This window comes from Prinia subflava, chromosome 3 (assembly GCF_021018805.1).
Source record: "Prinia subflava isolate CZ2003 ecotype Zambia chromosome 3, Cam_Psub_1.2, whole genome shotgun sequence".
NCBI lineage: Eukaryota > Metazoa > Chordata > Aves > Passeriformes > Cisticolidae > Prinia > Prinia subflava.
In genome coordinates this window covers 103,068,232-103,129,179 of record NC_086249.1, presented here as the reverse complement: position 1 = coordinate 103,129,179, position 60,948 = coordinate 103,068,232, and the positions used below count along the sequence as shown (strand labels likewise).

The 60,948-nt window shown below is 43.4% G+C and overlaps 1 protein-coding gene and 1 long non-coding RNA gene across 5 annotated transcripts in view; one reads left to right on the top strand and one right to left on the bottom strand.

Annotated features, from left to right (window-relative positions):
• Nucleotides 1-2,408: 2,408 nt before the first annotated feature.
• On the top strand, nucleotides 2,409-52,813 carry ABCG1 (ATP binding cassette subfamily G member 1). 4 transcript variants are annotated; one of them, XM_063393136.1, is made up of 17 exons: nucleotides 2,457-2,559; nucleotides 2,843-3,097; nucleotides 3,710-3,810; nucleotides 5,418-5,661; nucleotides 36,994-37,111; nucleotides 37,846-37,978; nucleotides 39,366-39,416; nucleotides 41,434-41,579; nucleotides 42,225-42,348; nucleotides 43,457-43,571; nucleotides 44,291-44,439; nucleotides 44,612-44,713; nucleotides 45,879-46,047; nucleotides 46,796-46,896; nucleotides 48,743-48,901; nucleotides 50,193-50,311; nucleotides 51,674-52,813. In XM_063393136.1, the coding sequence occupies exons 4-17, from the start codon at nucleotides 5,442-5,444 to the stop codon at nucleotides 51,900-51,902; spliced, it is 1,935 nt and encodes a 644-aa protein (XP_063249206.1). In that variant the 5' UTR covers nucleotides 2,457-2,559; nucleotides 2,843-3,097; nucleotides 3,710-3,810; nucleotides 5,418-5,441; the 3' UTR covers nucleotides 51,903-52,813. The 4 variants fall into 4 exon arrangements, with proteins under 4 accessions (XP_063249203.1, XP_063249206.1, XP_063249204.1 ...); XM_063393134.1 differs by lacking the exon at nucleotides 3,710-3,810; XM_063393135.1 differs by lacking the exon at nucleotides 2,843-3,097 and having other exon boundaries at nucleotides 2,459-2,559.
• A 4,490-nt stretch (nucleotides 52,814-57,303) lies between these two features.
• LOC134548387 (uncharacterized) overlaps nucleotides 57,304-60,948 on the bottom strand; it is an 8,508-nt gene continuing 4,863 nt past the window's right edge. The window contains exon 2 of the long non-coding RNA XR_010079759.1: nucleotides 57,304-60,948. This exon is cut by the window's right edge and continues 1,923 nt beyond it. This is a non-coding gene — a long non-coding RNA (uncharacterized LOC134548387).

Genomic DNA, 60,948 nt, shown 5'->3' with positions numbered 1-60,948 from the left:
TCAAAATAGATACCAAAATACCAAATAGAACTTGGTTTCTGATAAACCTGTTTTATGTCTCGGTGTTTTACAGTAAGCCCCTGTAGATACTGATACTGCAGCCAACATGATAAAAATAAATCCTGGGGATCTGGTCATGTGCACTTGGAAAACTCTGGTGGAAGGCAGCACCTTGGTACCACAAACTCCTCACGGACAGAGCTGAAACTTGGGGTTGTGCTGCAGATTTCAGGACTGTACATTTCAGTTCTGCTACAGCTTTTATGTTGCTTTGCTTGCTTCTCTCTCAGCCTTAAGGAGATTAAAACAGGAGAGCAAACATCGTACTGGGTCTGTATCACACATTCACTACGATCAGGGTATGGCTTTCTCCCTAGTTTCTCACCTCACAGTTAAAATAATCATAGTTTAAAGTTTGGGGTTTTTTTTTACCCTATAAATGCCTTAAACATACACAACAGTGTTTCATATCTATTTTCAGCTCCTTTATGGAGATAATGCAGCTTTTGCAATGTTCTAAGGGAAAATACAAGAGACAATATTAAATAAATTATGGGCTCTACAGACACATGTTCCAATAAAACCCTGAGATTCTCATTGGGAGAATGTTATTATGTTATTATTCCTAATATTAGGTGATAATTGTTTTTAAACTCTACTCAAACACAGTTAAAGCCTTTAATGAGGACTTCTGGATGGGCTCATCCATGTTTGAGTGGTATTCCACAGCAGGTAGATATTTCTTCCCCAATAAAAGTTATAAATAAATAACTTTCTGCAACATCCAAGGACTGAATCCAATGCCAAGCTTAGAGTCTCTGCACTATTCCTTGCCAGTGAGTTGCAGTGGATGGTAAATTTTTGCATGTTTCCAAGGGGGAATCTTCCCTTGTGGAAGGAATTCCCCCTGAGGGTCATCAGCACATTCTAGAGAGACAATCACATCAGGAAATCCTTGAGCCAAGAACATCTGTGGGGTTGGAGAGCATCAGGGAGGCATTTGATAGAAGCCAACCCCGTGCTGAAGCTCTTGTCTGTGCATCTCATTCCCAGCCACCATCAGGAGGGAGGATACTGCAGGGCAGGGACCCCATCTGACCTGGCACAGATGTTCTGGGCAGCAGTTCCCTCCCTGCAGCGCCGTGCTGCCTGTGGTAAATACCCACCCGCGGCTCTGCAGGGATAAAAAAATACTTACCTGCCTCCCAGGGGCTTTGTGGGGCTTATCCCGTGTCTGCACAAGGCTACACGGGTTCCAGCCACTCTGGGAAGCCTCCCTGACTAGAAGATTCCTGTCAGATTATGAACTCCTGTGTGTCATGTGTGGTAGTTGCTTTGAAACCAGTTCCCAGACTCCTGCTGCATTTTCTGCTCCCCACTTTCTGCTGCTTGCAGAGGAATTGAGAGGGAGCCTCTGCACACACCTAAAACAGTGAGAATGGGAATACTCAGATGGCTGGTGGGTTTTTCAGCATCTGGCTTCTTGGCAAATTGGTAGCACAGCCAATGAATCCAACTCCAAGCCCAGTCACAGGTCCAGATTCAAGCCAGCAGTGCCAGCACAGCCTAATGCCATGTGAACACCACCCACTGCCCTTCATGTGCAGGACCTCAGTGTCTGAACGAGGTGTCAGAGGATGAACCAGAACAGTTTGGTGCCCAGCAATGGAACCAGAGGAATGGGCAGAAGCCAATGCCCAGGAAGTTCTGTCTGGACATGAGGAAGAGCTTCACTCATTCAGTGAGGAGCTTTCATCCCTCAGTGACAGAGCCCTGAACAGATTGCCCAGAGAGGGCGTGGAGTGTCCCTCACTGGAGATATTCCAGCTCCATCTGGACACAACCCTGTCCCTTGTGCTCTGGGATGACCCTGCTGGAGCAGAGGGATTGGACCTGGTGACCCACTGTGGTCCCTTCCAGCCTGAGCATCCTGTGATTCTGTGATTGTGTGACCTCGCTGAAATGCAGGTCTTCGGTGTGAGGAGTAAATTAATGTAATTCAGTGACAGCTTTCCTTCCTCTCCATTCCTGAACTACAATGCTCATAAATCCTCCTGGGTAGGAGTCCCAGGGCCAGAAGAGCTCTCTCGTCCTCACGAAGACGGGATGGCACAGGGCAATATTGGGTGGTGCTTCTACCCCCCCTTTCCTCAGGGAATGCCTCCGGGAGCCCATCAGGAAGCCTGTCCCTGCCCGGAGCGTGGTGACAATGCTGGCTGTCCTCCTCATTTTGCCTCGCTGAGCGACCTTCCGTGCCCCAGTCCCCGGGACAAGCGTCTGCCCCGAGTTTGGGCAGAGCGACAGCCACGGCCACCAGCGGCTTGGGGACACGCTGCCCACCTCTCCCAGCACCCAGGGGTGCCCAGAGCCCCCCGCTCTTCCCATTCCCGGCGGGGGCGGGCCGGGGCGGGGGCGGCCCCAGCTCCATCCCTGCCCGCCCGCCTCCCGCAACCAGTCGGGGCGGAGAGGCGGCACGGGAGGGCTCCTCCGCCAGCAGCCGGGCGGGCAGCGGTGCACATGGCATGTCTGATGGCGGCTTTCTCCCTGGGCAGCGCTTTGGTAAGGCGCTGGGAAGCCGCGGCGAGCTCCGGGCGGGGGGAGAGGTGCGGGGATGGAGATGGAGCGAGGGCTCGGCGGGCAGCTCCCGAGACGCTTCCCGAGGGAAAAGCAGCGTCGGAGGGTGCGCCCGGGGCTGCGGGGTGCAGAATGGGGGGCTGAGGGATGCGGGATGCGGGATGAAGGATGAAGGACGCGGGATGAAGGATGCGGGATGAAGGATGCGAGTGAGCGAGCGGCTGGCGGCGCACGGCGGGACTTGACCGCTGGTTACCTCTGTCTGTAGCTAAGGCGGGGGGATTATCGCCGAGCATGCTCCCTGCGCCGCTGCGCCCCGCCGGCTCCCCGGCGGATTTGCGGAGGGACCGTAACCTTTGCATAACACCCGGGGCCGGCGGGGGACGGAGCGGGCAGAGCCCGCGGGACCGTCCTGCCGCTGGGACCGGGCCGGCGCTGCCGTCCCCGCCGGGCGCCCCGGCTGCTCACCGGCCCCGCCGAACTACATGGGAAATAGCCAAAACTGTGCAAAAGGCGCCGAGAGGTGAGCGCGGTCCTGCGGAGCGTTTGGGGCGCAGGTCGGGATGCGGGGCTGGGGCATCGCTGGGGGGCGAGGGCGGAGAAGAGAGCGCTGCTGTGTCGGGGCGCACAGAGGGGGCTCCAGGCGTGTCCGTGCCTCACACACGGCTGGGGTCAGCCTGTGGCTGGCGTAGCTGGGATTGCCCAGCTTTTTCCAAGATGTGATCCCTAGACCCGGGAGACGTTTGGACCATCCCGGTTGCTCGGGGAGATCCTCACCCGTAGCTGGTGGTCCCTGGAGGAGGCAGGTGTGTGAGCAGACAGTTCGGTCCACACAGTGACTGAAATCGTTTAATGTCCCCGTGACAAAAGTCTTCGGCTTCATACTCCGGGATGATTGAGTAGTCAGAGGCAAGGGTCTTTTCCAAAAGATACTTCTTTTTGAATCGATCTAAACTGGAGAAGCTCTGTCACCTGAATAGTCAAGGTGACCTGCTCACTGAGAGTTCATTTTCGGATATTCCCTCTAATTGTGTGAAGGTGGTTCCTTGGAACAAAACAGATTATGAGTGCCAAAGTCAGCCTTGAAAACATTCAGGGAAGAATATTGTTAACTCACCTTCTCTTCGTTTTTCAGGAAGTTCCCCTGCTTTAATTGTTGAGCTCTAAGATGTTTCACATTACTCTTGTTATGTTCAGATTACATACCATGGCAGTCAACTATTTAAGAATTTGACAGTAAGTGTTACTGGATACCTGACCTCTAAGTAAGTTGAGAGCACGATTAAAATCCCTTTCTTGAGAAAATGTGGTGAGCAGAGCTGATTTTTTTCATCTAGAACTTGGGGCTGGTGCGTGAAGAATGGGAAGATGCCAGCTCTGGAGTGGTTATGCAGGAGTACTTTCTTTTTCATCAGTGATTATGTAGGACTGGAGGTTTTTTAATGTTTTTGTCAGCATTCATGACAAGTGACTGATCTGAGCTGGGCTGCTCTTACAGCAAACATGGGAAGACCAGGAACCATGAGAGGGAAATGGAAGTGGCACAGGGAAGAGGAGGCAATGTCAATTCTCAGTTGAATTAGAGGAATAGTAGAGGGGAATAGTGGCGGGACCTGCAGCTCAGTTTGTGTTCATGCATTGGAAAGTAGTGCAGCACATCTGCTTTCCAAGAGATAACTTTGTAGATGTGTCAGCATGGAAAGCCTGGCACATAAACCATCTCCAGAAGCCCTTTCCAATACAAACCTGCATTAAAAATACTAAATTTCCTAACAGACAACTGTGCAGATGTTTGGCTCTGTTTATGGCATCCACCAAACACCAGATGACAGCGAACAGCCTCAGAACTGTTCAAAATTCTGTTTAGCTGAAGAAAAGCCATGACTCTTTCTTTTGAGCTTACACACTTCCTGCTCATATTGGTGCAAGACACTGGTGTTGGTGAAAAGAATGGAAAAAAAAATCCAGATTTTGTATATATAATTAAAAAAAAAAAAAAAAAAGAAGGGAAAGGTGGGTGGAAGGCCATTGTCATGGTCAGGAGATGAGGGGAAGGAGACACAGTCAAAAAAGTGCCAAGTGGAATTGCACTGAATGCTGTGATAGGCAAAGTGTATCAAGAGGGATGGCTGTAAGCACGGGACATTGACCTTACAGTGTCAGTGATGCAAGAACTGGAGCAGGGTTTGTTGTTTATGTATCTGATAAGATTTCCATTAGTTATCACTAGCAAGCATGGAAAGCACTCAAGGATTTTGTGTGCAGAGCATTGTGCTTTCCTAAAAAGAACTTGGACTGTCATCCCAGGTTGCAAAAGCTCCAGAACTTTCAGTGCAGGAGAAACCAAGGCATGAAATAGTACATTTGAAAATTCTCAGAAATACAATTTTCAGAAGCATAGGCTGATCCAGAGGAGCAAGAGCTCTTAGACATTTTGAGTGGCTGTCTTTTGAAATGTCAGCACAAATAATTGTTCAGCTCCCTTCCCCCTTCAGCTCTGTCCCAAGCCCTGGAATCAGAGTAACTAGAACCAAATTCCTTGAGTGCATGAGAAACCAAACACAATGGGGACTGAACTTATAAATGTATTAATCTGGTGCAAGCTCTGAAAGGAAAACTAGTGCTAAAGGAACTGTATGTGCTGCAAGAGCTCTTTCACCTCTTCTGTCAAGGCTCAGGCAAAAGAACAAACAAAAGATTGCTTTATTTTACTCCTCTTTCACCTTCCAGCGCATAACAGCGCCGGATTTTTGCGCTATTTAAAGAATAACTCCTCTGGTGCAGAAAGTCTTGAAACGTGTTCCTAAACAAAAGCCCATGAACTTTCTCCACTTTCCCTGCAGGGTGGCAGCAGCTCTGGTTGCACCATGGCCGAGCCAAAGTCCGTGTGTGTCTCAGTGGACGAGGTGGTCTCCAACGGGACGGACACCCAGGACATTCGGCTCATGAACGGACACCTAAAGAAAGTGGACAACGCTCTGACAGAAGCTCACAGGTTCTCCTACCTGCCCCGCAGACCAGCTGTGAACATTGAGTTTAAAGAACTGTCCTACTCCATCCAGGAAGGGCCATGGTGGAGGAAGAAAGGTGAGGAAAGCGAGGTTTCATCCACAGGAAGCTGTAGATGCAGCAGTTCATACAACTGCTTATTTCTGCCTCCCAATTCTTAAGTATCTGAAGTAAATACAGGATTGCTGTGCTGCCAGATATCTGTCCTGTGATCTTGCCTGTCTACAATTCATTGTTGAGGGTGGGTAGAGCATGCAGGAGTTTAAAGATGGGGGTGGGGGAAATGAGGAGGCTTTGTTTTTTACTCCTGCAGTTGGCTGTTTTGTGAAGTGGTTGTTTTTTTCTCCACTCTTTCAGAACAGTGAGTATCTCAGAATTTCAGCAGGCATTAGACACCAGGATAAAAACTGCTTTCTTTAAAGGCTGTGTTTGGAAAGAAGTGCTGGGAGCTGTTGGTTTCTCTACAGCTTAGATGGGTCTCTCAAGGCTTATAATTTCTTTGGAGAAATCACTGGCTCCTGCTGGGACTGAATCCTGAGGTTCAGTCAAGGACCAGGATGTTCTTTGGGTGGCTCCTTTGCTGATGCACACTGCAAAGAGTTCATAGCCTGGAACACAGGGCTTACCAAAATTATAGATATTGGGCACTTCTCAAGGAAGAGAGGTGTTGGGAGTAAGAAGGGATTTTTCAGCTCTCTTCTTTATAAGTTCTTGTTGATTCCAGTCCTGAAAGGTGATTCTGTCCTTTCTCCTCTGCCTGGCATCAATTCCTTTCATGCCTTCATTTGCTTTGTGTAACTGTGTATTTCCTAGAGAGTTTTTGGGGTTTTTGTTTGCTGTTGGGGTTTTTTTTTGGATGTTTTTGTTGTTGTTGTGTTGTTGCTGTGTGTGACTAGTCCTCTCTGAAAGGAAAACTAGGTCGTGCAGTAAATTCCTGCCAGCGAAAAGAAGTATGCCCAAGAGAAAATACTGAAATCTTCAGGAGAATTTTGTGTACTAAATGACATAATTGCCCTTCCTTGAGGAATTCTCTCCCAGTAATATAAATTGGTATGGTTGTGTGCTTTAGTTCTTTTAAGAGATAAGGCCCTGCCAGTGCAGCCCTCACCTGAGCCATACTTGATACCTGCACTGCCTCTGAAACTATAAATCCACTGGCTTAAAGGTTCCACTTGAAATTGTTTCACAAAGTACTTGGCTGACCTCTGTAAATTGTGCAGTTATCACAACACCAAGGCTTCAATAGTCTAAATATGTGTGGTATGAAAAGCACTGGAGCTGTTGCCATGAAAGTGCTACTGTATGTGGAAAGGCTGTGCATACAATTATTCATTTGTTGAAAGATCTGCAGATTTCATGCTTTAATGGGTTTTTCAACATCAAAACTGTATGTAGACCCACTGGCCTTGTTTTAATTATTTGCTAAAATTGCATGGAGCCACATTGTCCATAGCAGAACAACTTGGTTTGGCAGCAGCTTTGGCACATTCAGAATTATTCTTTATCTTATCAGAACAAACACAAAACATTGAAGGGTTTTTTTTTGTCCTCCAAGAAATGGAGCTATGCCAAAATGTCTCATTTAAGATTTAAAAGCTTGAGATTTCTCACTGGATCTCTTTCTCACTGGCCAGAAGTGATTGAGGCATTCTATACCCAAAACCTCTGTTCAAATTTTCTGACATGCCTGGATGACTTGGCTTGAACAAAACCACGTCCTGGCAAAACATCCTGCTGCTGAAAATGACCTGTGGAGGTATTTAGCTCTGGGGAATGGCTGTGGCTGTGTCACCACATCTGGATTTGAAAGGGGAGATTGAACTTTTCTGGCTGTCTGTGTGCAGGGGTTCAGATCCTCACCTGGTACCATTCCTGGGAGCACCAAGGACAGCCCCAGAGCTGCTGTCTGCCAGCAGGGCTTGGCTCTCCTCTGCTTGCCAAGGGCCTGGAACAGGCTTGGGAGGTCTGCACTCAGTGCCAGGTGCCTGTGGGGCTGTCACAGCCAGGAAGGCGAATCACATCGTGTCACCGAGGCCATTTCCAGCTGGAGTCCTTCTCCTTCTCCTCATCAGTGAGAGCACAGCTGGAATATTGCATCAGTTTTGGGTGCTTTATATCAGCAGAGATACTGGGAAGATGGAAAGGGTCTGTCAGAGGGGTAAAAAATTGTTCAGGGGATTTGCAAAGAGCAGCTGAGGGGTCTGGGCTGCTCCTGCCAACAGTGCCAGCTGATAAATACCAAGAGCCCATGGCACATGTTGCAGTTTGGGTGATTTAGGGTGGACAGCAGGAAATAAACACTTGTTCCCCAGGAGCAGCACTGGGACCTGTCACCCAGGGACAGTGGGGTCTCTCCATCACAGGGGAGGGTCCACACGTGGCTGAGCAGCTGATCTGATCTGGAGCTGGTGATTTGAGTAGAAGGCTGGGCCAGGTGACCTCCAAAAGTCTCCTCCTTCAGTGTTTCAGTGAGTTGTTAGTCAGATTATAGAAACCTTCTTTCCTCTCAGCCATGTTCCCTCCTCCAGGGACTGGCTCAATATATTGGTTTTAAAAGAAAAGGTTTTCCATTACAGAAACAGAAAACCAAATTGCCTAAATAGTCTCCAATGAAGGTGGGAGTCCAAACAGTTCAGACCCTTTGAATTGTTTCAGTGGTTCTGCAAGTGGAATTTTATTCTGTGCTTAATTTGGGATATCTCTGTTCAAACCTGATGGATTTGTAGCTGAGTGCATTACATATAAAACTGTTCTGAGTACCTTATACTGGTTTCTGTTCCAGTGGGAAACTGGGATTTGGCAGTGCCCAAGAGAAGGGCAATATTGTGCCTCCAAACCCTGGTGGTTGCTGCAGCTCAGCACTCCTTGTGGACTCCCTGTGCTAGAAGTCTCTCTCACTGCTGTAATGTGAAATATTGGAATTCACTTTTTATGAGAAGAGTAGCAGAAAACATGCTGGGGGAAAAAAAAAGAGAAGAAAGGAGATGTCTCAGTTCACATTGTTCTTGGGTGCTGGTTGTGGTAAGAGGAGATAAGGGATGCTGTTTCAAAAATGTCTTTTAATTAATGGTGTTTCTATTCTGAAATGGAGCTTGAAAAAGAAAATCTACTATTTCTACATCATTCCCTACGACTGTAATGAATTAGTTAAAACCTTTCAAGAGTGTTGGATCACAAAGGCAGAAGTACAGTTTCCTTGCAAAGACAATTTGTGCCAGCATGTTGGAGAGGAATTCAGCTGAAGAGCAATTCCCTTCAGTAAAAATGGCATTGCAAAGTGATGTTAAGGTTAGGCTTTAAATTAGCAGAAGGAGGAATAATTAGTAGTGCTGCCATTGTGTTCTGTACTTAGCTTGATTGTTCAGACAATGCAACTCATGGTATGTCATGTCTTTTACTTTTCATTAAAAGCCCAAAGAAAGGTGAATTTGCATTGCTTGTCAACAACAAAGAAGCTAAATAAGCCATAGTAGACTTCAAACTGGATTTTTTCTTTTTTTTTTGTCTCAGCCTTAAACTGCGTAATTGAACTATTAAATATCATTTTCTCTTTAAATAAAAGGAGGGGCATTTTGATTCTAATGTTTATATGATAAATACTGCTCTCCTTACGAGGTTTTATCAAACTCATAGCAGAGATTGGTGTGACTCTGGAGCTGATTAATTCCTGGTGTAATTTCCCTTGAGGTCAGTGGGATTAACAGGGAAGGAATATGGCACGTCAGTCCTTGAGCAAGGCAGCTGTACCTGACCCATTCCATCAGCAGGGGCTGTTGCCAATAGGGGAATTTGGAAGAGGTTAAAGAGGTAAAAGTTTCAGAAGGTCTCAGTTGACTTTGGCATTTTCCCAGTAAAGCTTTTACGGAATTGGTCAACAGGTAGAAACAACTATTCCTTCAGTTTTGAGGGAAAGAGAATTTTTTGAGTGACTTGTGAGGTTAAGGATCTTCCAGAACTGAAAATGTGTCTCAGTCTTTGAATCCAGGCTATGTTCAAGCATATCCTGGGGGTTTCCTGTGGGTCATTGAGGTTCACAATTTCAGAAAGCCCCAGGAGCCCTGGAGGAACTGTTGTGAGGCTAAGATGCACTGGCAAAGCCAGAAAAGGGGAACTTCAGCACATTTATTATAAATAATAGGGCTGCTTAGTCCCAGGATACTTCTTTCTTTTAGGATGAGGGACCCAGCTGGTTTGGAGGGGAAAAGAAAGAGTCCTGTGTTAGATCCAGTGTGCATCCTTAAATGTGAAAAGCAAGATCTGCAGAGCTTTGGAACAAAATGTGGCTGAAGTTTCACTGTCCTGTCACAAAGCCATTCATCTAAGGGTTGAGAAAGAGATAAAAGTGGGTCTTGGCTTCTGAGCTGTATGTTTAATCTGCAGCTTGAAATGCAAAAATCACAGGAACACAGAGGTTGGTTTTACCAGTTCATAAAAAAATTACAGATGTGTAGGTTTTCATACTAGGACTGCCTGGAAACTGTTTGCAAGAGGATTTGGTAGACAAGTCAGTGCCTCAGGTTTCTGTCATTTTTGTTAAAAGCACCGTGAAATAATCAGAATCGTGGTTTGGGGATGAATTATGTATAGTCCCATATACAAAGGGGGCATGAAAAATACTTTGGAGCTTTCTGTCTAGGTCAAAGTCATTCAGCTTTGCTTTAAAAAGAAACATACATTCTATATATCCATGGAAGGACATTTGCTCTGTTTCTAGGTGGGTTTGCTATAATATAGGATGGAAATATTCTGCCTATATAATTGAGTGCATCCAGGAAGAAAAGTCATAATAAATTTGCCTGCCAAACACCACAATAACTCAGGGATTGCTTTTTTTTTGCCTTTTTTTTTTCCCTCTCACACTTCTCAGCATTCATGGTTAATTAGGCGACGTTGTAGTTGGAAATTTCTCCGTGGTTATTTTTAGGGCTGTAATGAGTCACTTGTTCGAGTGCGAGCTCTGGGAGGGTTCGGTCTGGAGTAACCTCGGAGCGAAGGGCTCCGGCCGGGGGAACGCGGAGCATCACAGAAATCCGTGCTCAGCAGAAAACGCGGCTTTTCTTGTTATTTTGGGTTTATTCTGATGGCTCAAACCCCGTTTGGAACAAGCCGGGGAGGTGCTGCTGTCTTTGCTGTCAAGGTTGTTGTTCCGCAGCTCTGAGCGGCAGCAGGGGAGGGAAGCACCGGGCTCGTTCTGGATGGCTCCGGGGTGTCCGATTGGGAACGCGGAGCCTTGGGCAGGTTGTTTGGTATTCATGGAAGGCCAGAAGTGGCCGTCACAGCCCGAGATAGCGTCATCAGAACAGCTCGATCCCTGCCTTGCAGCTCCGAGGGCTGTATGTTATGTTAATACCGTCCTCTGCATAAGATGGAAACTTCAGCCACTGTCAAAGCATCAGCAGAGATTTAAACACGCTGGGCTTTGCTGATTTGCTTCGCTGCTGTCTCAGTAATTAGTTCTGGTACACACACTCAGACAAACCCCTTTCCTTTTATTTTATTTATTCCTCTATTTTACAGCATCCTCTCTCCCTGACTTCATCTAGAACATCTCCCATCCCCTCCAGAGCTACCCAAACGAAGCGGAGCCGAGGAGGGGGGCCGGGAGGGGAGGATTTGCCCTGGATGGCGCGCTAATCCTGGCCGGGGTGCGGGCGGAGGGCGGTGCGGGGCAGGTGCGGTGCTGTGCCGCAGCCCGGGCGCCGGGCGCGGTTACTGCCGGGCGATGCACTGCAGTAACCCCGCCTGCTGCGCTGCTCCCGGCGCTGTTGCTAAGATGGGAAGGAGGGAGGGAAAGATGCAGAGCAGGAGCGAGCAAAAACCCACTTGGCGAGAGAGATTTTGTCTCTTTTTCTCTCTTTTTTTTTTCTCTGTTTTTTTTTCTCTTTTTTCTCTTTTTTTTCTCTCCTTTTTCTCTTTTTTATCTCTTTCTTTTCTCTTTTTCTCTTTTCCTCTTTTTTCTTTTTTCTCTTTTTTCTCTTTTTTTCTCTTTTTTCTCTTTTTTCTCTTTTTTCTCTATTTTTTCTTTTTTCCTCTTTTTTCCTCTTTTTCCTCTTTTTTCCTCTTTTTTCTCTATTTTTTCTCTTTTTCTTTTTCTCTTTTTTCTCTTTTTTCTCTTTTTTCTTTTTTTCTCTTTTTTCTCTTTTTCTCTTTTTTCTCTTTTTTCTCTTTTTTCCTCTTTTTCTCTTTTTTTCTCTATTTTTCTGTTTTTTTCTTTCTTTTTCTCCTTTTTCTCTTTTTTCTCTTTTTTCCTCTTTTTTTCTCTTTTTTCTCTTTTTCCTCTTTTTTCCTCTTTTTCCTCTTTTTTACTCTTTTTTCTCTTTTTTCTATTTTTCTCTCTTATCTCTTTTTTCTCTCTTTTTCTCTGTTTTTCTCTCTTTCCTCTTTTTTCTCTTTTTTCTCTTTTTTTCTCACCTTTTTCCTCTTTTATCTCTTTTTAATATTTTTTTCTCTTTTTTCTCTCTTTTTTCTCTTTTTTCTCTTTTTTTTCTCTTTTTTTCTCTTTTTTCCTCTTCTTTTTTTTTCTTTCTCTTTCTTTTATTCCCTCGCCTCTCCCTGACAGATGGGTTGTATTGTCATTGACCATTTTTTTTGCCTGCTTTGTCTGACAGCGTGTTTTCATCTTGGGGAGGAGGATGTGTGCAAATTAAGACCCATATGTTAGGAAGAATAAACAAGTTAGGCCGGTTGAAACCAACTGTGATGCCAGTAAAAGGCTCTTTTTAGGCAAATAGTTAGGCAACTAACTAGTTTTAGGCAAAACTAATAGTTTTAGGCAAAGTGTGGATTTCTTAAAGTGTTGGCAAAATGAATTAAAATGAGGCATGGCTTTTTAGCAGAGGGTTTCTAAGCACGTGTTTTAACCTTGATAAAATCCGTGCAGTTCTTCTTTTAACGCTTAAGCTGTGTCAAGATGGTGAAAATATACAGAGCAGTGGATGTTACTGAAATAAACAGTTCTATTAAGTTAATAAACTGTTTTAAGTTTAATAAACTGTTTTATTAAGTGATAAATAACTCTTCCCAGTGTCCTCTTGCATGTGTTCTGTAGAACAGAGGTTATTGGGAACAAGTCTTGGTCAGCCCCTTTGTCTGATCCTTCTACTGTTTCCCAGCTGAGCATGACCTTACTTCAGCATTGCTGTTTCCCTTCAAGCAGAATCCATTGTTATTGTGGGTTTGTTTTTTTGTTGGGGTTTGGGTTTTTTCTTTTGGTTTGTTTGGAGTTTTTTTGGACCTGGGGCTTTTTTAGAAATGTGCCTTGAGTTTGACTCAGTGAGTTTTGGTCACTGAGTCTTAAACAGCTTCTTTCTCTTTGCTGTATTGTTTATTAAACCTAAACATTACAATGACCTCACTATTTTCAGTCTAGCTAATGTTTTGATACAATAAATTTTACTAACTGCTGCTGTGGAAACTTGTGGCTGAGGAAGGAGGTTTTAGAGAGATCCCAGTTAAAGCATTCTGAAATTTATGTGCCAGGAAGTGGTCACAGGGAGTTGTTGGGAGTCTGAGCTCTGATCTTTGCTGTTCCCATCTCACAAAAAACGTGTTGGGGGCTGGCTGTAACTCACCCTGACACCCTTCCACTACAGCTTTCTGTATGCTGAGTGGGATTTGATGAAATGATTTATGCTCTGCCCATAGGTGGTCATGCCCTGCTCGAGGTGTTGAGGAGGTAGAGACAACACACACCATCATCTGGGTGTGCTTCTGTCACATTTCCAAGCAGACTTTTGTTTCCATAGTCTGGAAATCCATCTGAAGGCTGAGGGAAGATGAAGCAAGAGGCATTTTGCAATTGGAGACTTCAGACATCACATGGTTGCTCAGGGTTTTCCACAGCCTCACTAAAAGGAAAGAGAAATCACAAGAGCAGACAAAAGTAGAAGCTAATTTGGGCAAAAATGCTGTTAAGGTTAATTTTTTGTTGTGCACTTTCACGCAGTTTTGGAAAATGCCTCCTGGAAGTCCTTGGGGTCTCTAGGGCATATTTTTGTTCTATGGGGATTTAATATCTCAGAATTCACCTCTGTATCCTCTGAGAACTTATTTGCTTCCCACTTCCCTGTAGCACTGTTCTTGTAGGCAAACTGTGGAGACAGGACATGATACTGCTCAGAATGTGGCAGGCCCTCACTCAGCTGCTTTATAATTCACATCTGCACCCTGTAAACTTTGGATGGATAACTTTGTCTTCTATTAGAAAACAGTGTTTGGCCTTATTATTAAAATAAGTCAAGACTTACAAGAAGCAACATGCAAGGAGAATCCCAGCAAAATTTACATTGTGTAGCTTAGCTCATGAGAATGAACTGATTAGGATTTATAATTAAAGTGTTGCAAACTGAAAGGTGGGTGTTCATTCTCAAAATTAAAGTCCTTGAGGCAAAAACTAAATCAAATAGTGATGCTTTAACCCCAGAACCTCTGTGACTTGCATCTGGTGAGGTGCAGAAGGAAATGTGTCTTAGATAAGACTGAGTTTTTGTCAAAAATTAATTGAGAGTTTGGGTCATCGTGCTCAAAGTCCCTTCCTTTGCTGCAGACATCTAAGAGAACTGGCCACCTACCTTCCTGTGGGATTAATTTATTTTAGAGCTTTAATAAAATACCTCGTTGAAACATGACATCCATGTCAGATGACAAAATGCTCCCTTTTTTTAGATATTTCTTCCAAAGGAAATCACATGCAATTAATATTGGCAAATCTTGTACCAGAAGTTTCTGCACAAGGCCTTTTATCTCTCACCAAAAGCCTTGGGACTGTAAGAAGCTGAGGTGTTGGTGGTTCAGATTGCCTGCCCACTGAGCTTTGAACTCAGCAATTTTTGGTTAACACGACTGGTACAGAGGACAGCAAATCCACCAGCCCTTACTTAGACTGTACCATGTGGAAAATTAATTTTCTACTGTGAAAATAATTTACAAGCAGAGCTCTAGTCCCTGGGACTGGCAAAGTGTTCCTTATCAAGCCCAGGACCAAGCTTTAACAGACACCTTCTTCTTGATATCAAAGTCTATAGGAAATGGAATCCCTGAGAGTTCCCAAACTGTCCAAATGTAGTCACTTTTTTCAACTTTTTCATGAGAAGAATATATAATACACTACATAGGAAAGAATGACTGCCCTTTCCAACCAGTTCTTCAAGTTGCTCATCCCCAAGTATGATGGAGACGGGTAACAGCACAGACAGAGGAGATCAAACAGATTTGGTTGTTTTCAATAACTCTTTGAGCCTTGGTAACTTCCTACAAGTCCCTGTAAGGAGGCCTGCTGAAATATCCCAGTAATGATTATTCTGAAAGTGGCTCCCTTGTGAGTTCTGTGCTTTGGTGCAGACGTTTGAGTTTTAATTTGGCCTTTGGACACTTTGTCGCTTAGAAAAGAAGATTTCGGAGAGAACATTTGATCTGAATGTGAGTGGTGGCAGAAAATGCAGCAGGACTAGTCCTGTGTAAGTGTCTCTGGAAGGAGGACAAAACAATTCTGCCCAGGAAATGGTGTGGCTGGATTTGTGTGCTGCAATGTGGCTGGAGTCCTTCTTGTCACTGCTGGGCTTCTGTTCCCATTTACAGCTCATTTAGACATTGCTGATTTGTGGGGGAAACAGATGCACTCTGCAGACTTAATTTTCCTCAGAAGGTACAGGGATAAAGCTGTCCAGATTCTTACCAGGCAGAGCTACGTGGAATTACATAATATCCAAAGAGATAACCGCTCGTTTGCTCAGGTTTTTTTTGGTGTAGTATCTGTTCCAAACAAAAATAAACGGCAGAGACCTTGGCTTTACAAGCTAATTTACCATCTGCCTCTCATCTAGTATGTACAACCTGCATCTTTTGTGTAAGAATCGTATTTCTTCTGGCTTCTCATGTTTAGAGTAATGACAAATGTTGTTTGTAATTGCAGCGCATCTGCCACAAAAGAGAGGAGCAGATAGAATGTGCAGTGGTCAGGGTCCTGGGTAAATGAGGATGGACCTGTGCTCTGTCTCTAGCTGGGCTTTACAGGGAAGGCTTTTATGCCAGGCAGAAGAAAGAAGTTTCAAATGAAGTGATGCGCTTGGTTAATAAGAAATTTAAAGATAACAACTACCACAAACAGAAGCTTTTAATACTCTTGTTAAATAGTGGAGTTAAATTCTGCCCTGTTGCATCAGTTTTGTGATTTTGAAGCAGTCAAGTGGATGGGGCTGCACCAGCAGAGCCTGGCCAGTGTAATTTTTTGGTTTTTAGTCATGATGCAGTTATTACCTCAAGTGCTTTGAAAATTAAGCACTCTAATAACACCAGTGTGGCAGGGCTGGAATGGGTAAATGAGCACCCAATTAAAAGAAAGGGGATTGGAGCTAAATATTTGCTATTAGAGGAAGAGCATTTTCTTTTTCTGGGTCAAAAAGCCACAAACTGCAGCCAGCTTATTGCATATGAATATCAAGGCCTGTCTAAATTGTTATTTGAGGCTCAGAAAGCTGAGGCCTGTGGGTGGCTGTCTGGGATGGAGTTCCATTTCCTTCTCCACTTGGAGAGGCGAAGGTCTTATGCTGCCACCAGGGAAATGTGAGCCAGAAAGCCAAGGACAGTGCAGAGGGGCACATCTGTGCACAGCTGGCAGTGAAAAGTTACCCCCCTGGGCTTTTCTTTTGACCCTGAGCCTTGCAGAATTACTGGAAGAGGAATTTGCCCCAGAGGAACAAATTGACAGCTTGTAAACACTAGGAGGATCGATGGGAGAAAGCGAGTTGGGTCAGGGTGTTTTGGAACCAGAACTGCTGAGTTCTTCACAAGGAGTGTCCAGTGATAGGGACAGTAAAAATGAGATTGTTGGCAGAAGCTGGAGCTGGTGGGGCTTTGGGACATGAGGGACAGTGATAAGGACAGTAAAAATGAGATTGTTGGCAGAAGCTGGAGCTGGTGGGGCTTTGGGACATGAGGGATTCCTCCTGCCCTGGTGTGTGGCAGCCTTGGCTCTGTAATTCCAAGCCCAGCTGAGGCAGGGCACCCAGAGCTGCACGGAGCAGCAGGAGGACAGGGGGCTTTTCCAGCACCCTCTGAACACAGATGACACTTGGGCAGCCCCAAGTTTCACTGACATTCCTCCTCTCTGGCTGACTGAGGGCTGCACACACAAACACACACCAAAGGTCTCCCCACCAGTGGGTTTTGGACACTCTGTCCATCCAGTCAGTCCCTCAGACTCTGCTGTCCTTCAGCTCTTGGCACCTGGACCTACAGTAACCCCTCAGATCTGCAGCGTCTTGCTCCAGCAACTGCAGTGCAAAGATTGCTGCTGCTGCTCACTGAGCCCGTGGTGGTGTCTCCTGCACCAAGCTCTCACTGGTGAGAGCATCCTCATGTGAAAAGTTGGGAATAGTGTTTGGCAGGAGTGCAGGTTGGGCTGCAGGGATGAGGAGCTCTGTCAGACAGGTGTAGCTGCCTCCTGCCATGCTTCTGCCCCCTTTAATCCCCAATTTCCATCTATTTTCTCAGGCCTGTTCCTCCTCAGTCCTTGATCTATCCCTTTCCCTGCCTTTGGCAAGTTCCCTAAGTGTCCTGTGATGGATATTTCTCACCCTGTAATTCCCACAGCCACCCCATGGCTGGTCTTACACCATCCCACACCTCTGTTCCCCCTGCATGGCGTGGTGAGGTACAGCATTCCAGGGAGAGATTTTTCCTGTGGACACGTCTTGGTGGGTTTTCCTCCAGGAACAGCAGCCCTGTCCTTTTTATTTTAGCATCTTCAGAGTGGCCAACTAAGTCTCTGTGCTCATTTTGACTGGTCTTTTATCACATGACTGGGCAAAGATCATTTTTAGACCTTCTTGGCTGATTTGATTTTTCTAAGCTTTGAATTTAAAAATAAATGAAATAATATGACTGGCCAGTCATTTGTTTCAGCCCGTGGAAAGTTTCCCTGTGGTGTAAATCATTACTGAAGTGGAACTCACATTAGGCACATTTTTTACCCTCTCATGTGAAAGTTTCAGGCAAGTTGTGAGTGACTGCAAATAGGGAATGGAGCTGCTGCACTTGTGATCATAATAAATCAGGTTCTGCTGTCTTACAGGCTGAGTTATGACAATATGTGTGAGCTGCTGTGTCACAAACAGTCAGAGGAGCTTGACAGACATCCCTGAAAGAGGCTGACTATTTGATTTCTTGCCTGGGAGAACGATGATGTAAACCTGAAGGAGAAATACACAGCCTGAAGTGTTCACCAGCCCATGAACCCTGGGGTCACCCTAGGGCTTGGTGTTCGTGGGGAGTGGTTGTGTCTTGTGCAGTAGTCTCACATCTGGGGGCACCAAAACAAGGATAAAACTGTTCAGTATACATGATAATACCTAACAGATTTACTCTTTAGTCTGCAAGCAGAATTGTGGGCATCAGTCTCCTGAATCCCATACATTCTATTTGCATTATAAAATCAAACAAACAAATAAAAATAACTCGTCTTTTGATTCTTATTGACAGGCAGTAAAAATAAGTTCCTCCAGCAAAGTGAATTGGGACAAAAGGTGGCACAAGTTTTACAGTAAATAAAAATAACTTCAAAGCCAACCTACAATTCTTCTTGGATGTTCATACTGTGCTGCTCTAAAAGTACAGGCCCAAATGAAAGTTGGAATCACTGCAATGATTTAGCCAAATAACAGGTATCAGCATTCTGCCAAGGCTGTTGTGTTATGATAGAACATTTTGGACCAAATTAATAGAGTTTGATGAAGGAAGGGTATGGTCTAATACCCAGAAGGAACTTTTTCACTTATTTGTGTGTTTCACCGCTAAAACTACATTCTAAAAAATACAGAAGCCAATGAAATTCATTTTAGATGAAAATGCTCAGTGTTGAATGTCACCAACATGCAAGGCATGTTTATATGGTGGTGGAACATGTCAACAAACACCATCCCATATAGTCTGAAAGCATCAGACCCCCTTTCAGAGTACTAAAAGTAATGTATTACAAGTATATTGTATGTGCATTGTCTTTCTAGATATAAATATGTGCAATATATGTGCATTTAATTTACCTATATAGATACCTGTAAATATGAGTGAGTATATATATACACACAGGTCATATATTTATATATCTATATCTATATCTATATCTATATCTATATCTATATCTATATCTATATCTATCTATATCTATATATCTACATCTATATATCATCTATATCCATATATCTATATCTAAATCATCTAGGTTATATATAGATATTTATAGGTTATCTCTGTTTTCATATTTAGATGTATGCATGCACATACATTCAGGTATATTTATTGATGTACAAAAACTGGCTGCATATCACTGCAATAAATACTTTGAAGATAATAACATTTTAATCGAGGTGTATATTCCTCCTCCTCCTTTGTAGTGACAAGATGATGCAATTATGGGAAAGCAGCAGCAACCTGACTTTTTAATGAAAAGCAAGAGGGTATCAGTTGCTTAGAAGTGGTTCAGGTCTGTTGCTGCTGGATTAACAGCATAACAGGGTAAAATAGCAGGAGAAATGAATGTAAAATGGAAGCTGTTTTACCTGAGTGTCGGTGGTGAAAAGAATGGCATGAAGAAATGGCAGCATTTTGCAGATGCTTTTCAATAGGGGCTTATTACATTACATAAGTTGAGTAATTTTCTGCTCCCAGTCTTTTCTCTTGTAATCAGATTGTTTATGCTCTGTTCTTGTTTCCCTCAGAAGTTGTAAGAATTGGTTGGGGCTCTCGTGTGTAGCAGTGGTGGGTCCAATTCAGACCTGTTTGGGCAATTACACCTGTTTATAGCTGCTGACAGCATTGTCTGAATTTCCTCATTAGCTGAGCAGTTTTGGAGCCTGCTTTCCTGCTGGCTGTAAAGGGGGGGATGTTTATGTGCCAGATAAATGGCTGCTACCTCTGTTTGTTTGAGCAGTGGTTTGCTGGTGAAAGCTGGGGGAAATTGGAGTGCAGGAGGAAAATATTGAGGTTTTAAGTAGAATAATGTGCTTCCATTTGCAAGAGCCACCAAGAGAGTGGTGCAGAGAACAGGGATGTGGTGGAGATGTGCTTCTGACTGATTTTTCTGGGGACTAGAAACGTTCCTTAACTGCACCAGGAAGGGAAATAACAACACTGCAGATCCACAGCTGGAGGGCACTTCCCAGGAAGAGCTCTCTGCACATGGTGGGTGTCCACATGCCCCTGTTGGCTGCATTTGCCTTTCCCTGAGCACCTCTGATGAGGGAAAGAGAATGGCCTAGGGGGGATAATGCCTGCTTGTGGTCAGCCTGGAGAGGATCTGATGTGACCCTCAGACATCTCAGAGCCGTGAGCAGTCTGTGGTCACTTCATCACTGGGGTGAGGAGAGTGGCACAGGGATGACAAGAGCTGTATTGGCATTTTTGCTGGCCACAGTGGCCCTCCCACACCTCGGGATTGGTGTGAACTGCCCGGTGTCTTTAGAGGATGGTCCCACCTGGCCCTCCTCCAGCTCCCCCCTCCACAGCAGCGGCCATTCCATGGAAGTGCTGGAAGAGGTGGCTCCAAATGCCTCCAGGGTGTTTACAGCTGTACACAAGGAAAGGAGATTGGGGATATAGTCAAGATTAACCTCTCCTTTTGTATTGCAGTATCATTATCTAATGAGATCAGGAGCAAAGCCCAGCAGCTTAGTCAGTATTAGAGCGTGGGCACCCATTTCGGGAGGGAGCCTTGGAGAAGAGCAATCCTCAGCCGTCCACCTACACCATTTTCTCTGCGGCTTTGCAAGATGGAAAAAATGACAGCTGCAAACCTCCCCAGAGGCAGGAGCACGTTCTCCTCATGTGCATTGCCTCCAGACACTTCTGCTCCCCTGCAGCACCAACTCATGGGGTCTGACCCCAGCCCCTGCTGCCCCTGGCCTGACAGAAACACAACAGCCCTGTTGGGATTCAGCAGGACAAGGTCGGGTTTGGAGCCATCCGTGCTGTTTCCACCAGACCAGGTCCCATCCTTGGGGTTTTTGTACTTTTGGGACTCATGCCCTGTTCTCTGCCCTTGCTTCTGCATCAGTTCTGCAAGTACTTTCTGCTTTAAGTTCAGCAAACACCCCTGCACAAGAGCATACCTTGTGCAGTTTCCCCAGGCATTCTTCTTACGTAACAGATGGTGGGATTTCTGTGGGCCAAGCCAAATTTTAATTTTTATCATGTTTTGAATAAACCACTCTGTGTGACCTTCTCTTTATGAGGGTCTTAAGAGCAGTGCTGTGGGAACTGCAGCAAACCCTTCAGTTGTGTGAGGACAATTTATCTCCAGCAAATAAATGGAGAGTGTGGGAGACAGGAATTGAGTGGGTAAGATCCTGTCCCTGCTCTAAGATCTTGAGCTTAATATTTGATGTCTAAGTAGTCCAAGAACGTGGGACCAGGCATGTGGAGGCTGCTGTGCTAACAGTAATATCAGCTGTAAATACACAAGAATTATTGCAAATATTACAAGTACAGAAGTAGAAGCTCATCCTTTGAGGGGCAAACAGCAGAGCTTAAAAGCAGAGTGTTGGGTTCCACTCAGGTCTTCACTGGAAGTGGAGCAGTGACTCAGTTTTAACACATACACACAGGAATTCAGAAGCATGGCAATATTTTGAAAATGTTGTGATCTGGTAACAGAACAATGTTCTGTATTTGTGCCATTACCCAGATTGCTGCAGCCCCTGTCAGAATAAGGTAATCTCACCTGTTGGCATGAGGACAAAAAAAGACACAGGTGGTGCATTCATCACTTGCACATAAAGATCAAAAGCATTTAGCCAGCACTAAAATGAAAACCAACAATATTACAAGTGCTTATTTTTCCATTTGCACGCAGGCTACAGCTGTTATTACTGTGCCTTGTTCTGTCACATACACTTAGAATAAAATTGCTTTGGAACTCTGAACTTGTGCATTGCCCATATGGCACTGAACACGCTGCCCTGAGAATTGTCTGTAGCCTGGCAGACCACAATTGCTCTGTCACTGTGTGTAATTCATGTGGCAATGAGATTTTAAATTATTTTAAGGTATTACTTGTTTTTAAGGTATTTTTAAAAACATGGATTGCATGAGTTGTTGTACCTAATAGGCAGTAGAGCAAATCTTTCCTCAGGTGTCTTAGAGCAGTGAGAAACAGGACTGGACACATTCCTAGAATCATAGAATGGTTTGGTTTGGAAGGGAACTGGGAGATCATCTTGTTCCAACCCCCTGCCATGGCCAGGGACACCTTCCACTATCCCAGGCTGTTCCAAGTCCCATCCAACCTGGCCTTGGACACTTCCAGGAATGGGGCAGCCACAGCTCCTCTGGGAAACCAGTTCCAGGGCCTCCCCACCCTCACAAGGCAGAATTTCTTCCTAATATCTAATCTAAATCTACTCTATTTTAATTTGAAGCCAATTTCCCCATTGTGTGAAATCATTCCATTCCTTTTAAACAGACCCTCTCCACCTTTTCATGTCAGCTCCCTTCAGGCACTGGAAGGGCACAATTGGGTGGTTTAAGCTTCTCCTTTCCAGGCTGAATAATCCCAGTTCTCCAGGACCTTTCCTCATAGCAGAGGTGCTACTCCTTTGAATCCATGTAGGTTCTTACTGTGGAAGAGCATGTGTACAAATTAAACAGCAACCTAGGCTCCTTTTATTGACAAAAGATTTCATTGATGGTCAGCAGGCTGTAAGTTGCTATGAATTTCATCCAAGAGATGCCAGACAAGTGAATCTCCACATTTCTTAAGGGAAGTGGCTGTGGTGGGGTGGCTGAGCATCCTCACAGCCACTCCCTCAGTGTCTCCTCTGTGCCCCCAGAATAAAAACTAATGGATGGAGATCAGGACAGCTTAATTATTGAAGCCAAGCTGCCTGTGTCCCCTCCCAGCTTCTGGCACACCACAGGCTACTCTGAAAGAAGAAAGCCTTGACTTTGTGCAAGCCCTGCCCAGCAATAGCCAAAACCACAGCGTGTTACCAACCCTGCTCCAGAACTGCTCCATGGGGGCTGCTCTGCAGGAATTCCACCCTGGCCCAGCCAGACCCAGCAGAACAGCTCACATTTAGTGGTTACATCACAGATATTTGCAGCTGGTCAGAATAAACCCACACTGACATTCTGAGCTCCCCATACATCGGTGGTACTGTGTGGAAGGTTTCCTTCTTCCAGCACTTTTGAGTGGTGCAGTATTGCCTTGTCTAGGTTGTCAGGAATCCCTGCTTTGGATCCCTGAGCCTGTGGCAGCTTCTGAACCACCACAAGCCTGAGCCAGTGTATTGATTTTAGTGGTGCTGTGTTGTTTGGCAGGAGCTGAATGTGTGATTTTTAGGATCAAAGCATGTTTTGAGGTGACAGGGGTATTCTTCTGACTGTGTCTCTTCATTATTTCACCTACAATGACAGTATTTGTGGGGGGAACTGTGTAAACACCCTGGACTCTTTATCTCCTCTTTGTTTCCTGTGTTAATGTTGATGTGTTAATAGGTAGCAGAGATAAATGACCTACAGAAGAAAAGTATAGTTAGACCAGTGATACAAAGTCGTATAATAAGGGAACAAAGAAACCTCAAGCGACAAATCAAGTTGAATTTTCTGGTAATACATCCAACCAACAGTTTTTAAAAATGTCGTTTTTCAGTTTAGTTGGTGGTCAGGAAAAAATGGAAACATGTTGCCTTGGCTTTGGGAGAAAAGATGTGTGTTGGAATATGGTTTACAGAGATATCTAATTAGAAGGATATGAGAAGACCACCATTTTTTATGTGTGTCTCTCTTACTAATGATCTACATGAGTCTTCAGGCCATTAAAACAGCTCATTTCTTTTGATGGACTTCCAGTTTGTGGGGAAAGCAGCTGCTTTTACTACCAAATTTCTCCTGTCTAATTAGACCAGTTGAGTCAGCCAGCTTAAATCAGCCCATAGCTTACCCTTTGCCTCTTTACTGAAGAGCTGAATAACCTAATTGTAAAGAAGGACAGAAAATGTCAAAAGAAGTTACAGTTGTTACTGGGAAATGAACCAGTGCAGAGTAAAAAATACAAGGGGAAAAAGGCTGTTAACACAGAGGGCCTCCTGATGAGCCTATAATGAAAATCCCTCTGGAAATTCTGATTATCCTCTCTTTGTTGGGAAATGACAGTGCATCAGAGTAGAAACTTGTTGTTTGTTCACAGTATTTTCTTCTGGCTACATTTTCATGCAGGAGATTTGTTAGGTCGAGGACTTTTTAGTTAGGAAGGGGGAAAACTCAGCTGAGGGGATGACCAGGGCTCTCAAGACTCTGAGACCCAAGGTGAAGTTCTTGATCTGATGCAGGACTTAGGCTTGGCTAATCCTCACCTCAGTGAGTTCCACTGGCCTCTGGAGTGACTTGTTGCTGGTTTGCCAAGAGCATAACCAAGAAAAGCAAAAAAAAAAAAAAAAAAAAGCAAAAAAAAAAAAAGAAAAAAAAAAAAAGAAAAAAACCCACTTCCAAAACTCAAAGTTTAATTTTCTCTCTGCCTCAGAATAAGGTAGAAATCCTGTAGTGGAAGTCATGCTTTAGTGATATGAGTTACTGCTTCCCACCTTGCTTCAATATTAATTCTGTAGATAATTCCATAAAAAGACAGGATTCCCAGAATGCTGAATGACTCTGATGCCTTATTTTAGTATGTCCTGAAAACGTGAATCAAAGTTCATCCTTTTTTATTTTTAACTTCAAATAATTTTAATGTGTACATTTGATCTTTTTTAGTCTGCAAAATCAAAATTAATCCAATGGATGATATTTATACTACAATTGAAGTGTGTATATCAGGTTTTTTTCCCATTTTGTGTGTAAAGGGTTTTTCTCTCAAAAACTCTTGATTTTCTCATGGGACATACTATTGATGAAACGTTTAATTGCTTAGGATATGTGGTTAGCAGCAAGACTCCTGCTACTCCATAAGCTTCAACTAATCCATAAAATAAAATGTAGGTCAGCTGGAGCTTTTAAAAACAGATGGAAATTCAGGAGTTTACGGTATTGTAATGGATGTATGGACCTGTGAGGCTGCCAACTTCTCCAAATGCAAAAAAAAGAGCAGAAATCAGGGTGCTGAAAGATGCTAATTTCCATTCCAGAACCAGCAATGGCCTGTGCAGTGGCTTTCGTTTGTAACATGTTCAGCACTGACATGCTACAGAAGATGATAATTACTTCTGAGGTGTTTAAAGGGTTTTTTTTTTATATTTAGCTTGCTGACAGCAAAAAGTATTTTAATTTGGGCAACTTGATTAGTGTAAATATTCTAAAAGAGAGAGATAAAAGCACAGTTGTCCTAAATAAAATGTGAGAAGTGGAGGCAATCCAGGGTTTATTTCTGCACGCACTTCAGGTTTTCCTTTGTTTTTACAATCAGGATCACAGGTTGTGAATTTTACCAGATTAGTGCTGAAATAAAGCACATACATTACCCTGTGTTCCTGTTCCATCAAAGTCTTGAGTGTTTGGAGGAGAAGTGATCAGAAGCAGCGTTTCTGAAAATAGCAGCCTCCCAGGACACGTGCTGCAGCCGGCCATATGGCAGGGAGCGGGGATGTCCTGCCCTCCTGTTCCCTCTGACAGGGAGGTTTTTTCCCTTTTCCAGCTTTGAAGGCCCATCAGGAAGTTTCTATCCATATCTCTGCAGCTGGGTGTGTCCAGGAGGGTTCAAGACTCTGTGCCTGAGCTTAAAATTTACTGTTCCAAACACCTCTGATATTTACCCCTGAGTGTTTCAAGGGTCCTCCTGGCTCCAAGCCTTCCTCACCTTCTTGTGGGAGAGGATGGGACAGGAGCAGTGGGAATGTGAGGGGACAGAGGTGCATTTGCAGTGTGCAGGGTTGGTTTGGGGGGTGGGGAGAGGCAGGGCAGGGATGTGCAGGAGTTGTTCAGAGGGTGGGATGGCCGAGGTTGCCTGCTCTCCAAAGTTCTGTCATCTCTCGTGCAGCCGAGTTAGACTGACGTGAAAAAATGGAATTTGTGCGGAGCCAAATGTAACATTTTGAGTTTCCAAAGCTGACTAATGGGCTGTGATTTTTTTTTTCTTGGTATCAGACTCTCTGGCAGCTTTTAAATTGCAGTGATCACGGCTGAAAACGTTTTTCAAAATCCAAGAAATGTCTCTCCTCATGTCTGTAAGGGCTGGGGACAAAGCGTTGTCTTGTGAGCACGTGAGCCATGGCAGAAGTCTGTTTTAGACAAAAGTGTTTCTAAGTCTGAGAAAGGGGTTTTTTCCTTCTGCAGTTTACAGGAGATATTTCATCAGGTTCCAGTTTAACCTAGAGTTTGTGATGAAGATGACAGAAGGCTTTCCTTTGTGCACCAAGCTCTTTGGACCAGATATTGCCATGAGACCCATTGTGGAAGAAAGATGCTAAACAACTTCAGCTGCTTCTGCTGTAACTCTAGAAAGCCCCAGGGCTCCCCTCTAACCCGTGGATAGGAGGAAAGAGCCAAAGTTTTCCTTTTGCTTTTTCTCCCCTCCTTCTTGCTCCGGGTACAGGAGCAAGTGGGCAGGTGGGAGGAGGAGGAGGAAGGGGACTCATCATCAGCACAGGAGAGCCAGAGCAGAGTTCTCTGAGGGAGGAAGGCTTTGTCTGCAGAGTGACCCAGCTGCATCCACACTTGGCAGGGAAGGCAGATGGGGCAGGTCAGTTCAGAGCAGCTGCTGGGATATTTCAGAATATCTCCCACTTTAAGATTTTTTTTTTTTTTTTTTTTTTTTAAAGAAGGGGCTGCTGTGAAGGATTTTGGTTTTATTTGTTTGTAAAGGCTGTGAATAACACTATTTGTACCTTGATGGATGAAGGTACTGCAATTATGAGAAATTGCTTTCTGCCTGATTGTCACACGTAAACAGCTTTCATCTCACACTGTGTCAGGCTCGTGACTCTGGTTTGTCATTCGAGGGAATGTGTCAGCTTCTCATTTCAAACTGGGTTGGCTTTTCTTTTGTCAGGAAAGACCTTTCCTCTGTGCTGAAGTAATAGAAACAAAGGCAATTAAAAAAAAAAAGGCAGCAAAAAGCAATTATCAGACAAAGATTAAGCTATGGATATTGCCTGGAAAAGACAATTCTACTGGATTCAGAAGAAAGATGAAGCTGTGCGTCATTCATACTTTCATACTTTTTTTTTTTTTTCTCCTTTCATATTTCCTAAGGGTGGAAGATAAATTAGGGTAGCTATTTTCTGTGCAGGCGAAGTACAAGCTATGTCCCAGATCTCCAAAACGCTTCAACATGTAAATACTGCTTCTGGAGCCATCAGGTCCTGCTGCAAGTAGAGATTTATTTGCATTCGTGTTTGAAGGTTACTTTCGTTCACTGACCTATTTAATTGTCATGCTCTGTCCCCAGCTCCAGGCATATGGCTCCATGTGCCTGTGGAGGGAACAGGAGCAGCTTTAACTCTCTCAGGCAGAAGCACTCCACAGAAAAACACCCAAGGACTGAATCTTAACATGGATGTAACATGGGAATAATAAAAAACAATAAAAATAATAACAACAAAAGAATAAGGATAAGAAAAGAATAAGAAAAAGAAATAAGAATAAGAAAATAAGAATAAGAATAAGAATAAGAATAAGAATAAGAATAAGAATAAGAATAAGAATAAGAATAAGAATAAGAATAAGAATAAGAATAAGAATAAGAATAAGAATAAGAATAAGAATAAGAATAAGAATAAGAATAAGAATAAGAATAAGAATAAGACCCCTGGACCCACGTATAATAGTAGTCATCCTGTAAACCTCAGCAGAAGGACCAAATAAAGGGAGAAATAGAAAATATTATAAAATAAAATAAAATAAAATAGTAAATAAAATAAAATAAAATAAAATAAAGAATAAATAAAATAATAAAATAAAATATTCAAAAGGGGAGAAATAAAAAAAAGGGAATTCAGAAAAGGTGAATGCAAGGAAACACAGGTTACTTAGATGCTTCTGCTCTGATCATAACCATAAAAACCATAGAATTAAAGGGGGCTGGCACAGACCCATCCATCTCCCAGCACAGTGGGGAGAAGTAACCAGCAGCAGCAGGGGCAAGGAGGTTTGCCTGATATTGGTGACCCTTAATTCTGTTCCTCTCTTCTGTTGGTGGAACATTTCTCAAGAAATCCTAAATTCTGCATCCACCTGCAAACACCTCAGTTTTTTCTCCCTTGGAAGTGTGGGTTCTCCAGATAAGGGTAGAAGGGTTGTGTGGTCTATTAAACCTTCAAATTCAAAATCAGGGTGCTGCAGAGCTTGCAAGCCTAACAGGGGCTTGTATCTAATTAGTTATTCTGAGGAAGAGCAGCATTCAGATACTAAAATAATGTGATGAGCAGCCAGGATAACAGAGCATGGTGCACATAACTCTTATTTCAGTTTCAAAGGAGTGGAATCTTTACTTAGTCAGGGCTTTTTTTGTTTGACTGCATAATGTGAACTGTCACATCAAGTGTCTTGCATAAGTTTAGTATCTAGTCCATGGATCTGAGAGAACAATGAAATTAAAGGACTTTTCAGATTCTTTATAATCTACAGCTTGGTTTAAGATTGTCCCTGTGCTAGAACTCTTTCTTGCCTGATTGGCCATCTTCTCATCATTCTCTTTTATTAGACAACATGACCTACAGTTACTGGGGATTTTGTGGGATAAATCTTGGCTTGGGGGCTCACAATCACCCTTTAGGCTCCAATTTATTGTTTTTCTGACTTGCCACAGAGGGAAGTTGCTGTTCAGCACAGAGGAAGTGCACTGGTGTCAAACGTTAGGCATTCATACAAACAAAAATCAAAACTTGCTTTTAAGTTTGTCCTCAAACGTTTAGCTTTTGATTAACCTGTTCCAAAGCTCATGTGGGTTTTTTATGCTCTGAGATGCTCTGGTTAAGTCTGAACCCAGTTCTTACCAGCACAGGGCTGTGTGCTTGAGCTAGTGGATAGCTTGAAGAAAAAATGTGTGAACTGTCCCCAGATGAGTGCAAAGTAAGGGATTGAGACAGAGTGAAAACACAGATTCTGATACCTTTGTGCATCCTGAACATGGCCAGGCTGCTCTCCCTGATGAGCTCCCAGGGAACTTCTGAAAGGTGTGGAGTTCCAATCCAGCCTGAAAATTGGGAATGTGCAACTGCTGTGCTCAATTTCTGCCACTGTGCAAGCAAAGGAGGGACCACAATCAAACTGATATTTAAACCCATAAAAAAGATACTACACTCAGCCATTGCTTTCTTGTCAGTGGATGGGATTTCTCACAGCATCGAGAGGCTTGGTGTCTCACCTAAGCTAATTGTCCCACTGTAGTGAGGAGAGAGGCACTTCCACAGGGTTATTTATCCCTTCCCAGAGAGGGAATGCAAAATAAGTCGAATTAATCACCAGTTCGGTGTGCCAGTTCCTATCCACCGATAATTTATGGGCCCTAGAAATGAATTTAGGTTAAGCATCAAACATTTTGATGTGTCAAATTAGGTAGATTGAGCACACCAAGCCTCTCTGTGGGCTCGGGCTAAGCCCTGCATCTGAGTTACGACTAATCCACCTCATGACCACTAAGTGGGAAATCGGCTGTGGATCAAGAGCAATATGTTTGAGAAGGCCTGGCTGAGGGCTATATTAAGAAATGCAGTTTAGTCAACTACAAAGAAAGAGCTTTGCTGCCCACAGGGGGATTTCTTTTCTTTTTTTAAAGCTTGAAAGACTTATTCTTTTAGGTTGCGAGGAGTAAATTCCTCATTTCTGAGTTGGAGCGAGCTGTGAGGCAGAGGAACTTGATTTGGTGACTTCAAGCACTCACTTGGCTTTCCTGCCCTTCTCTGTCCCCATGTTTTGGTGGCTGGCATGCTGTTTTATAGACATTTACATAACGAAGGTCGTTTGCTCTGGGGCAAGGTACAAGAACACATTACAATTGCAAATTCCCTTAATTGTCCTAAAGCAGGGCTCAGAGCTTAGACAATGGAAAATCCTATTGTTTAGTGTCCCTGAGAGACTGTGTGAACAGAACAGAAATATGTGGATGTGTTGGTTCTGAAACCAGAGTGAGAGAATGATTGGTGAAAAAGGTTTATTCACTTGTGATACACAATGGATGGCAGAAATTATGAACAGGAGTTCACATATAGGTTTTATTTGGTAGGCTTAAACATGTTTATTATTTCCTGTGTGACTTTGCCCCTCCAAGCTTTGTAGAGGTACAGTTCAAACCAGTATAAAATTAGGAAGGTGCCTGTTATTAAAGCAATATATTTTTTCACTCTGTTTGTCAGGAAAGCTGTTTCTGCCCCCCAGATTTTCTGGGAATTAAAAGATGCCCTTTTTTCTTCCCAAGTATCTGTACCTATAATTCACTTTAAGTTAAGCTTGTTTGAACTCAGTGTGGAGCTTGGGAAAAGAACCTTCATTAAAATAATCTCCATCAAGAGGGTTTTTAAAATCCAAATTATTTAAATAATCATCAACTGATACAGATAATCCCTTTCAACTGAGAATTTACAAACTGAAACATCTACAAACCCCGTTGATAGCAGGGAGAGAAACGTGTTCTGTACTCAAGTAGTGGGTGGGGAACACTGTGCCCTGGCTGGTTAAAGCAGAATTAGAAATATATGGCAAACACCACCTCCCTGACTTTATTCCAGCTTAGGGAAACACCCTGCCTTTGATCTAATATTGGTTTAGGTGAAAAGGCCCAAATTGCTTCATCTTATCACTGGATGAAGCAGATTGGTGTGGTCCCTTCTAGTAAACACAAAGGTGTTTTTCTGTGAGAGTGGCTTCTCAGGTGTGAGAAAAGGGCTGAGATGCAGACACTGAGTAATAGATTGAGAAGGAGCAGGCAAGAGAATTTCTTTCTGGCATATTCACACCTGCCTGTATGGAAAGGGATGATGTAAAAATGATAAGGAAAAATGTTACCTAGCTAATGTTTTATTACACCTCCAAATGTAAACCTGGCTTTGAGCTGTTACCTGTGTGTGTTTCTCATCTTGTGCTTCTCCATAGAGCTTCTGCCACTATTTCCCAGCTGTTCAGTTTTCTGATAGAAACCTAAAGAGTCTCCAGATGAAATGCCTGACAGGTCACCTGAGGATTTTTCTGCCACCAGGGTGGATTTCTGCAAGGTCCTTCTCCCAGCCATAAGTCACTAACCCTCCCTCCAGTGTGACATGGGACCAAATTATCCTGGTTTTCCCTTCCTTGTGCAGTTGTTGTCCAGTTCATAATCCAGGGAATGGCCTTTGGCCATCTAGGGGTGACTCTGGTGGATCTCAGGGGCAGCAGCACAGTCAGGAATTTTCTAGGAGCGTTTTTCCTTCATAGGAGGATTCCTTACTCCTGCCTCAAGGGGAAAGATGTGACAGCTTGGTCCTCTTATTTCAGTTTTGTGCTGGAGAATTCCCTGGACTTCTGCCCAAGTTTGGGTTTTTTTTAATTGCTGAGAGAGGAGGTGAGGTGAAGGCTGAGCCTATAAACTTCAGAATAGGAAAATACCATGGGGATTCTTTAATGGGTCAATATACAGTGCCAAGAAATTGCTGCAGCTCCTTGTCGTGATTTAAGAAGCAATTTGGCTGGTAGTACAGTTAGAGAACAAATTTGTGGATTGAAATTTAAACTGCTGTTTAAAAAGTATGTTTCCTGTTGAAAGCATTAAAGTAAGGCAGGTAAGGAACACAGGAGTTGCCAGAGATGTCTTCTGTATTTCCAGCTGGATATTTCTCAGCAGGAATACATCCTATCTAAAAAAAAGCACTGTAAAAAGATGCAGAAATATAGTCCTGGTACAATTATTTCATTTTTAATAAAGGAATGCTTCATTTCTGCCTGGCAGGGAGAGTGGAAAGAACAGGTTATGATGTCTCTGGATTTGATTTTTAAGTGCCAAATGCTGATTTCTTTGTGGCTCAGTTGTTGAGAGCTTTGCCAGACTCGCTCTGCTTGAGCTGAAATTTTCTGTGTTACCTTTGACTTCAGTAAATGCTCTGAGAAACCTTTGAGCAGTTTCAGGCCAGTAGCACTTGCAGGGCACCAGCAGCAATTCCCTGCCTCCAGAGGAGCTAGTGATGAAAGGGAAGCAGCTCAAACACATTGGGAAGGGCAAATCCTGCTCTAATTGCAGCCAGCAGGGAAAGCCTGCTGTGCTCACCCGGGACCTGGGGCAGGGTCTGGGTGCCTGCTGATGGAGGCAGAAATAGGTTACAACACCTAGAACCTTCCACCAGTCTGTGGGACATTTCTCTGAGTAACAAATGAGGATTGCTGATGATGAAATGCAAATGAATGAAGCACTTCATTCAAAAACCTAGAGTTGGTATTTACCTCTGTATTCACTGTGAGGCAGGAGTGGGTTTTGGTTATGTTTTAATTGGTGCTGATTCAGACACATCCTGAAGCATTGTCCTTACCCTGAGGATAAGGATGGGATGGCTTGCTTCTTTCCAGATTATTCATAATTTATGTGGGAATGGTAAAACCAGACCTCCACATAAATCTCTGTAAAATCCATGAGGAAGCAGGTAAAACCATCAACATGTTTACACGTTGTAAAAATTTTGTTGACTTGGGAAAGGAGAGCTCCCTTAGTATCTTCATGAGAGACACAAGTCCATTCATTGAAAAAAGGGGCTTTTGTGGTGCTGCCAGGCAGGGAGGGAATTCCAGCTCTGGAATGGGGGTCTGGTCAGTCCAGGCAGGTGGTTCAGCTGTGAATCTGATCAAATATCACAGTGCCTCGCTGTGATTTCATGGGAAATCCTGACATGGGAAAACCAAACACATTCAGCTCCTCAGAGAAGCTTTTGAACTCCGAAATGTAATGCGAGGTGAAGTTAGGGCCAGAAAGTTTTATATCACTAGAACTTTCTGTTTCAGTTTTGATTTGTTGCTGCTGTGTTCTATTTGTAGGGGCTTGGGCTGAGAAATTTGCTGAGGGGTTGTTCTGGTTCGTGATGGCGTGTTAATGTCAAACACGTATTTTAAGTAGTTCTTAAAAACTGGTATTAAAATTCCCACGGGTATCAGCCCCTAAATATATATTTTTAAAGATTGTGTCACAGTAACTTCGGGAGGGGACATAGGAAAACTAAAAGATCCACGCTGATTTCCATTGGAAATGGAAACAGTTTTAGGAGGAGTGAAAAATGAGAAAGTCACTAATGCTAAATGAGAAAGTCCCAATGCTAAACTTGTTCTTGATGTGAGTCGAGTCCAAAGGGTGCTGGAACTGAGTGGCCCATGATGTGCATCCACCCTGGGGTGAGTTGGCGTTGAGGCCCAGCCTTCCATTAAGCTCTGCCATGTCCTGTTGGAATTCTGGAAGCTGTAAATTTTAGGCTTTCTGTTCTAACAGGCACTGACCCTCAGGCAGGCACTGCATTTGACCTGAGGCTGTGGAACAGGCTTCCAAAATTGAGTGATGGCACTGGAGTTTTGGGTGTGTAGCTTGAATAGTACTGTGTGATCTCACAGGGTGAAAAATGTATATTTGAGATTTTAGTATATAGTAATACGTGTGGGGCAAGATGGAGGATTTAAGGCATTGTCTAAGTCCTTGTTCTTCACCTTCTTCTCCTTGGTTTTAGGTGTTTTTTTCTAACTGGATGAAAAGGTCTGTATTGCCAACCTTGGGTGGTCAGTTATTGGGTTAAAAGTAAAAATAATTCGAGTGTCACTTTTTAAATTGGACAATTTGTCCTTGAAAAGGCTGTGTAGAGCTGGAGAGGCATCCATTTCACACCCTTGTGAGCTAGAGTACAGCAGAACTCACGGCTTGTGGGACTGCAGTATAGATAAGGATTGATAAACATCTCAGCCCAAACCCAAACCTCGTCTCTTGAGCGTTCAACCTCGGCTCTGGCAAGGCTGAAAGAAGCCAGAACTCAGACAATATCCAAACTCCTTACTGCAGGGACAGAGGAAAACAAGGTGGGCTGGGGTCGAAGGTAGTGAGATGTGGTACTGACAATTGGCCTGAATTTAGACTTCAGGCTCTCTGTGAAAGGCAGGCAAGCAACTCACTCATTCTGGCCTGGAAAAATCTTAAGGAGGAATTCAGACAAACCTTGGGAAGTGAGAAACCATCCGCAGGTGGTGTTTTTGCAACACATTTGCTGGCAAGGTTGTTGTCAAAGGGTGTAGCCTCTAATAACCAACCATATTCTTTGTACCGAGCTACTCTATAAAAATAGAATTTAGAAGAATAAAGGTTGCTCTCATTTCCACCATCTTATCAAGAGTCGTGTTGTTATTCCTGTGCTGTCCAAAAATCATAACAACATTGAGGAATTCCTGATGTATGGCAGATGGACGTGGAACAGGCCCTGCACTGTGAGCACACAATCCCCTCCAAGTGCATAATCTGTTTCTCGTGAAAGACACGTGGCCCGCTATAGAAGTTTTAGGTCAACTGATTCAGTTGAAGATTAGCCTTGGTATTCTGAAAGGGAAGACTGTGGTTGCTTAGGGGACTTTAATTCCTCATAAAAGATTATACTGGGGCACCACACTACTGCCACGGTGTCAAATCTTTTTTGTGGGTTTGCTGAATTAACCTTTGTAATGGAAAAGCTTATTATGCTCTCCCAGCCAAAGGAAGAGATGGGTTTGAGTCTGTACCAACTTAAAATGCCAGTGATTAGGACCCTAATCTAATATTCATAGTTTTGGGGCTTTTCTTTTATTTCTTCTTAAAGCTTATTTCTCTGCTGTATTGCAAATGACTTGCTGAGAATTTCAGGAGGAATTTCTTCGTGGAAAGAGTGGTCAAGCATTGGCAGGGGCTGCCCTGGGAGGTTTGGAGCTCCCATCCCTGGAGGTGTTCAAGGAATGACTGGATGTGGCAGTCAGTGCTCTGTGCTGGTTGACAGGGTGGTGATCAGCCAAAGCTTAGACTTGATGATCTTGGAGGTCTTTTCCAAGCTGATTCTGTGTCTCTGTGATGAGTCTTGCTCTGATTTAACATTGTGTGCAGGATACTTAAAATGGAAAAACTCCATCAGAGGGACAGAAATATGTGCAGGTCATGAGGGGGAAGACACTGCAGTTAAAGGTAAACCAACCATCATTTGTGAAACTCTGGAGAAGTGACTAAAATATGTGTAATGTTAAATCTCACAGTCGTATGTAGGGAGAAGAAAGATTTCAGTTTTAGGTAATATCTGTGTTACCACATGTTTGCAGCTGCTGAGTCTGTATTTTAGGTTGCATGTCCCTCATTGATGGGACAATTTTTTATCCTCCCTCACAGGTTTGTGCAGTATTTACTGCCTGATGCATAATGCAGATAACTGGTGGTACATTCTAACATTTGAGTCCCTTACAGTTTAACAGGATGGGGAGGGAGCTGGTTCTCATTACACTGCAGAGGTAGAATGAAGGACTTTGTCCCTACAGATCCTGTTTATTAAATATTGCAGTGTCTGAAAGGCCTGATTGTTCCTTGCACTTTTCCTTCAGATGCTGCTGTGGATGGATGGTGGCATTGGTGTGAAGGACAGGCTGGGTGACCTTGTGGGGGTGCCACGGATTTCTCCCTTCAGAGTCGCTGTTCCTTTTGATTGTCCTTGGTTTCCTTTTCAGCACTTGTGCCATGAGCAGGCAATGTGGAAATTCTGCTGTTTCCATACCCGTGCTACCTCGTGGCTTCCAAACAAATTGTTTGCTTTAGATCCAGGGCAGGATTGATAGTGAAAAATTACTGGCCTGTTTAAGAAGAAAAGGCACTCAAGAAAATGGTTAGTTTAATCCATTTAGTCAGTTACATTTTCTAAGTCATCTACCATGAAAACAGTGGGATCAGGTATTTCTAGAGAGATTTTGTGGCCACTGCATTCCCTCTGGGCTGGGGTGTGCTTGGGGAAGAGGATTTGCTGTGGATTTAGGAGACCCCACAGTAGCATCACAATGTTTTTGGTGCAAAGCTTGATCTCTTGTGGCATAGGAGGAGTCTGAATACACAGTGGTGACAAGAAGAAAATTTAAATTAAGAGATTAAGTGGAGATGAAAGCAAATAATGAAGTTGGGAAGAAAGAGAAATCAGAAGATAACCCACATTTCTTCTTCCTAGGAGCTTGCAGACAATGTGATTTTTTTTACAGCATTTCCATGTTCCAGCCACAGCCTGTGCTGATGATCAGAGGTCTGGGAGAGTTTACATGTGAAATGCACATTCTGCCTGCACATCCACTAGTGTGGCAAAATACTGACTTTGCATATAAATGGATTTTCCACCCTTCTGTTTTGGTTTTAATTGATCCACATAAACATTGTCAGCATACGAGACTGGTTTTTGACATCTTACTCAGCATTTTTTTACTATTAAAAGCATTGGTAATTAAAGTAAAGTAAGCAAGCAAAAAAACCCCAAACCAACCCAGACCAAAACTAAAAAAAAAAAAAAAAAAAAAAGAAAGGAAAAGAGATCCTGAAAAATTTAAGTCCTGGTCAGGGCTCTCTCCACCTTCCTTCCACAGTTTTTATGCCTTGACATGGAAATCCTGCAGGGCAAGGTGGATGCAACTGGTCCAAATCTGGAATTCTCACTGGAGCACAGTTTGCTTACACTTAGATTAACATGGAGTTAAGGCTTTTAATAAAGGTTTATTGGCAAAGATAATTAACCCAGAAATAAATTGAAATGCTTGAAAGAGGTGTTGTCACTCTAGAACATCCTTGCCTGAGGATGTAATTATAGTGGCATGAAGTTTTGAAACGGATTAATGTAAATGAGAAAAACCCCCTGCATGTTCTCAATCCGGAAGAAGTGTTTCCCTTGAAGTTGTTTTTCCAGTTACTGTGGTCACTCTCCCTGTCTAGAAAAGCCTTTAGAGTTTCTCTGGCAAGAGAGTTCTTGTGGCAAGAGAATGAAGAAGTTTGTGTATCTCCTTTTGCTGAGTTTCTTGTCATACAAGATATTTTTTCCATTTCTTTTATGGAAAAAGGCAAAGGTCTTTGAGATCTCAGCTATTGCTTTCTCTCTTGTTTTGGTGAGAGGGCAGAATTTTGGCACTGAAACTGCAGTGATTGGAGGGCAGCCTGCTCCTAGACTATTAGCTGTGGATCACTGGATATTTTAACAGCATCCTGGTAAAATACTCTGACAGGACACTTAGAGAATGGCAGCAAGGCTTCACAGCCCTGTTCCAAAATCATCTTGCAGTGAGCCAAGAGTGTGAGACCCTGTAATCCCATTTGTGTCATGGTGGTAAGCTGCTGCTCCTGCTCACAATTTGGCTTTTTGATAGTTATTTTTGATAGTTATTGCAGCATGCTGATGTTGGCATCAGCCTCTCGGGAGGTGGATGTTAACAGTGCCAGTTTGTCATCAATATTCAGCAGAAATGAACTTCCATTGCTCCCCAGATGTGATTAAAGGTTCAGTGAGCTTTCCTTTCTTCTTCCAGGTTATAAGACCCTTTTGAAAGGAATTTCAGGGAAGTTCAGCAGTGGAGAACTCGTTGCAATTATGGGACCTTCAGGAGCTGGGAAGTCAACGCTTATGAATATTCTGGCAGGATACAGGTCAGTACCAATGAAAATCCCAAGTTAAGATAAAATCACTGAGCCTGAGGGCACCTTGGAGACAACAGCAGAGGAAATTTTAGCCTAGAGTTTGTCAAAAACAGGCTCTTTCAAAGATTTTGAATTAGATTCTTACTGCTTATCTTTTTTCTCTATATCCTGTTTTGGTCACTTGGGATTTATCTCTTAACAGGTCTGGTCCAAAAATAAGAAGCAATTTAAAATCCTAAAAACACACATAGAAAGAAAAATCTCCTTTTTTGGCCGTGCAACAAATCTGACTCAGTGTCTTATGTCTGTGATGTTTTTTAAATCACATAAACACTTGAAAAATCTACTCTTTTTAGTCACTGCTTCGTAATGTTGATGTCTTCTTCACCAAAATGCAGTGAGGGTGCTTCACCTTTCTAAATCCCCTCTTGTATGGGCATACAGGATGTCTCTGGCTTCTTGTCATTTGGGGCACAAGGAACAGCACACAGAAACCTAAAAAAAGCCCAGATTTAATTTCTTGGTATTTTTTCAGATATTTATTTACGACAGCACACGTTTTGAGTAAAATTTTCAGCATCATGGCACGACGCTTTATATGAAAGAAAGCGCAATCAGGAAATAATTTGATTTCTATCCAGTCCATCAAATTTATTTCACCTAAGACTTCCACGTGCTCAGCCATGAGGCAGCACAAGGGAAGGCAAGGCTGACCTCTGGTTTGTTTGGCTGTTTGGTTTCAGAGAGACGGGGATGAAAGGAGAAATCCTGATCAACGGGCAGCCCCGCGACCTGCGCTCCTTCCGCAAAGTCTCCTGCTACATCATGCAGGACGACATGCTCCTGCCTCACCTCACTGTCCAGGAGGCTATGATGGTGAGCTTTGCTTCTTGCTCTAATTCACCTGAGCAGGAGGAGATGGAAAATGGTTTGTGTTGTGCCCTTGGTCTTGCTCCTGGCAGTGCCACAGGATGTTGTCCCTGTCTGATGCTGCTCGGTGAAAGTTCTTGGAATTTGGTGATGCCTTGAATTCCATGTCAGGCTCATCCTTCTAGGGCTTCTTTGGCTTTATAATTTCCAGTTTGTGCCCAGCATTATGATTTGGAAGGAGATCTGAGTGTCTGCTCCTAGAGAATATAACCTGAAATTCTTCACAAATGAGCCTTTGTAGGGACCATCTGTTTGCTTGGGTGGTGGATGAGTAACCTCATCTCTCTCTCTCTCTTTCTCCCCATCTTTCATGTTCTGACTGAAAATTGTTATTTACACTTCAGTGTGATCTCTCTGCCTCTTCTACTCTTTTGTGCCTTTTTAAAAATAAAAGCATTTCATAAAATCTCTTTCATCATGGGGAAAAAAACCAGGAACAGAGTAAGTCCAAGATGTACAGGCAACGTAAATTCCTCTCATTGTTTTGGATTGCATTGGGAAGTTTATGAATTGACAACTTGACCAGTTAGTCTGGAAGTGTCTGTAGCTCAGCTTGAGCAGTGAGCCAGTTTTTCGTAGAAATTGTTATCAAAATAATGCTTAGGTTGCTCACACTGTGCCAGCTCAATTCACAAATTTTAAGGCCAGAAGAAATCACTCTAGTTTTTATGTGGCTAATTTTCTGCAAAGGCTCTTTTCTGTGGAGAAGTTTTTCCTTCTCTTTTGTTTACTTGAGTGTTTTCATCAGAATCCCACGGGACCACTTTTTCAGAATTAGACCCAGATTATAGCTGCTGTCTAAAATTAATCAATCAAGGCTCTGACAAAAAATAATTACTTAACAGTTTAATTGCTTTTAATAAAGGTTAATCATGATGTTTTGTGGAGCTGCCTCTCAGGACAGCAGATGACATCTTTTACAAGGTTATTTATTTCCGTGCTCACTTGTTTGCTTCGTGGAGAATGGCAGAGTTCAGTTACCTTTACAGTGTGAATGAAGCACAAATAAACTGTTTCCAGCATTGCCTGGATGTGCAAAATGTGTCATTCTCCCATCTTCCTGTAAAGCTGTTTGACTTGCAGAGTGGCCTTGTTTTTCTAATACACTTTCTGTCAGGTGCTTTGCTTAAGTCAAATTAGACTCAGTTATTTACTGCACAGAAAAATGTGATGCTCGTGACTGGAACACTGTGGTTCAAGCTCAGATTTTCTCACTGGGCTGAATGAAGTTGTTTAAGTGGCACCTTGGAGTGTTGTGCCTGAGACAGCTGCTGTAAGGGGTGGTTGTGCTTCAGAGCAGTTCAAAATCAAATTCCATTGTTTTGCATTCCAGGTATCTGCTCATCTGAAGCTTCAAGAGAAAGATGAAGGGAGGAGAGAAATGGTATGTACACTGCCCATCAGACTAGAGTTTGGGGAATTGCCAAGAAGTGAGCTCTGTAAAGCAGACTTTTTTTATCTAACACTGAACTGCACTGGCCTTGTAATGACAGAATAAATCATAACCTCTAGGCTGAGATGTGTCATTAGGAGGGAATGTTCACTGCAGTCTCCATGAAAGCTGCTTTCAGCAGGAGACTGGAAAATTGTAAAAGAATTTTTACAATTTTTACAATTTACAACTGAAACAAAGTCACAGGTTTTTGCAGGGTTCCTGTTAATGCACCTGAGCACCTTGAATTCTCTTCTGTGCATGTCTGAGGGATCAGGCATCTCATGTGGGGTGAGATAAATCCCCCAGCTGGACCTGCACTAGGAGCTGTGCTCCTCTAACCCATCCTTGGGGAAAAACACAACTTCTCCTGAAACAGGAAAACTCTGGCAGCTTCCTAGGTAGAGCAGCTGTTTCTGTGACTGTCCTTTGCCTGTGTTTATTTCCAAATTGGAGCAATTGGCATTTCTTCAGACTCAAAAGAACGCTTGAAAATCAGAAAGGGAAACTCACAGTAATCAACCTATGTTTGGTAAACACAGGTTGGTTTTTTAATTGAAAAATAAATTTATATAGAAACAGCTGCTAACTGAGTTGTACTTTGGAAGCCTTAGTTCATTTACACTTTAGTGAAGTTAGGCCAAGCAAGTTAATTCACTTGTTCACACTGTCACTGTAATTACAAGCAGCTCTTTGAGTTAAAAAATGTGCTGTGTTTATTCAACACCCGTTAGAGGAATTTTCTGGTTAGTGTTACTAGCCTGTGCAGGAGAAGATAATTCATTTTACTGTTGTAAATTGGAGTGTAAATGTTTATCACAGATAAATGTTATGAATTTATACACTTGTGCTAGCAGGATTGCAGACTCTTGTTTAAAGCAGGGACAAACCAAAGTTTATGTTTCTAGTTGTCCTTGTTTGTGCTGCCTGAGTCCTCTTTACCCTTCCCAGAGATAAAGGGAATGAGGTAGTTGAGCTTTTTTCTCTGAGGAGCAAAGTTTAGTGGGTTTTGTTATTTTTTTACTCCCTGGGAGAGGGAACTCCTGGAAATCAAAATCAGGACAAGCAAAGTGTCAGGCCCTGGTTGGTCTCACCAATTTTCACCAGGTCAGGCACTCTTTCTGGAAAACTCTCAGTTGGTACTTTGAAAAAGGGTGGGCTCTGTTTCCTAAACCTCAGTGAAGTATTGAATGTCTGGGCTGCTTTCTGCCTTTGAAGTGGTGGAGTTTGTTAATTGCATGAGCAATGTAGCTCATGGATTCACTCGTTATGTCCATGCTTTTACTGAGGCCAAAGAGCCACTTATAAAGGGCTTCCAGACCAGGTCTACAGTCCCTGAAACAGAAAAAATCATCGTGCCTGGGTTGTTCTCCTTTTGCTCCAAAAGCCCTGGGATGAGCTGTTCACTTCCTGAGGCTGTGCCTTGAGGAAATCCCGAACATCTGAGAGTACCTGTGACAGCTGAATCGACTCTGAGTGGAATGAAAACACTGGAAATCCATGGCTGCACTTGAAAGGGGAGGCTGTGGAGAACAGATGAGATAAAGCAGGTCACTGCTCCACAGAAACCACTGGTTTTTGTTATAGAGTCCCTTGCAGAGACAACCCCAGAGTTCATTGAAAGAAGCCTCTTGGTTTCACTGTGTAAGAGCCCCTCACAGGCTCTTCTGATGCCTGTGCCAGATCCATAAATACACAGCTATGGAAGAACTGATTTCCACTCCTTTTTCACCTCTTTGCTGAGTGAGGTCGTGCAGGACAAACAAGCAGGATTTGGGTCAAAGCAGCAAGAGGCAGCCTGTTAATGCTGAGTCTCATAAATGCCACATTAGATGGAAAAAGGGCTTTAAGTGTGTGGGTGATGAAACAAAGTCATGAGCTGGCTTGCAGCCTCCATGAAAATCAGCAAAGAGGCTGGAGGGGTTTTTTTTTTGTGTTCTGACAAGGTGGAATGTTCTGTTCCCTGCAGGTGAAGGAAATCCTGACAGCCCTGGGTTTGCTGGCGTGTGCCAACACGAGGACTGGGAGCCTCTCTGGGGGCCAGAGGAAGCGCCTTGCCATTGCTTTGGAGCTGGTGAACAACCCTCCTGTCATGTTCTTCGATGAACCAACCAGGTGCTTCAAGGCCAGAAATTAAAGACAGGCAAACATGGTTTGGTGTAGTAGAACCGAGCTACAGAAAGGTTATTCACCTCTAAATCCTTGGAAAAGGTTCATTTTGTGTTGCCTGCAAGCACTGAGTGAGGCCAAGAAATAATTTGGTCTGGGTTCTTGAGCCACTGCTGCAACTGCTGGACTGGTGGGGCTGTAAATAATATTTAAAGCAGGCACAAACTGCAGAAGGAAGGAAAAGAGAGAGGAAAATATTGTGGCATGGATTTTCTTTTTCAAGCAAAGACAGCTTGAATATAAACATTTTAAAATGTGACTTTTGGTAATGAATGTGATCAGTCTGGGAGGAGGCTGGGAAAGCTATGAATATGTATCTATTCATTAAAGTTGGGAGCATTTAAATCTGCAGCCCTCAAATGTAGAAGTCCCTTAAGGCAGCTTTGAGAATACTCTTTTTCATTCTCAGGCATGCTTCCAACTTAATTAAAAGCCTGATGGAGAAATACAAGCATAAGGTTGGCATATGATAAAATGAAACTGCTACAGAGAAAATTTGTACAAGGATAATAATGGGAGACCAAGTAGCAAGTGCATGTGCTGGTTTTGAGCGGTGCCTGTGGATAACAAACTTGTTTGTTTTTTTCCCAGTGGCTTGGACAGTGCATCCTGTTTTCAGGTGGTCTCTCTGATGAAGGCTTTGGCCCAGGGTGGCAGGTCCATCATCTGCACCATTCACCAGCCCAGTGCAAAACTGTTCGAGCTCTTTGACCAGGTATTGCTCTCAAACCTTCTCTTTGTGTGTAGTTTAGGGTGGTTGTGCTTTCAAGGCTACACTCCTCAATCAAAAAACATGATTGAGCCATCCAGTTGACAGCTGCAGATCTCATAAAGAAATTAAATGAATAACAGCAAAATACATATTTTTAATTATATTTTTCCTTCTTCTCTGCCTGCTTCCTTTATTTACATGTAATGTTTAAATGTTTTAACCTAATCTTGCTGTTATGTTTGTGAAATCATGATTTTTGCCCTGGTGGTTATCATGCCTTCACCCAGCACTGCTCCTGTGCACAGGGCTGTCACTGAAGTAAATCAGAGCAATATAAAAAGCAGGAGAGCTGCAGTGTCAAGGTCTGCAGTGCTGCCAGCATAAATTCTCATCCTAGATACACAGATGTAGATTGAGAAGAGTTAATACACATGTAATAATAATAATAATAATAATCAAATTTAGTATTGAGAATGAACTGAAATTAAATCAGTTGGAGAGCTTTTCTCCAAGCTAACAGTGGCATGTGGACCATGTGTGTTTAGATTAGATAAAAATGTATTTTAGTCTTGTTGGAGGGTTTAGATTAGTCCTGTGAGAGCTGAGAGGAAACCTCCACCACCACAGGTGAACAAACTCTTGCAGATTGCCAGTCTGGCAGGGAGGTTTATTTAAAGTCAATATTGTGGCTAAAAGTGAGAGTGATGGAGCTGTTTGCTGTTGCTGTGCTGTCCCAGCTCTGCTTCCATTCCTGCATTCACCAGCCTCGTCTCCCAGCCCAAAATATCCACAATGTGTGGAAATTAGATGGCTTGGCTCTCCAGCTCCTTGCCTATTTTCAGCATGTGCCAAAGGCTGGAATTAGTGTGTTTCTGTGTTAGTCTATTTGAAGTCCTGCAGGCAATGTGTGCAGAATTCAAACTCCAGGCATTCAATTTTCCATTAGTTGTAATTCTGTGCAAAGTTAATTTCAAGTGGTGACAGATCTTCCCAAGGTGCTCCTCCCACAGGGACAAGGAGATGTTATTAGGCAACAGGTTCAAATAGTTTGATACTATTTCACATTTTTTCTTATTTCTTTTTCTTCTATTTTTTTCCTTTTCTTTTCCAGCTCTATGTTCTAAGTCAAGGTCAGTGCATTTACCGTGGGAAGGTAACAAACCTCGTCCCTTACTTGAGAGATTTGGGGTTGAATTGTCCAACCTACCACAACCCAGCAGATTTTGGTAAGGACAGCTTGAACAGTTTATTTCATTTATTTTGTATTTTATCATCACCCTCAGGGTAAAGGGATCACACCGTGGTGTGATTTATATTTCTGTACATATATTCTTATGTGCTTTGTCCATATATGAACCAAAATTCAAAATAAAATTAGTGAGATTTTTTTTTTCCTAAGTAATTGGAATGCCATCTAGTGGTACAATTTAGTGAATATTTCTCTCTGTTAGAAGTCCAGGTTCAGGAAATGAAAGATAAAGCATATTCTTTAGTGTTTCATAGTAATATTAGAGGCTTTTTAAAAAGGCTCCAGAATTCTTCCTGTTTTCTTTTTATCTTGAGCAGTACCACTGTGGTATTTTACAGGTTAGAGCATTGGGGTTTTTTTCAGTGTTGTTTCCTAATTGAAAAAAAAAGGAAAATGCCACAAAAATAGACTTTAGTCATTTTTTATTACCTTTATTCACTGCCTTTCCTCTGAACTGGTTCATCTAACTTCCAGCATGAGGAGATCCCTCTGCAGATTTATGGAAAGCTGGATTCAAGTGTCGTTTGCATAGATATGCATTTGCACGTGGTGTTTTAAAGCCTCTATTATAAAAAAAAAAAGAAATCTGTTTCTGTCAGCGCTGCAGCATCAAGGGGATTTAATAACAGGGCTGAGCAGTGCAAAGCAGCAACTCAAACCTTTCCCAGCAGTGACTGAGCCCTCCTGTTTTGGCAGTGATGGAAGTGGCCTCGGGCGAGTACGGGGACCAGAACAGCCGCCTGGTCAGGGCTGTGAGGGACAGGATTTGTGACACAGACTACAAGAGAGACGTGGCTGGGGAGCACGAGCTGAACCCCTTCCTGTGGCACCGGCCCTCTGAGGAGGTATTTTGGCAATCTCAGCTCCCAGGGCTGTAGGGGAGGGAGGGAATTCAAGTCCTCGGCCAGCGGAGGAGTCCCCGGGCTCAGCTCAGCTGATGTGAGTGGGCTTTTGTGAATGAGAAGCAAGCCAAGGTGCTGCAGAGGATGGGGTTTATTCCGTGGTGTGTTTCTGCAGGACTCCTCCTCCACAGAAGGCTGCCACAGCTTCTCTGCCAGCTGCCTAACCCAGTTCTGCATCCTCTTCAAAAGGACTTTCCTCACCATCATGAGGGACTCGGTAAGAATGGCTTTGTAATGGCTTTTGTGGCCAAAAGGTCTGTTCAGCTGGGAGTGAGGCAGTGTCATACACCTCAAAGGTCCTGTCCAGCAGCCCATCCCTGAATTATCACAGAATTTCAAAGGGAAGAGGCTGATCTTTCAGTCTTGCTGTTAACTCTGCCACCCTCATTGCCAACGACAGCTTTCTACATAGGACTCAGAAGGACCTGGCCTAAAAACCCAAAGTTTAAATCCCCTCTGTGCTGGCAGGTCCCTAATACAGTTATTAATCCTGCTGAAAAGTAAGTGGGAAGTTGTAGTGCTGTGTCACAAAATTAGGTTTTCCAGCAAATTCAGGATGGCAGAGGTAATAATTTCAGTGTGATGTAAAGTTACTACTTTGAGTCTTCATTTTTGGAAATGGAAAATCTGTTGATTAAAAGTTTGCTTCTTTGCCATAACTTCCTTCTCCCTTCCCGCTTTTTATAAGTGCATTTGTCAACAAGGATTAATTAAGTTAATTCATTAAGATCAGGAGAAGCTGTAGCTGATTTGCTGATGCATAGATTGAAGGGCAGTGTTGTTTTTAATATATTTTTTTCCTGCTTGACTCTAAAGGCCTGCATTTGTTCCCAATGTTATTATTTCTTTTGTTCTTCCAAGCCTCTTTGGGAATACTGTGTTGCAGAGAAGGCACAGAAAGCTAATTTATTCCTGATGAAGTTACTCCAGTCTATACAAGCCTGAAATGCCTTTTCTGCTTCTCTTCTGCTCTGGGGAAATTTATCTTTTAGTCAGAAAGTCTCTTTCCCCTGGTGAATAAGAGCCAGCAGCTCCATGATATTGTCAGAGAGTGAGACTTTAGGTTGCAGCATTTGCAGTTCCTGCCTGTATTGCCTGGAAGAAATTTCCATGGAAAGCTCATAATTTTTCTTACCCAGTAGTAAATTAACATTTCTCATGGCAGGCAATTGGAGCTAGGTGATCTTTAAGGCCCTTTGCAACCCAGACCATTCAATGATGTCTAGATAAGACTTTCTGGACCTAAGTGCTCCTTTCCTGCAATCTGTCTGATTTCTGTCACTGTTTTTGAGCCCAGACTCTCTGATAAACAAGAGTTTATCTCTGATAAATGAGAGTTTATCTCTGGTAAATGAGAGTTTATCTCTCTTTGCCTTCCTCAGGTCCTGACACACCTGCGGATCACCTCACACATCGGCATCGGGCTGCTCATCGGGCTGCTCTACCTGGGCATTGGCAACGAGGCCAAGAAAGTCCTCAGCAACTCGGGGTTCCTCTTCTTTTCCATGCTGTTCCTCATGTTTGCTGCGCTCATGCCCACTGTCCTCACCTGTGAGCACCAGGCACCTCAGGGGAGGGGACTGCAGGGGTGGGAGGATGCTGGGGTGTGTCTGGTTTTGTGCAAGACAGCATCTGGCTTGTGATTCTGCTCCTGAGATGGGTGGGGGGATAAACCTTGCACCCACTGAAGCACTGCTGTGCAGGCAGAAACAGGCTTGGCCAGGGGCACTTCTCCCTCCCCACTTTTCCCAGTGTTTCTCAGCACAGCAAGCATGAGCTCAGTGCTACAGTCCTGGACTGGAACTTCTCTCTCAGCCATGCCCTGAGTGGTTGGACTTAGGGAGGATGGAATAATTTCTTTGGGGCTTCCAAGTTATGACTCCTGCGTAAAATCAGCTTATTCATGTGGTGTCAGAAGCAAACTCCTGCAGAATGGACTGTTCCATACTTGCTTTTGGAGTGCTGTTACTTTGGATTCCCTGCTGGACCAAAAGGAATAACCAAATTATTTAAGTTTTGACACCACTTTTAATTGAAAAATCCTCTTTCAGGGAGGTTCAGCTCACCTGAGCAGACTGGTCCATAGTCTGAACAGCGAGCAGCTCTAGGGGCTGATTATTAGATTTTTAATTTCATTACAAATCACTGAAACTTCTGCTGCTCTGTCAAAGACCTGAGAGTTGCAGTCCCACCCTGGGGCTTCAGCAGTGCAGGATTAGACATGGATGGACCGTGTTGTTTTGATGTGCAGCAGTATTGCACCCTGCCAACCTAACTGAATAATCTGTGTTCTCTGCAGTTCCCCTTGAGATGGGAGTGTTTCTCAGAGAGCATCTCAACTACTGGTACAGCCTGAAAGCCTATTACCTTGCCAAAACCATGGCTGATGTTCCTTTTCAGGTACGTGCACGACTCTTCAATAAAATAGAACCACTTAAGCTCCTGAATGACAAGCCCACTTTCCAAGAAGATCAGTGCTGGTATTTTATCCATTGGAATAGTGGGGGAAATGTCCATCTGTGTCTGGTGAAGATTCAGGGATGAATCAGAAGTACCCTTGTTGGTTTCTTACCTTCTTTTCTTTGTGTTAGAGCTGGGATTAATACACAGGAGTCTCAGTTTCGTGTTCAGACTCAGTGTTTATTAATTCTTACCTATATCACAGTCTCACAAGTCATGAGCTCTAACTAGCAAGGTAGAAAATTGAGGTGTCTCTAACTCTTTCCAAGGTCTTCTTAAGCATAAACTATCAATAACAAGATGACACCTATATTATTTATATTTTTGACCCAATAATTGACCACCCAGGGCCCACAATGTGGACCTTTTCACCCAATTAGAAAAAAACACCCAAAACCGTGAAGGAAGTGGAGGAGAAGGACTTAGACAATGCCTTAAATCCTCCATATTGTCCCATATGTATTACTATATATTAAAATCCTAAATTCTAAGTTTTACACCCTGTGAGATCACACAAAACTATTCAAACTAAACAATCACAACTCCAGTGCTATCACTCAATTTCAGAAGCCTGTTCCCTGGCCTCAGGTCAAATGCAGTGCTTACTTCAGGATCAGTGCCTTTAGCACAGAAAGCCTGAAATTTTCAGTCTCCAGGGCTCCAACACACACTGAGAGTGCAGGACCTCACAAAAGCTGAGACCTGACCCAACATCCTTTTAACAAACACATGACCAGCTTTGCTTATTTGCAGGAGGGGAATTGTGAAGGGACGGGAGTGAGATCTGTTTTCAAATGCCCCAGTAGAATGACAGGTCTGTCATGTAATGGACAAGCAGAGAGCTGTGGATTAATTAAACACCCCCAATGTTTTTGTCTTACCCAGTTGTAGCAGTTTCACGTTCGCCAGTTTTGACTTTTCTTGGCCAGTGCACCAAATCTGTGATGGTTTTTGTGTTTACTCTCTTTTCTTTCTGTGAGATAGACTTTGGGAGGAAAAAGGCAAAACAGGCCCAACTTAAAGGTTACAAAGATCGTTTTATTGACACACACTAAAGGAAGGAAAAAAGGCAAAAAGAAAAAAATTTGAACGCTTCAAAACTCTTCTCTCTTCCCCACAAACTGCTCACTTTCCCACAACTAACACTGAGAGACAAAACTATGATTTTCAGTCAGTTTCACCATTTAAACATAATCTTTCATCACACTGGGAGAGGAGTTTTTCTCCATGTCCCATGGAATTTACCCACTGACAACTTAAAACTGGTGGGTTTTAACTGCCACAAAAAATCCTGCTTTTGTGACCCCTTCCATTAGCAGTTTCTCAAGCTGCTCATGGGTCATGGGTTTAGACTTTTGCATATTATGTTGTCACTTTTTAAAGATGCACAACTCAAAGGAGCAAAGGATTCTTCTTCTCGGGGAACAGAGATATTTTCTCACTTCTTCACTAGTACAAAGGACTTATCTCTGTCTCTGTTCAAGCATCTTATAGGATCAGTATCACTTAGTCCATCACACACACTTTTGTTCAAAATCCACACACAACCCCGATATATGGGAATTCCTCACAGTCACATCTAGCTTCCTCAATGGTCCAACAATATGTCAATATTTAAAAATGAGTTGATGAAATGAACTGAATGGGCTCTGATAGGTGCCCGTCTCAAAACAATTCTAAGGTCCTGACAGGGAACTGTTTCCACTTTAACTAATATCCAGGCTGTGTCCACCAGAGCAGCAGTGAGTGAGGCTGTCAGGCTAACCCCCAGTGCCTGTCCTTGCAGATCATGTTCCCTGTGGCTTACTGCAGCATCGTGTACTGGATGACGTCCCAGCCCTCCGACGCGCTCCGCTTCGTCCTCTTCGCAGCCCTGGGCACCATGACGTCCCTGGTGGCCCAGTCTCTGGGCCTGCTCATAGGTGCAGCCTCCACATCCCTCCAGGTACTGATGGGGTTTCGTGGTCTCACAGGAGCTCTGGTGTGTCCTACCTCTGCTCCCTCTCACTGCTGCTGTGTGCCCAAGATGTTTGTTGAGAGGTGACTGATGCCTGAAGTTTGAGCTTTGATATTTTTTATATTCTGTGTTGCCCAGGGGTGCAGTTCTGAGCCTCATATTAAGTGTTAGTAAGCTCTCTTCACAGAGTAGGGAGACAAAACCTTTTCCTGCTGAAGACCAAGGACAAGTACAAGAAAACTTGTACTCATTGCTTTTCAAAAGCACAAACAATGGTGGACTGAAGGGAGGAACAAGAAGGATGGGACTTCACAGCCTGAAGCTGTAATTGGACAATTAAACCCCAATATGCAAATGGATAAAAAACTTATAAAAGTGTGAGACCTCGTGACCAGTCAGCCATTTTTTGTGACCATTTTGGGTCCACTGTGGGTGTAGCCCTGGTCAGGCTCTTGTCCTGCCCAAGGTATATCCTAAAGGTCTTTCAGTAAATACCTACTTTATTCTCTGTCCAGTCTCTGTTCCAGGTCAGCCTTCCCAAGCCAAAGGACAGGCAGAAAGTTTCTAGCTGTAGTAGAGCTCTTGATGCTCCCCACTCACGTCAGAGCACAGACATGCCCTGGGTGTGAGGCTCTGAATTTCCTGCCCCACCTGAATTTCCAGCCCACCTGGAGGGGCTGTGCCTGTCCCTGCCTGGGTGGATTGTCACTTGCTGTTCATCCCAGACTGAGCAGGTGCTGGAAACTGCAGGACTGATGTGTTTCTGTGTCCCCACAAACCGGGAATTTTCCACAGTAGCTCAGGAGGAGGTTCTTCCATGCACGTCCAAAAAAGCTGTAGAAGGATAGGTAGGAAAAGGCTTGTCCAAACCCCAAATTTGTGGAAAGGGAAGGGAGAGTGGCAGCTGTTGGCATGACTGGAAGCTGGCCATGTAACTCCTGGCAGGAGATGTGCTGAGGTGCCCATTCCACAGCAGAACAGATGGTTCTGACCTCCATATGCATTGGTGCTTGACCAATATGCATTGATGCTGTCAAGGTTTCTGCAGTAGAACACTTGATTCCCTCTCTGTGGAGACCAGCATAGCCCCACTGTGTGATCCCTGTGCTTCTGCTCTTCCCCTCACAAGAAAAAAAAAGAAATCAGCAATTTTCTAGTACTTCAAACTGTGATAATTTGGGGCAGTGGAATTATTCCTAAGAATAACAGAAGAGCAAGTTAATTTTCACTTTTTCCTCTGTCTTTCTGACAAGAGACACTCTTTTCCTTCTCCTCACAGGTGGCAACTTTTGTGGGCCCAGTCACTGCCATCCCAGTGCTTCTGTTCTCTGGGTTTTTTGTCAGCTTTGACACCATCCCAACATACCTCCAGTGGATGTCCTACATTTCCTATGTCAGGTACTGCTGGGGAGGCCCTCACCCTCCCATCTGGAAATTCTCTTTGTTTGCCTTGGTTTGCTTGGCTGCTTGTTTATTTTGGGTGCCAAAGAATCTGTTCACAGCATGTTCTTCTAGAGTATAAACATACTCACACATGGGATGTAAACCACATTATCTCACGGCATTTTAAACTGTAATGTTGTGAAATAAATAGGAACAGGCTACTGGCCCCAAGTCTGTGTCAGTCCCTTTGGATTCAATGGGATTGCACAGCATGAGAATTTTCCTGGATTTTGCAGTAGTGGATTTATGAAATAATAGGGACATCACCAGCTGAGAAATTGATGCCAGCACCTCATTTTGGAAGAAAATGTTGAATAATTCACTGCTGTATCCTAGATAGGTTTGTTAGCTAAAGGCCTGTTTTTAAGTTTTGCAGTAGCACTGCCACAAGAGGCACAGGATTTGTGTCACCTCTGATTTAAACTGCTGCTTTAAGATCCACAGGCACCTTGTATGCTGTCTGTATCTCACCAGCTGTCTAGGATGGGACAATTCCCACCAGGAAACCTCTGGAGGGATACTTTAGACTACACACTGAAATGTTTATAGCTGAAATTAGGAGAGGGGGATTTTCCCATTCCCCATTTCCCTACCCTGCCCAAGCTGCACTGAGAAATCCCAGGCGAAAAAAATCCTCTTTGTTGCCAATTGAGGTCCTACACAGATTCCTGTCAAAGATAATTAGACTGCACCCCCTGAATTAATACTTAGAATTCAAGGTGAGGCCTTAAACCATTGCCTGCCTTGTGTGGGGTCTGCTGAAGCCAGAGGGAGCTTTCACATGCATGATATCCATGGTGGTTTATCTCCTTGCAAAAGCAAATCCTGGGAATATTATCAGTGAAACCATTAGTGCACAGAGGGAAGGAGAATGGATGTTCTAGATTGATGCTGGTTTTGACATATTTCTGACTTCAAGCCATAATTGTATCCCTGTTGCTTGTTTTAAAAAAAAAGGCAAAAAACCCCAACTAAACAAACAAAAAACACCCCCAGCAGAATAATGATGTCACTTTTAAATGGGGAATTTCTGAATATGAGCTGAAATCATGCTGCTTTGTGATTTAACACTTTCCTTTTGGAGGAATTGCACTGTGCACTAACTGGAAGCAGTTAAAGGCAAAACTGCTGCCCTTGTTCCCTCTTACATAAAATGCCCGTGACGTGTGATGTGTCTGATTGAACTGTGCCCCGAGACAGATGTGTCAGGACAACATTGAACCCCTCAGCCTTTCAGCTGAGCTCTCACAGGGGTTGTGTTGCACTTCTAACCAGATCACCAGGATTCTCCTCATAATCCCTCCTTCTCCTCCCCAGATACGGGTTCGAAGGCGTCATCCTCTCCATCTACGGACTGGATCGAGAAGACCTGCACTGTGACAAAGATGACACCTGCCATTTCCAAAAATCAGAGGCCATCCTGAAAGAACTGGACGTAGAAAATGCCAAACTTTACCTGGACTTCATCGTCCTTGGGATTTTCTTCTTCTCCCTGCGCCTGATTGCCTATTTTGTCCTCAGATACAAAATCCGGGCGGAGAGGTAAAGGAGGAGCAGCTGAAGCAGTGCAGTAGGAGAACTTTAGACATGCAATAGAGGGCACTTGACATTGTCTCACTGTGGCAGGCTGGTCCCCACGCCCAGCCAGATGCTGTCCTGACCGAGCCCATGGAGAGCCACAATGGGATAGTGGACACACAGTGTTAAGCCAATCAGTCCAGTTGGGTTGGGTCATGTTTTCATTACACTTTCTAGCTTTAAACTAGGAAGAAGAACTAGAAGGGAATTTTACACCACAGAATATCAACACTGAGGCAGTGTAACTGTAACAAGACACCTGGCTGCAGGAGCTTTCCTTATGAAAACCAATTCTGGGACAAGGTCACCAGGATACCTGGTGGCCAGAATAGTGTAATGTCATCTCTAGCTGTCAAGATAGTGAGATGCAAAATAAGGAATGCAAAGAAAATAGGATTCTCTCATCTTTTTAAATTTCATCTTTGCAGTTTTCTATGTATTGTTTTGCAATTCTTTTCCACAGAATTACCCCTTCTGGCTAAAAGTCTGTAAATGTATTAATACGGTAAAGATATCTTTTTAATATGGATACTTTTTTAAAAGAAACCTAAAGTGATTCAAGTAATTATTTTTGTTTCTGTCTGAATTTAGAATTCTGGTGCTTTACTTGTCGAGCTGGTCTCATATCTGAAAACTGTAATAATAGGAGGAAAAGGCAGATTCTGAATCTGCACTAAACCTGTGGTCCCATTTGGAAGCAGCACTGGATAGCACATGCAGTTAGACATGGTCAAGCTGTCACTGAATGTTTGAAAAAAATATTCCTTTGCAGTGTCTTTAAATCCTTAGTATTTGTGATATTTTGGGATCCTAGCTCTGTTCATTATGTGTTTGATCTACCTCCTGCGACTGAAAAAAATTAAAGCACTCCAAGGCTCATTTTTAATTAATTTGTGAAAGCAGGATCTGTCCCTAAAGTGATTGTTAAAGGAGTGCAAGAGCTGTCCACAGATCAAAGCTTGGGCTACTGTGTTAAAACACCTGTGACTGCCTCATCCAGAGGTGTTCATTATATCTGCAACACACTTTGTGTAGGACTCTCCAAAAATTACACAAATGACCGTGTAACGCTGCAGGTCCAATTATGCCAGGCAGTTTTGTTCTCATCCCTAAGTCTACATGCACAACATGAGAATCAGTTGACCTGAACATCAATGGAACTGTTATTTTGCGTCACCTCACCTCTGTAAATTTGGCAGGGGGAATTCTGGTTCCAAGCTGAAATGTGAATTTTGACACCTATTTCCATGGGTTTGGATTTCCAGCCCAAAGTGGGACACCCTGGCGAGCTTTGGTGCAGATTGCACCATGGCTTCTGCCATGACTGTGAATTTATCTTGGTGTCCACACCCCTGAGTGAGGCCTGTTCTGTAAATGCATTATTCCCAGCAGGAATAATGAATTCTTGCATGCTGGAGGCAGCTCAGTGTCAGCAAACCCTTGAGGAGCCCAACAGCTCATGGCAGCAGGGTAGATAAGAGGGACCTGGTGCATCTTCTTGCCCCCAGCAGTCAAAAATCCACAAACTTTTTCAAGACTCCGTGGCTGTGTCTTTCCTAGTGATATAAATAGTGTCAGGGCCAGCTCTGTTAGCCCTCAGACAGCTGGGGATAATAGGAACGGGCCCTGTTCTGACTTCTACACAACCCAAACACTCTCTGGAAAAGCTCTGGCTGTGCTGGGCTGCAGCTCTGCCTTTAGCAGGGAAGAAATTTGTTTCCCAGTTTTCCTGGCCCGTGCCCAGGCTCTGTTTGATTTACCAATACAGACACAGACTGCTTGTATCTGTTAAACTCAGGACATCTGAACTAAGCCTGTGGTCTGGAAGGCTTTAAATCAAGTCACATATTTTAGGAAGGCTAGCTGAACTTTCTCTGGTTTACCTGTGAAAGCAAAATCAATCTTTGCCATGGAACAAAAACCAAACTCCTTGTACAGCATCTTTGCATAATTTTTGTTGCCATTTCTTCTCAAAAAGCTTTTGTACAGCTCTGCAGTTTTTCCAGGCATAATATATGGCTGTCAGATTTGAGAAATTAAGAGTTTGAGCCATTCTAAATAATACTCATAGCTATGAACAGTTCTTAAACAAGGCACAAACTGAAATCCTTTTAGCTCAACGTGCCTCAATTATTTCAAGACCCTCAAAGTATTTGTGAATATTACAGGCAGTTGAAACACTTTTTGCAAGCAGACAAAGGAATACATTTGCCAAATTACTCTTGGGTTGCAGACTTCTGGTCCAAGCTGAGGTCAAAGTGTGTGACATCCCTGGCACTGAACACCTTCAGGGTTGATGTTTTGTGTTTACCAGCACCTTTTACCAAATGCCACCCTGACAAGCCCTTGCAGTGCTCCAAACGAGGTGACTTTGCTGCCATTTCCACACAGGAATCCTCCAGGATGCTGTTCTCCCCCATCTAGACCAGTTTAGCTGTATGAATTCCTTGAATCCTGTCTTGTTACCTGTGCCTGTTCCTCTGTTTGTAGACTGTCTCATTTTGTGTTTTTAGCCTCCAGCATGTCCTCTTGTACTGCAACTTTGTGTTGTGTTATGGCAGCCAAAAATCTGCTCCTCCATGGGAGTTCCTGAGAGAACTCCTGCTCTGGGAATACTTTTTGTCCCTCTTTTTTTTTGTGATACACTTTTTAGATACACTTTTTCCAGCCTTCTGCTGGCAGCATTTAGCTGTAAGTTGCTATTCTAAGGAATCCTTTCAGACTGTAGTATCCCAGTGAAGAAGTAATTCTCTGGGAGCTCAGTGACACACATAGATGAGATAATAATTTTTTCCCTCCCTAGCTCACAAATTAACTAATGATCTCTCTTTTGTCACTGCTGTGGGACAGAAACATTTAAATTCCATCCCAATTACGTTTTTATCTGCTGCAAAGATTTCTAACGTGGTCTCAGGTTGGGGTTTTTTTCTCTTTATGCAGAGATAAATTCTAACAGGCTGGTATAAAACGTGTTCCCAGGTTAATGAGCTGAGCATGCAGGTGCTGTTGTGTTGAGCAACACTTTGTGAAGCAAATAAGACCAGCAAGATTCTGAAGGCTTCAAACCCTCAATTTTCAAATCCTCGATTTTATAGCCATATATAAAGAGCCATAAACTCCTTGAAATCAATGCCACTATCACCATTTGAACAGTCACAGCCTGGCTAAAAGTTGTGTAAGAGGCTAAAGGTTTCTGAAGGTCACTGGGAAACTGAATGTATGATTTTTGTTAGGATTGTAGGAAAACTTGAGTGTCCTTTTGGCCTCCTTGTTCTATTTTGACTTGTTTTGAGATGTTGCTTTGGTGACTGTGCATTAGTTAAGACTTTAGGTCCTTCATACTTCTTTTCTTGCTTTTCTTCATGCAAAGTTGCATATAGTCTGAAAAACCCTGAAGGTTTTTAAAAATAACTTGAAGCATCATTATTCACAATTAAACAAAAGGTTTGGAAAGCAGATTCTACTCTTAAGAAATTGAGAAGATTCCATTGTTACAGGTCAAAGGGAGTGAAGGAAGACTGGTGCTGACATCCTCTTCAGCTCTTAGAATTTGGAGCACACAATACCTATTTTCATTAAAAGAGAGGAATATGTGCACATTAAGCAGGGAGAGCTGGTTATGTAAGTGGGAGATAATGAGCCTGAGCCCAAGAACTGGATGTCTCAGGTGACTGACAGTTCCATCCACACTTTGGTGTCAAACTCTGCGTTCCCAGCAGAAAGGAATGTTTTATTAAACACCTGCTCCTGCAGGGAAGTGTGGTACACACTGACCTGTGCCCCCCCAGTGGTCCTCACAAAGGAGATCCCACCTGACCTATTTACACCATACTGGGTGGATTTTGGGATTCTAAGAATCAGGGGGAAGGCAAACAAAGCAGATATCCTGGTGGGGGTCTGTTACAGACCACCCAGATGAAATGTTCCATGGGAAGTCTTGTGGTCAGTGCCCCTTGCCCCTGTGGGAGACTTCACCTTGCCAGATGTCTGCTAGAAATACAACACAGCAGAGAGGGAACAGGCCAGGAGGTTCCTGGGGGTGTGGGAGGTAATTCCTGACACAGCTGGTGAGGGAAACAAGCAGGGGTGATGCCCCACTGGACCTGTTTGTGAACAGAGAAGGGCTGGGGGTGGTGTGACATTTGGAGATCCTCTTGGGCACAGTGAACGTGGAATGAGAGGTTTTGGTTCTCGGGGAGATGGAGGGGTGGCAGCAGAAATGCCACCTTGGACTTCAGGAGGGCAGACTGTGCTTGGGAGCTGGATTGGCAGAGTCCCTCAGGAGGCAGCCCTGAAGGTCAGAGAGCTCCAGGAAGACACAGAGATTCTTAAGAAGGAAACCCTAAAGGCACAGCAGGAGCAGGCCAGCCATCCCCATGTGCCAAGGAACGAGCCAGAGGGGGAGAAGGACTGGCCTGGCTGAGCAGAGCTTTGGCTGGAACTCAGGGAACAAAACAGGGTGTATAAGCTTTGGAAGAAGGGGCAGGCAACCCAGGACTACAGGGGTGTTGTCAGGTTATGCAAGGAAAAATTAGAAGGGCTAAAGCCCAGCTACAACTTAATCTGGCTACTGCTGTAAAAGACAATAAAGAATATTCTGTAAGTACAGCACTAAGGAGAGTCTCCATCCTTTATTGGATGCCATCCTTTGTTTCCTACCAGAACAGCCCCACAGGGTGCATGTGCTCAGGAATTTCTGTGTGGAGATCCATTTATAACATAGGATCATGTGAAAAGCTGTTGGGAACTAGAAGTAGGCAGAAAATGACACCGTGTCATGTCCTCAGTGACAGCTTGTCACAGGCTGATCCCTGCAGTGCCACACAGCACTGGTGAGTGCATAAATTAAGTGCTGAGTGCCACTGGAGTTAATCAGGAGCTCTGCCATTAGTGAACAGGGGCAGTGGCATTTTCAGGGATTCACTCCTACTGCCCTTATTTTAAATACCTGTTCCCATGATACACAAAGAAATTGTTGTGGTGTACCCCACTGAGTGATTTTTATCAGCCCACATATCACTCTTCACATTACATGTCTAAAAGTTTCAGGCTGAGCCTGCAAACATAGCAAATTTCATTTTAATTCTGTTTAATGCTTTGTTTCTGTTTCTGTACATACTTCAAGTAGAGTTTCTGAAGGAGTAATGGTACTGTAGAGCAAAAAATTTAGTGTCAGTCTTTTTGTTACTTTGAAATCTTGTGATGAATGATAATTTTATGCAGTTGTCAGCTCTTGAACCTTTCTTTAAGAGATTTAGATTTCTGTTGAGGCCTGTTGCCAGCACTGTAAAACCAAGGGTGACCAGTCAGGATGTGTCTCCTTTGGCACAGAGCATGGCCATGGCTCAGCCTGCGCTCTCTGCACTGGCTGTGCCTTCAAGACACATCCAGCTTTTGCTAGTTCTTATTTTTTTCCTTTTTATTTTTTTTTCTGGGAGCTTCCATGCAGCTCAGCCCATGCCTATCAATTGCTTTTGTCCCTTTTTTCTGGATATTCATGGCTGCTGTCCACGTGGGGTGTGAAAATGAGCTGCTTGGGAATTGTTAAAAGGTGGAGGGGGGACTTTGAGACTCCTTGGAGCTACCAAAGCCCCAATGTGCTGGATCTCTGGGTGTGCTTTACTCTTTCAAGAAGGAAATAAATTCAAAAATGTCTTTTTAAGCAAATTGCAAGCCAGCATGGAAGTTCTGCTTTTAAAGGTTGGTGGGGTTTTCTATTTCAGTGGCATCTGTGATGTCTTTTTTTCTGACCCCACTGAAGCTTATTTTAGTGGCCCATTTAGGGTAATCATTATACAAACTCCTTTCTGTTACTTCCAGAAACCAGTTTTCCTGGCCTCTGTGATAATTATACCAACCTTTACAAATGTGAATTAGTTGTTGAGCAACTAAAAAAAATGGGAAAAATCTCTTAAATTATGGCAAAAGAAAATTAAATTTGAGACAATTACACTGATATATCTTAAAAGGAGAAGATAACAAGTCCTGCAGTGGAGCCAAGCCTTTACCTGTGTCAGTAAAGATTTATCAAACACCTTATCTGAGTCAGTTGACCTTATTGTGAGATTCTGCCCTTGAACCTGTGACTGAATTATTTAACATTCGGTTCTTTTGTTTTTCAAAGCAAGAGTCAATGCAAGGTATGATTTTAAATCAGCGTGCTAAAGTGTGCATATTCTGAATATCTAATATGTCATTGTTGTCTCTCGTTTCTGTAATGCATTTGCATTACTATGAATCAATTTTATTCTGCTTCTCTAGAGACTATCGCTGCCTGCACGCTGTGATATATTTGCACTGTTGTAGATATCTATATATACATACATATAATGTAATTATATTATACAAACCATGTCTTTTTCAGGTTGCTTGTTACCTTTGTAGTTTACGCTTCCTGGTACAGTGGACCTGAGTAAAAATGTGGGATGTGGGGCATTCTGATGATATATTACAGTAATAGAGAAATCTTTGTATATTTCTGTATACTTAATACCTGTAAGAAGAGATTTGTATGTGCATTATTTTCCAAACTTAGGGCTTTGTTTTCTGAGACTAGAGAACATTTATGATAATGTAACACACACACACACACAGACAAAAAAAAAATCAAATAAAGTGTTATTATTTTCAGACAGATGCCTTTGTTCCTGTTCTCACTCTGAGGGAAGTGCAAGATGTGTTGGTAGTGGTAGATTTTCACTGCCTGCTCCTTGATCCTGGCAGCCAACATGGACATGGAATTGCCTGTTTTCAATCGTGGTGGTTTCAGGTAACTCCCAGTACAGGGTTACAGAAATATCCAGTAAAAATCCTTAAAAGCGTGGACTGCAACTGGGGGTTGGGGCTAGATGATATTTGAGGTCCCTTCCAACCCAAACAGGGCAAGCATCAGAGGCTGCTTCTCTGGGAAACCCTACACAATTGAAGGACTTGCTGAACAGTGGAATTAATTACCTTTGTCTTTTCATCCAATTTGGGTGGATTTTTCTTCCCTGGACTAATCTTCTGCTCATCTTGTCCTTGCTACCTGCAAGTGGCAGATGTTCCCTGTGCTGTTTCACCAGAAGAAGCAGGAAAGGATCATTCCCTGTTTGCCTTCTGCTTGGCACTCTGGAATGGGTGGGTTTCTTCCTCCCTTCTCCCCAGCTGAAGAAAAGCTCTGTTTTATCCTGCCAGTCCCACCTGTCCATTTCCCATTTTGACAAGCACTGTTCTCATCCTGCCACAGCACCTGTGTGATGTTCTGCAGCCCCCTGGGAATTTCTGTCACCAGGAAAGTCCTCGGATGGTTTAGAGAGTCAGTATTTTCATTTCTTGTGTTTCTCCTGAAGGTCTACATTGGCCAAGAAGTGCTTTTTGTTTCTGCTTCTTCCTACTGCACTGGCAGGGAAACTCATGGGCAGAAATCCTGACCTGTGTAAGCCCCACGAGCAGTGCCAGTGTTGGAGTCCTGTGCTTTGGCAAATACTCACTTTGCCTGGGTGCTTTTTCTTGCATTTTTAAGGCTGTTTCCTGGTGTTTGTGTGTTGGACTTAAGGCCAAGCCTAGGCATCATCGCTGTCATTGTGCCCCCCTCCAGATCACCACAGCAACCAAATTACCTGCCTTGCCCACCACAGTTCCAAGAAAACTGCCCTAACTTCTACAAGTTAAGTGCCCACTCATAAATAACATATATAACACTCATAATAACAAGCAGTGATGCTTAAAGCATGGATTGCCCTATGGACAATAGGCATTTATGTACCCTGAGTGGCAACATAAATTACTTTAAACATTTTATATGGCAGTTAATGCTATTAAATAACCCAACCATAAACTTCTCATTAGCAACACTGCAAAAATTAATATCCATCACATGCAATTGCCATCCACTGTGCCCTCCAAGTGAATTCATAAAACAAAGAGCATTTGGAAATAAAGGAAACTTTATTTTCCAGCAGCTGCCCATTTAAATCCTGCTTTGGAATGCAGGTTGAAAGGCATGGGAGGCCAAGGAGGAGGAGAGGGGCTCGTTGAGCATGGGAGGGTGCAGGGATCCAGGTGAGCAGTGAGCAGGTGCTGTGCTGTCAGCCACCAGCACTGACATCTTCCCATGGGACAGCCTTCATGAAGGGCTTGGTGGGAAGTGCTGCCAGCTTCATTTAGGGGCAGGAAAGCTGTCAAGGGCTGGATTAGTCAAACTGACACTAATTGCATCCATTTCTGTTGTTTAGTGCATTTTAAATTTCGTAGCCTCGTTTGGTTCTGTCTCTCTTTTTTTTTTTTTTTTTTTTTTTTCCTGTGACCTGTAGATTATTTCAAGATCTGTGAATTTTATTATGCGCTGTTAACTCTGTGTGATGGCTTTTCTGGATTCTTGACATTCCATTCTTGATGTTCCAAGCCTGTGCCTGCACACATATGGGAAGGCTGAGAAAAAAGTCAATGCTATTGTCTTCCACAGACAGAAAACCTTATCAAAACATGAAGCTGATCCATTGTCAGCCTCTGACAGCAAAAACACCCCTCAGAGTTCCATTGTTTCCCCCAATTCTTCCTAGCAGAGTCATTCTCTTGTCCCACTGTCTTTTCTGCTCTGCTGGACAGACAGAATAAAGCCCCACCTGTCCCCAGGACCTTTCTTCTTATCCCCATGCCATCTGTAGAATCAAATATGAAGTAAATTTTGTGGCTTCATCAAGAGTCTTACAGGTGCTTTTTGTCTTTCTCCTGTGTAAGAATCAGACAGTAACCCCAAAGTACTTAAAGAAGAAACAAAAGTGACAGTAAACCTTTTGATTTTGCTCCTTCTGTTCATTGAAACTCATATTCTGTGTCTTGGTGAAGCATGCCTTGGATGCGGCATAATGCCAAGTCTCAAAAAGGGTAAGAAGCAAAGGAAATCTCATTTTGTGGCAGGAAGGAGCAGGGTTTACTTACCAAATTTACTTCTCATGAAGCTTTCTGAGAACACCACAGACGGGAGTGTCAGTCCACACTGGTGGCCAGCCTGGGAATTTCCTAGAATTTCT

What these genes read in the sequence shown, in the direction of transcription:
- ABCG1 (XM_063393133.1), top strand. Translation starts at nt 2,518, where the DNA reads ATGGCATGTCTGATGGCGGCTTTCTCCCTGGGCAGCGCTTTG. An exon ending in CCACAACCCAGCAGATTTTG is followed by an intron (nt 43,572 to 44,290) that starts GTAAGGACAGCT and finishes CTGTTTTGGCAG; the next exon opens with TGATGGAAGTGGCCTCGGGC. An exon ending in TCACCATCATGAGGGACTCG is followed by an intron (nt 44,714 to 45,878) that starts GTAAGAATGGCT and finishes TGCCTTCCTCAG; the next exon opens with GTCCTGACACACCTGCGGAT.